Source organism: Eretmochelys imbricata, chromosome 1 (assembly GCF_965152235.1).
Source record: "Eretmochelys imbricata isolate rEreImb1 chromosome 1, rEreImb1.hap1, whole genome shotgun sequence".
Taxonomy (NCBI): domain Eukaryota; kingdom Metazoa; phylum Chordata; order Testudines; family Cheloniidae; genus Eretmochelys; species Eretmochelys imbricata.
The window spans coordinates 254,151,453-254,223,541 of NC_135572.1; the positions used below are offsets into that span (position 1 = coordinate 254,151,453).

The following is a 72,089-nucleotide window of genomic DNA, read 5'->3' on the forward strand; positions in this document are numbered from 1 at the left end:
GTTGAGGAAGGAAGGAACTGCATTACTCTTGAAGGACAACTGAGGCACAGAGTCAGGAAAAGTTTGTTTTTCTCCAAGGTCCTTTTAATCAACTCTAGAAGGCAATTACAGTAAACTGATTTTAGGGACAGCAAGCCTTTCGCACCATGCATTACTATCTAACAGGGAAAGTACAGGCTCTGGGAGCAAAGGATTAATAAAACATTTCTTTCAAAGTGGGCATTGATATACACCGGAACAGCGCTAGAACGCAGCATTCGGGATCCATGTGTGGTATCGCATTAACTGCGTTATAGCAGGGACTGCGTTACCATGGATCCCAATTTAAATATTTAAATTTGGGATCCATCACAGCGACCGCGCTATATGCGAATCCGTGCTCTAGCTAGGGTCCGCTGTAGTTTGGAAAGTACACTTGCACTTTGTTTCCATATCAGTCTCTGGTTTCCTGTATTTATTAATATTCCTTTTAATCTCTGAAGGTCTGAGGGGTCACAAAACATGAAGTGGAGTCTATTTGCATTTCAGGCAAATAAGACGAAGCCAGTGCAAATGCAAGCATTCTGTTAAAGCAGCAAATCTCAATATGACGAATTGTTTATTGACCAGTGAAAGTCTCCATGCTCATTCAGTCCCAAATTTTTTTTTCTGGGTGGGGTGGTGGGGGTTATGAGGTGGTGGTTTGGGGAGAGAAAGGTGAGGGGTAGGAGAAGAGACAGCATGTGTGTGCTCTAAATCATAACGTAGCTAATTTTAAGACTAGTGGCCACTCAAGAACAAAACTGGTTTCTCAGGCCATGTCTACACTAGCAGTTAAATTGGCACTGCTGTGATCAATATAGTGGTGTTGATTTAGCGGGTCTGGTGAAGATGCTAAGCTGATGGGAGAGCGCTCTCCTGTGGATGTCTGTACTCCACATCCTCGAGAGGCGGCAGCTGTGTTGATGGGAGAGTGTCTTCTGTTGACAGAATGTGGCGTAGACACCACTGTAAAAAGACCTAAGTTACATCAACTAGTATAACTTAGATCGATTTACAGCATTCATGTAAACCAACCTTCAGATTTGTCCACATTTGTATTAATATAGCTGAAGTTACTCTGCACAGTGCCAGTTAAACTAACTACTAGAGCTAAACAGCTATGTAGGTATGAGTAGAGGTTAACAAAAAATACACCTAGGAAGACTGTGTAGGGAAATAAAGCTGCAGATTCTTCTGTAGCACAATTCAAGTTTATTTCATTCATTCATTCTTGCAACAAACTTAAAAATACAGTATCATTGAGCATTCTGATGTCCATGAACTATGATAACGATAAACCCAACTGTGTCAAAATAACTACACTGGTGAAAAGAGGAAGTCAAATATCAAAATGCACAAAGCATTAATTTTCTTCCATCACTACGTAGAAAGATATGATTGTTTCTTCATTTACAAAATATAATTAAGACAGTTCATTTTGAAATTTTGCATGCAACACTGCAATTGCTTGAACTAGGACACTCCACTCTTACCAGCCTCTTCTACAGACAAATTAATGCATTGAATATTGTATTAAAGGAGGAGGAAGCTCCATTTAAGTCTCAAGCATTTATTTTAAATAAGGAAGAGGAGCAGAAGATGTAAAAACCAAGATACATTTTAGTTCTAAAACATTCAATGCAAACTGAAAGGGAGAGCAATAAAAATTAAGTGGATTTCCAAATGTATGCACTTCCAGTTGGCTTTGACATGATATCTAAGCCTTTGTGTTTGACTATTCTACAGTTTCCTGTGTGTAAAAGAATTTACAGTTTGACAATTTCACCCATCGAAGGGCTAGTTAGAAACAGGTAGCCAGGCAATTTCTCACATAAATGTGATGAAAAGGAAGTGAATGAGCAAACCTATAATCTTTCTGTTTTGTGCATGGACAAAAATGTTTAATATTTCTTAAAACGTGGACAAAAATGACAACCCTTCATGTAGTGCAAAAAGCAAACAAGTTTTTCTTCTTTAGTAAAAACATACATTTAAGTATCATCCTTTATCTATTCTGGCAAAAGTGGCTTGGATTCATATTATAGTCAAATTAAACACACACTTGTCTTGTTAGAGAGTTTTTGCAGTTTTTTTTCCACATGAAATAGGTCAAGAAAAATTCAAGTGTTTTCATAATTGCAGGAAATTAAGGCTAAATAGCCTCTACTGTATCACCAGAAGAACTAGTACAAAGAAGGTTCAAATGATCCAGTACTACAATTATGATCACTTGATCGGAGGTGGGGGGGGGCACACAATGCGGGTAGGCCAAGGCAAAGAGAAAAGGACAATACGGGGAGGCCAAGGCAAAGAGAAAAGGACAATACGAGGTAATGTTATGGCCAGATACACAATTTGTTGACACTACTCGCTACAAACTTGAAATTTTTAAAAAAAGATTTCAGAAAACTGCAATTTGGACTAGTATTTTAATAGCATAAGTAGAGACTAGTTTATGCCAATATAGAAATAATTACTTCAGTGATATCTTACAGAAAGTCAGAATTTGTATTCAGAGTCTACTCTATCGTAATGAGATGATAGTCCAGCATTGATTAGAGATAGATTACAGAGTTCTTTATTTTAAAAGGCTTAATAAAGAACAGCTAATCAAGTGTGCTCATTCATTTATCAGTTACTCAGTGATTGATTACAGTTTTTAAAACATTTCTAATCTTTCCACTCTTCTTTGCCATCCATACCTCCCATAAATCCAAGAAACCCATCAATAATGGCTCACTACAGTTTCTCATTGGCCAGAATGACTGTATTCCTGATTTTTTTTATCCTGTGGGGATGCTGCATATGTATAACTCAGTTTATCATAATTTTACATTCTAAATACAGGGTTGTTTATAATTGAAGTACATTCAATTTTATGCAACATGGTTAAAATATGACCCCAAAATGTCTCAGTATATATTTATCTGGATGGCAATCCCCAAATATTGTACTGCTCACTCTCCTGACATCACCTCAATTCCAGACACGGGAAATCAAAATAAGATTTCCTTGTTTTGTTTAAACATACTCTGCATTAAACATGATGCACATTTTTTGCATGTTACCATAATACCTGAAAGCAGCATATACTGACATCCCAAAGGTAAATATATTCTTTTATATAATGTATGCCTTTAAAAAAAAAACGGTACTGTGAATTGTTTGGGTGAGCTGGTATGTGTCTAATGCAAACTAAAGATGAAAATCAAAAGCTCAGACTTTCATGGGAGGAATGGGGTGGGAATCCCTTGTTACAATCTTAAATCTGCTTCAATTAGTTATTTACTAGTACATTAACTTCCAGATGAAATTTAAATATATTTGCAGGATCATACGTGCTGTAGGAACGTAGCAGGAGCTTCAGAAGAAGCCCGTTGCTCTCAATGAAGTCATGACATTAAAAGAGTGCCTTTTCAGACAGTTGATGAGGAATCGTAGGAAATTCACAAAAAAAAAAAAATCTTACCTTTCCTCTTGTGTTAGTTACAGATTTCAGTGAAACTGTATTTAAGTCTTCCTTTTCCTGACAGTAGAATATAGAAAAGCTCTTCACAGAACTATTTTTTTGGAACTATAGCAAAAAACGTTTAGCAATTTTGATATTAGTTTCTAGTGAGAACATCTAAATAATTACCAGCAGCACTAAGTTTAAATCATTTAAGGTAGCAGAGAAATTCTTCTTGGGTACCAGAGGGCCTGGAGCTTTCACCATATGTGCCTATATCGTTTACATTGACATGGTAAATGAGGAAATTCCAACTGATAATCCAAAAGGGTAAACTGCAGTGACATTTCTTATCAGACCCCAAAATATTGTAAGTCAGATTGGTCAGTTCTGGACTAGAACACATTGGGGGTGGGGGAGGGAAATTCTGAAGTTCAATCTTCCCAAGGTACCTTGGCAGGCCTTTGGGATTACAGAGTTCTTAATATAAGAAGGTCTTGCCTAAACCGGTCTTTCCTGATTTACAAGGAGTCCAAAAAGGTTAGTGTGGCATCTGATTAGTCAAGGTGGAGATAGCTCCTTTAACTAGTATCAGAAGTCTTCAGTATTTCAACATATGCTTTAAAGCAGAAGGATATAGCTATCAAGAGATAAGCAACCCAACTGCCTCAATTACTACATTTTATATCATGGCCGACACTAACAACATTGGACTACTGCCTCTTAGTTAGCATTTTAGAGTACTTAATACAGTACTTTTGTCTAAATTGATCTTCCAACACAAAACTTAATAGAAATAATCAGGGAGGCCTACCACCCAATTAAGTGCATGTTCTTTCTCCCTCCTGCAGAAGAAGTTTGTTTTCACTAGAAATGGAAAAAAGATTGTGCATGAAACAAACCCTGAAGGACACTGATTATACAGATTTCCATTCTCTCCAAACAGATTATCGTTTTGATCAAGACCCCTAGTTAGTTTGATTCATTGAGAATTCCCTCCCCCCAAAGTATTTAGCTGAAGAAGCTGGAAGATACAAAGAGTGACAGACAGGCAGCAGTGTGAGGCCACAGAAAAGACATTAGTTATATCAGTCCATCCATCACTGAAGAAGAGCTTTGATTGCCTGGTTGTCAGTGGCTTCAAAGGCAGTTAGTCCATCTGGGCCTTTCACAGACTTATCAGCACCCTGTAAAAACATGAGAAGATGTGTCACTTAATAAAGGAGTTTGCATCTTGGTATATCGGCAGTTTCTTGTGAAGGGGTTCTGGCACACTAGTCATTACTCACACTGGAGAACTATTTTGAACTCACTAAATTGCTCACAAATTTCCTTTACATGCTGTATATTTCTCAGAAACCACAAGCTACTTAGTTTCATAGCTAAATATATTCAATCTTTTGGTTTTGAAGTTGAGCTAATACACAAAAATGGTTGCCATTCCACTTTGAATGGTACAGAGTGCTGCAGAAAGGTCACATTAAAACTATTTTATGAATTATAGTACATACTATTTACTAGCATAGCCCATTAGATATCAGAAACAGGATGAAAAATAGTGGTTTTTTTTATTTGTTCACATACTTGCTATGATGCAAAGTTCAATAAGTCACTATAGTTCCCCCATTTCTATAAATTAGTAATGTTCTCCTATATTCTCAAAAACAATACAAATAACTTCAAAAAAGCCTACTAAGACACGATGAGGGGGAATCAATTAAACATGACAAAAGTTAGTAAGGAATAATACCGTCCACCATCGCATCAAAATTCTCAATAGCCTGCTCACCAGAACGCTGTCCTAATTTTGATATATTAGGTCATTAATGATGGCCAAATGAATTTTACAAGACCCAGTGCAGCTTACTATTTAAATAACGTAAAATTAAGTACTGAAATTTGGATGATAGTGGCTTTACTACCCAGCCTTCCACAATACTCTAGGAAATGGAAACAAAGATAATGAACGGCACTAAATGGTTTTGATGTACAAGACCCAAACCTAGCACACTACAGAGTTTTCATCTGGTCAGTCCTAAACTACAGGAATATGAATAGGCTGTTCCACATTGCAATTCAATGTTACTTACTCGTCTCACTCCCCTCCCCCCCTTTTCTTTACAAAATTGTCCAATTTTCCTTCCCTTATGTCATGTCATGGCAGTAGGTGATCACTCTATAGTTTGGCGGTGAAGGAGGTGGGGGGGGGGATGAGGTTAAGAAGTATGGAAGATATGTTTGTTTATAGACTTTTTAAAATGGCATTCTAAAAGAGTGAAGCCATAAAATTAGTAGAATAAAATGGAATAACCAAAAGCAACATCTTTCCAAGAAGGAAAGCAACAGCACCTTTTCTTTACATATCAGGTTCAACTACACTTGCAATAGTGTTTACATCTAGAGACACTAGGACCAAAAAGATATTAGAGGAAGCTCAAAAGAGAACAAAAATATCAGATCTGGAAGTAGAGATAACAGAAAAGTTAGAAGTGGAATGGACCCATCTCCATTGCCTTGCACCTTGTGCGGTTAATTATACTTACTTTGCATTTTGTGTAGTCACATTGCGCATGAAAGTGGAGACGAAGGACAAATTATGGGTAGTATAGTATTTTTAGCTAAAATACTAAGAGGACATAGTAAGTGTGCAGATTAATGGTGGAAATACAAAAGGAAGTGGAGGTGGAGTAAAAGAACTAATGGGATGAAAGGAAAAGCTATTCAGGAAAGACACTGCCTAAAAATGAAGTATGAGACTGTGCAAAAGACTCCCTGGGAAGAGAAGGAAGACCCATTGGTAGTAACAAGGTTAGATTGGACGAGGTGCCAGGAAGTATGCTCAGTGAATAGAATTACTCTGGAAATAAAAGGATTTCAGAGACTACCAGAACTTTTCCATCTTTAATTCTATTTACTACCCTCATCCTTAAATTTAAATAATATACTTTTTAAAAATTTAATACTAAGACTATACTGATGGAAGAAAAGTGTAGAGGAATACAGAATAATTGCTTTAGCTGTATCATAGAGAAGCTATTATGCACTTGGAAACATTTAGTTGTTCCTCTTTTTTAGTAGGCTAAATCCATACATAAAACCTAAAATTAAATTTCACACTTAATATTCATCAATACCAATAAAGACAAGTCCCAGGGCCCCGTTAACATCCTTTGTCGTTAGGCTACCTGCGATAATTTGGGAATCTGTACGATTATTAATTCTATGTAAGATTATGAACTCTATGTACATATTTCTACCACTTCACTCCCGCCCGGTGAGACTGTTGCTGGTCACTCGAACCCTAACCTGCCGCCCATGCACTGGAACCCCTCTTCTGCCCCCCCACCCCCTCCACACACACACCAAAGCTCTGCCTCCCCATCCTGTGTAGGTCTGGCATCTCCGCTCACCCCCTGCATGTACCGCCACTCCACATCCCACTTTTTTTTGACAAAAGTGGGCATTTGTCCCTTTTGCTCTTGCCAGCTACTCAAGTTGGCAAGAGCAGATGAGACAAATGCCCACTTTTGCCAATAAAGTCAGGATAGCTGAGACAGGGCTTAAAAAAAAAAAAGGGACCGTCCCAGCCAAAATGGGACATATGGTCACCCTACCGTAATTGTAAAATTGGATAATGAGACTCTTATTCTTGCTCTCAAATTATAGTTGAAAATGTTGCATTACAACACTAGTATTGTTCTGTTGATATATTTGATTGCAATTTACACAAATTTCAACTTTAGTGTATTACATCTCTATACTTCATAGTTCTCGCTAAAGTAATTTAATTTTGAGCTTACATTTTTTCCTGGTAACCCTCAATTGAATAGAATCATTGTAAACACGTGTTAATAGTTTGTTTTTGTTTTGTTTTACATTCAGCAGGTTTGTGAAATTAATATAAAATACTCTCACTTAAGACTGGTAGCATTTTAAACAGCATTTTCAATTTAGCTCATATATTTTAATCTAAAACTGCAATAGCACACAATTTCAAATTAGGTTGACTTTTTGCAAAATTGATTTAAATCAATCTCATACCAAGGATATAAATATCTCTAAGTGAGAACATAAAATAAGGCTCTTGCTAAAATGAAACCATGTTATAAGTTTCACACAAGCCCACACTTACATGATTAAGAATTAGGAACATACTGCACTTGAAAGCAAACTCCTGAAGGCCTTCAATGTAAACGTTTCTTTAAACTACCCCACTAAATGGTAACTTCTCTCCCCCCCCCCCCCCCCCAAAGAAAAAAAAACATAACCCAAAACAAACCCAAGTCTAATCTCAAGATAGGGAGATAACTGCTCACATATTACTTAGTGGTCTACAATGTAGGATTTCTCCTAAAAAGGCACTTATTAGCCCTATTTCCAGTATCACCAACTTGATGCAAAATCCCAAATAGAGAAATGAGTGCTAGATTAATTGGTCTCCTTTGGAAATTCAATACTTATTTCCAGTAGACGAGGAACTGTTCAAAAGGTTTACCCTGCGGATAGGGGCCAAGAACTTGAGTTCTAACTCTGATTCCTACACTAAATTGCTGTGACCTTCAGCAAACTACATATGGTGGAACCTGAGTTTGAGGGTTAGTATTTGGACAACACTCACTATGTCTGTAGGACAGGCAGCACAGTTAACATTTGTACATTCTTGTACTTCATTTTTAAAGCAATGTCCATATATTCAACGTAAACTTTCCCTACCAATTGTAATTGGAGTACTGTAACAGCATGGGCAGGCCCCTTCCTCTGAGCTGTACAAATTTCCTAGTGAGCTGGAGTTGAAAGGCTTTATTTTATTTTTTTTTAAATCACCAACACCACCTGGTCATGAAAGCTTAGTGAGACGTCTGAGTCCTCTGACATTTTGCACCAGTTTGATCAATGATGCTGCATGCCTTAAATGGAAGGTGGGGACTATATTTGCTAGTTCTTCAGATCATTTTTCCCGTCTAACCAGCAATAATGCTGTTGCCTTAGTGCAACTTGAACCAGCTACTTTTCATCCAAACAGTGATCCCTAATAGGCCCTGTGACATCTTAGCTGTGGCAGGGGCTGCATGAGTGGTGAATGAAGCACACTTGAGTGTCATGTCATGTTGCTGGCAGCTGAGTATGTGGCATCTCCCATGTGATATTAAACAATGGGGGATGGCATGAATCCCTCTGGGACTCCTCAAGTAAGTGCATTTGAAGCAGTTACCCTTCGTCACTTAGTTCTCCTGGGAGAGGAACTACTGGAGCCACTGCAGTGCTGTGCTACATCAGGTAGCTGGGTTAGCAATACCTTGGTGTTTACTCTGTCAGAGGTCGAGCAGTATGAGCATGGAAATTCTGCCTACGTCCATGGCTATAAGGTCATCTTTTAGTGCCATTAAGACATTCTGTTCTGCCTGAGTCTGAACCCTGATTATTATGTTCCCAAGATGACATGCTGTAAGAGCTTGCAAGCTGACTGTTAATTAGGTAAAGGATTAACCAGAGATATATCCCTATTGGCCTATTAAAAAAAAAAATACTGGTGTGTTCAAATGATTGAGAGAATCTGATCAGTGTTTATTATAAATTCTAAACAAGTTATTAAAACTGTTAGTAAATATAAGCATAATTTAGTAAAATTAATTTTGCATTTGCTATAGTACACTACTTCAATACTACAAAAAAGCTAACCTAGATAAGTTTATCTAAAGTGTGAGTTATAAAATTGTTTAATCACATGTAGGATAAAACCCACTACATTTTACCTATGATATTACAGTCTAACAAAGGACTAAGTTTCCTCAAAATAAGTGCTCTGGTTTATAAGAAAGGAATCTTTCCTTCAAGTGGAGAGACCAGTCGTGCATTTCTGCACAATGCAAAAAACAGTCATAAGTTTAGGTCAAAATGCCTCAAAAACCGAAGTTTTCAATTTTCAAAACCACAAGGCATTTTCAAAGTGTGGGCAAGGTGATTCTACAGTTTTCATTTATTTCCCCATCTGAAGTGAACAGATTAAAAATGTTAAGCCAGCTTTTCTGCCCTTTGGTCTACTTCACTCTTTCCTCTTTTTGAGAAAGACATTCATTCCTCACCTTTCTACTCTAACATGCTAGCAGCATTAACCAAAGAAAGCATCTGTAAGATCAGTGTGCTTGTGCCACCCAAATATGTGCACCACATGCCCCTTAGGGCAACAAAATGCATCTACTGTGTACCACAGAAGTTTTGGGGTTCCCCAAAGACCTCTTCCACTCAGATCCCCATGAACTCAGTTGGACTCCAGTTCCACAGCTCAAGTTAGTTTATTTGGCATACAGCACTGTAATGCTGAATTGATCAGACTCAAGCATAGGGGGTGGCTGTAGGGTGTACCACACACCCAAAATTACACAGCAAATCTCTTTTTATATATACACTTACACATTACATTGCATGTACTATACATTGTATTACATGTTATGGGATTGGCTTGGTTACTTCACAGAAACCAATCCCTAAACAGCATGCTCTGTCCACAACACTGTCCATATATAATTTACCCTTTACCTCATCTTTATGTTCCCAACTTATTTCAATCATTACCTGATTGTCCCACTGGGTGTTTTCTTTCTTTATCTTAGCTCTGATGTGTCCCTTAGCTATTCACCGATCATAGTTAGCACAAACTTTCTGTTTTCAGCCCGCTGATCTATTTACCTTCCTAATCCTGTCTTCCAAGAAATGAAGCTTCCCCCATATTTACTCATGTTAACCCAGCCTATAAGAAGTTATCTTTATCTTGTAGCACCCAGAGACCCCACTGGGCTAGGTGCCAACACAATGGGCAGAGTTAATGTCATTTTGAAAGATTCTAGGTCTAGTGAAAGTTGTGTCACTACTGGGGAACGCCACTAGAAACACTCAGAATGGTAAAAGTTTAGGTGTGCCCAATGTAGTGAGATGCACTGAATTATAAGTTAGAGAAACTGATTTTCCTGGTGTCAAGCCCAAATGGTAATTAAGGCAAGGTCTGCATACATTCTGCTACTTTCCAACACATGGGGACAGACATGCTGCAAAAGCTGACAGCCAAATGGATTGCTTTTTGAAAACACTTATGACACGCTTTTCCGAGATATTGGACTGAGGAAGTTCATAGTAACTTGCCGTTCAGCTAATACTTCACACCACCTCAATCAAGCCAAGAACACACTTCTAGGGAAGATGAACATGACAAAACTTCAAAAATACACATACATTTTGGAAGTCAGTAAAGTGCTAAGATTCTTTACACTATCCAGGCTCTGTATATAGTCTGGTTTTAGCAGTGGAAGTAATTAGTAGATAAGGAGTAATTTTACTCCAAAGTTACAATATTCAACAACTAAGGGTATTGCTGTAGTTCAGCTCCACTTTGAGGAAACAGCAGCAGGTGGCATTGAAAGATAATACTGTTTTTAACACCATGAGCCCCTTAATTGTACAACAGCTGGAAAATGTGCCTATTAAATGTAAGAATAAAACAAGAATGGAGTCATTAAAGCAATAGTAAGACCAAATGCACTTGTCCTTTATACTTTACAAAGCAACTGCACTTCTGTACCAAAACTAATTATATTTACGTAGAACAATAAAACTGGAGCAAAGTAAAGTGTAGTCAACAGACAGAATTAGATTCCGACAGTGAAGTTTTCAGGACTGGATAGTATCTGAAAGGTTCTGTAGGACTACCTGAATCCTTTGTGGAGTTTATAATATGAATCCCTACAAATCTACATGAACTTTGTCACCTGAAAAGTGTACTGTCTTAGACAAATCTAGGTTGGAGTTTCTGGAAGTACAAATTTATTTTAAGGCTAATTAAATTTGAACTGAATATGATTTGATATCATTTCAAGGCATTTCAAGTTATGACAACTTGAAAAACACAAGTTATGAAAAGTGCAAAATAAATCCCTCAGAGAATACCTTTTTCTAATAAAGACTGACACTCTTCTACAAGTACTCTTACTGATGGGACTAGAGACTGAAATTTTCTATACACAGAGAAGATAGAGCATAGTCAGCAAAAATGGAAATGTTCCCATACCATTTTAATATGCCTCCACACTGACTGGGAGGGACTAGTGTACTTCCAGACTCAGTAGCATCTTCAGTCTCCATTCCTATTGTTTGTGTTACTTTTCTGCCGTGACTATGGAGAGGGCTGCTTGCAGGAGAGATTAATCTGTTTTGTACTCAATGCACAACAGCTGAAGATAATGCCTTTGCTGCCCCCAGCACATGGGAAAGCACTATTGGATACAGGAACAAAGGGTATGTCTACACTGTGAAAAAAACAACACATGGCAGAGAGTCTCAGAGCCTGGGTCAGCTGACTTGGGCTCACTGCTAAAATTTGCAGTGTAGACGCTTGGGCTCGGACTGCAGATCAGGCTCTGAGACCTTGCGAGGGCGAAGGATCTCATAGTGTGGGATCCAGCCCAAAGCCCAAAATGTCTATACTGCAATTTTATAGCCCTGAAGCCTAAGTCCCGCAAGCCAGAGTCAGCTGACCCAGGGCAGTTATGCTATGGGTCTTTTAGTGCAGTGTAGTTGTACCCAAAAAGAATACAGTTACCAAGACCGCAGCCATTCTGTTTGCGTGTTGGAAGGAAGCATTAGGCGCAGAAATGGTAGCACATATGCATGTTTAAGAGGGAATTTTTAAATATGTTCAAGGGCAGTAAACTTTCACGATTCTCATGATGCCATACCAAATTACACTTGAGTACGAATTGGAATATTATCAATTCATTACATACATTTGAGAGTTTTGTCACAATTCATCTGGGCAAGATTTAGCAGTTTGCTTTTATGGCTATCTACATTGACAGTGACATTGACTAAAATGTTTCCTGCACATATAATGTTCTGAATCAATTTTGCTTTAGATTTCAAACAAACAGTTAAATGCTCTTCAGAACAGGAAGGTTAGAAGTTTTGGCAAAGAAACCAAATTTTTAAGTTACAGACCAGACCCAGTCCTGAGCTCTTGTTTCTAACTATGTAGCGCCTAGGTAGTGTAAAAGACAATAAAATAAGTTTTCAGGGCAGAAACATTTAGTTTTGTACATGGGCATAAAAGTATTATTACAATGGAAAGAGCACAAAGGATGCCATTTGCTTCCAACAGTAAAGTGGATTCTGAATGCATTAATTTGCTTTCCAGACTGAAAACAAGGTGTTATAGGTGAACAAGCGGAGTCAGAGTTTTAGGCTAGAAGGACCACCAGATCATCTAGCTTGACTTTCTGTCTACCACAAGCCACCAACACCTGCACACTAAACCCAACTGAAATGCTAGAATACATTAGAGATTAACCAAAAGGAACTACAAAACAGCGAAGTTTCTGTTAGTCTTCTCCTTCAGATCTTCTGTACCAATTACAGATGTTCTCTCTCTGCTCAACAGACGGAGATTTGATTCAGAGTCAAGATTTTCTTCCAACGACTTAAGAGGGGCAGTGAAGGGGGCTGCTCCCACTCAGCTCCCTGACGGTAGCCCGGCAGCTGCTTGGGATCTGTCTGGACTCTGGATGCAGAACTCCCCACCGGGAGCATGGCTGTGGGGAGCTGAGAGCAGGGTGGGGGGGCAGTATCAGGGCTCCCCACAGTGAGCCTCCATGCACAGCAGCACAGATCCCCGGGGGAGCCTCCAGGCAGCAGCTTGGCTGGCAGCATGGAGTGGGATGGGCAGCCTGTGGGCAGCCAGGCTCTAGCTGGAGCCACCCACCCACCCTGGTGATAGCCTGGCTTTCACGGCTGCAGCACAGAGCCATTAAATTGACAAGAATGACAGCCAAGAGTCAATGTAAGTAACACAGTGTCTACGTGGACACTGTCATCCTAACTGCACCAACATAAGCCCTACGCCTCTGGTGGAGGTACTATGTCACTGTAGTAGGGCACTTGCAATCAGCAGGAGCAAAGCTGTAGTGTGTACACAGACAATTAGGTCAATGTAAGCCCCAAGAGTTGGGACTTCTCCTTCTGGGGAAAACCACTGCCTCATCATGCATCAAATTTTAAATGACAAAATAAAGTTCAGGATCCAGTTGGATGAAAGAAGCTATATCAAAGACCTTAATTGTTTAAAATAAATAAAAGGAAGTATTTCTTCAGACAACGCACAGTCAATCTGTGGAACTCCTTGCCAGAGGATATTGTGAAGGCCAAGACCATAACTGGGTTAAAAAAGAACTAGATAAATTCACGGAGGATAGGTCTATCAATGGTTATTAGCCAGGATGGGCAAGAATGGTGACCCTAGCCTCTGTTTACCAGAAGCTGGGAATGACCTGGGAATACCTGTTCTGTTCATTCCCTCTGGGGCACCTGGCACTGGCCACTGTCAGAAGACAGGATACTGGACTAGATGGACCTCTGGTTTGACCCAGTATGGCCGTTCTTATGTTAATGGTTATTCTTACCAAGGCTTCTTTCATGTCTAAATCACATGTAAATACCAGGAACGTAAAAGACAAAGGGATCTAGGCAATGCTGTGTTCTGTGATGCTACAAGAGTTAGCTACTGGAGCTGTCCACAAGCTGAAAGGCAGACTTGCAAAGCTATACTCCTTCCACACTCTCTCTGAGTTGGAGTGCAGAGAGTGATTTATTAACTGTGAAGGAAACTTTTATTTAGAGCACTAATATTGTTTGGCATTTATTAACTGCTTTGTAACCTTAGTAGTCATCTAGAACAATTACAGACCTGCGAATTCTTTAAGAGCTCTATGAAAAGCCATTAGATTTAAAGTATGTCCCTTAATTTTAAAAATATACATTGTTGAGAAAAAGATTTTTTTTTTTTTAAGTAATAATCTAAATGGCAGTTCTATTAAAAAAAATATTTAACTTGGCAGCAACAGAACATGTTGCCCCATGAGACTCACTTTGGTACGGAGTCTCAAGACAGATTACATGAAATGCATCAAACGTGATCTGCTGGAACTCCCAAGGTCTGAGGATACTTCCTCACCTTCTGGTTAAATAATGGAGTAGCACTGAAGAAAATCAACCACTTAAAATCTCAGAAGAAGCTGTTATAGTCCCTCAGACAAATTATCTTTTCCTCTGGTTAGATTAAGTGGAGTGGGGAAGAAAAAACAGGTACTGTCTAACAAGTCTTGAGGAATTTACTGTATTTAATCCTGTCTCATTTCATCCTTAGACTTTTTTGGGGAAGGTACAGTGTTTTCATGACACGTATACTGTGCCTACCACAATCCCTAATTGTATTTTAGTAGCTCAGAGGTCTGAAACATTTAACAGATTGTGCTTCCTAATTCCCCACTGATTTAAAAAAAAATCAAAACAAAAACAAAACTGCCCTGTTTTTTCTCAATTTTTTTGCCCAAGTTCTGATTCCCCAAACAACTGCAGTATAGTTTTAGGTTTCAGAGTAGCAGCTGTGTTAGTCTGTATTCGCAAAAAGAAAAGGAGTACTAGTGGCACCTTAGAGACTAACCAATTTATTTGAGCATAAGCTTTCGTGAGCTACAGTTTAGTCCATTTTTTCCTTTAATTTTCCGATCTGAACTCACACATTACTTCTGCATCAAATATCTTTCTGCATTCAACAGAAATTACATGGGTGATTTACAGTATTTCAGTATAACCCTAATTCCATGCAATTGAAGAAACAGGGCTTTAAAAAAAAACCACACCACATGTGGGCAAGTTTAGGGCTCACAAGTAAGGGATTTTCGGTGATGGTCTGAACCAAGATTAACTCAAGAAACTGTGTAAGGCTTATCCATACATTATTGCCAAGGCACTTCAACCTTACAAAGCTGTCATTATTTAAGCCCTAAGACTTTTTGGAGTAGAAAGATCTTTGAGAAACTGGGATTCAGCCACATGCCCACATAGAAGGAAAAGGCCAGACTAATTTTCAGTTGAGACCCAACAAGGATTTGAAACTAAGCTTTGACAAGTAAACCTATTGGCTATTAGCCAACTTTTATGCCTCCAAAAACAAGAGGTTTTTTGTTAAATATAGGTCGAAGTAGTCAGAAACAGCATTAGGGAGACCAAACTTCCTTGCCATAGAGTTCGTAAGTGTGCATGTCACGACTAGTGTAACTTTATTTATATGCAAATCTTGAGAATTTACCGCACGCGTCTTGGCAAAGGCGAAGTACAAAAAAAATTACCCTCTGTTGTAGTGATACCCAGACTGAGGCTCGTGAGCCTCAAGTGGCTCTTTAATGTGTCTCCTGTGGCTCTTTGTAGCTCATAATATTAAAACACTGATTTAATTAACAACCAATTAGGATGCTTTTACTATGTTATTAACTGACTGTAGTTGACCCGGTATTATTTTATCATTTTGCTGTGAGAATATATAATTATTCTCACAGCAAAATGACTGACCAAGTATTTTAGTATTACTTTATATTCTATATGAAAATAATCACTAAATGTTTCCCATCATACTGTTTAAATATAGTACTATAGTAAATTAAACAATGAATTCACACTACCGTGGCTCTTTTGCGTAACACTGATAGCTATCTTTGCTCCTGAGCCACTGAGGTTTGAGTATCACTGCTCGGAAGGTTATTTTTAAAATTATATCTCAGGTCATGTCTCAAACTCATTTGAAAATGCAGTCTCACAGTTAATGTTAGGTGCATGCTCTGGCAGAAAGGTCTTGCTGTGCCACAAAAGAAGAGGATTACTTCAGCAGCCCAATTTTCCTTCTAAATGGGTTCCCGCAATGAATTAGCACTTTGTCATACCCAAGTATGTTGACCCCCAAAGTGTGCTCTGCACCTCAGAATGTCAACATTTCACACTCCTACTTTAAAACTTCACATCAGTTATATTACTATCCATTGTTTAGGTATTGGACAGTATAAGACCACAATTGCCTTTTGTTAAAACAGGCAAATACAGTTCTATTTTTCCCTTAGATACAACTTTTTCAAATCAAAATACTAATTTAGAACATTCTCAGGAGCCTGGCATAAAACAGTGGGATTTGTATCTACTATTCTGATTAGTATTTCCTAGCCAGCTATGCTTTGCTAGCTATGAGAGTTTTGATAGGAAATAACCAGTATTTTAAAGAAATAAAAGGAGTGATTTTGGTAACCCACCATTTTGGTTTTGTACCGGAGAAACTGGCATTCTCCCTCAAACTATCTTTTACTCTTGTAATGGACAGAAAGGAGTTTGCATACATTTAAATGTCCCCCACCACAAAGTCTAATTCTTGCCACTTAAATCTGTTTTCAAATTGCATAACTAGTTGCAAACAGAGGGGCTAGAAACACTAAACAAGAGTTAGTGAGTTTTGACCCTTAAAGGTTTTAGGGTTAACACAATTCGGAAGGGTTCTTGGCCCTATCTACCACTAATCCCACAGAAAATGTTACTTTTGTCCCTCAGGTTCAGCTTGGCAACTTCCTGATGGTTTATCAGTGCTTGTGTTTTAGGTGATATCAGACAGGCCTGAACCATCACAAAAAGACAACTGATGAGAAAACATTTAATGAACCCAATCTGTCAAAATCATGCCTGTAATAGACTGCAGCCAATCACTATGATTAGTGAGACAGCAATGCCTGAGAACACTATCACCTGCAATCTCAAAATTTTCCAAATACACCTCACTTTGCTGCAAGTAATAAATCAAACTGAGCAAATCAATTTCTACTTTTTTGAGAAAAAAGTCTGAATGGAAACACAGTCGAGTGTTTCCACTGATGCAGGACTTCTAAAGGGCTACGACTATGAGAAACAGACACCCATAACTTTTGCAGAAGCATGTGGCTTAGGGAAACCATGCAGAAAGGGAACAGAAACCATGCACTTCAGGAGACAACTGTCTCAGTGCCATAAGCCTTATGCGAGAGTCTTATCAGATTTATATTGAATCACTCACAAATCTCATGCTAAATATCAGTAGGTTCTTTTGTATTTTATTTTGCACATTAAAGAAATGTAAATGTTTTGCCTCTTGGATAGATTACTTATTACTTAATTATTGATTACATTTGACTTTCATATCACATGAAAATGCTTGTACTTGTAGAATATCACCATCTTAAGATATATTGATGTATTAAACCAAAAGTTCAAATACCTTAACCAAAAGGCCATGCTTCCATAACACATGAAAAACATTTTTGCACTTCTAAAAAGGTAAGTACAAAACTATTATAGTAAATTTTGTTCTATATTTTCATGCCCCCAGGAACTTCAGTGCAACTACATTAGTAGATCAAAGCCTGAAAGAGAATGCTCCCTCGTAACCAATGTCAGTACTGGTAAAGAACTGATCAGAAGTTACTCCTGGGGGAATTCTGCGCCATTGCATATGTGCAGAATTTATGTCCCCTGCAGATTTCTTTGTTTCTCCCCATAAAAATGACTTTCTGACAGGGAAGCAAAGAGAAGCCACAAGAGTGGTCATGTGACCCTCCCCAGCAGTATGTTTTAGGGGCTCAGGGTAGCGGGGAGAGAGGTAAATCACTGTGGGGCAGGAGGCGGGACTAGGGAAGACCTGGATAGTGACTCCTACCCTGCGCCGGGCTCAGCTGCTAGTCCTGGCTAGACTGGGGACGACAGGATTTCCTCTTCCCTTGCATAGCATCTGTGGCCAGGTCAGACCCACCCCCAGATTTCACCCCCAGCTGAAGGAAGCTCTGCAAACTCCCCCTCTACCCAGCTTCCTGCACCCATAGCCCCTCAGCTGCAAGGGGAGGGATCCTAGTACAGGGTGCTGCTCCCCCATTCACCCAACCCCCGTGCATCCAGACCCCCCCAGACCCTCCCACCAAGCCTCACCCACCCACACTCAGACCCCCCCAGAACCCCCTCCCCCCAACAAGCCCTTGTGCATCCAGAATCCCCCCTGTACCTGGATCCCCCATTGAGCTGCCCACACCCAGACTGTCCCACACAGAACCCCCTCAACCCACACCTGGATCCCTCAACACTAAGCCCCTCCACACTTGGATCCTGCCTTGCTGATCCTGCCTGTCCACACCTGGTGCACCTGTCATGGAGGGGAGGGCCCTGGGGTGTTTCTGGGGCAGGCCCAGTCCTTGTGCTGTGTCAGGGTTGGGTGCAACCTCACTGTTGAGTCCGTGTCCCAGTGGGAACTGCACAGTAATCTCCTACCTCTGTGCAGCCAGTAGCCCGTGCTCCCCAGTGCCATGATGGAGCCTCGACATTTGACACACAAAATTAGCAGAATTTTAAAAGATTGTGCACATAATTTTTATTTTTTTTGGCGCAGAATGCCCTCAGGAGTAAGCAGCAGCAACTGCAGCAGCATTAAAAGTGGCATACTTGACTAACTGCCAATTTCATATTTTTGCTCCCAGAAAGTTCCTTAGCCCCCACTTGAAATTCCGCTGAGCATTTCAAGTCCATAAAGATATAAGTTCACTGAAATTTCAAGCATCTAGATTACTGATAGTTACTCTCCAAGGCCAACCAAATGCTGCAAAATTGCTTTTCCATTCTTACCAGGGCCAACACAGAATCCCAGAGATGGCTTAAACTTTATGAATATGAACAGATTCTAAAAAGAAACGACGTAGCGTTAAGGATGTATGCACTCAATGCTCTATGTTCTTTGTATCTTTCCTGAATATGGGTATTCAACACCTAACGTAAATAATTAAATATGTAATCTAAGGGAGAAGACATTTACTTTGCTTTAATGTTAAAAAAAAAAAAAAGAATCCAAAAGGCTCTAGTGATTTTGTAGCGTCTAAATTGATAGAGCCCTTCACAGATATCCGTGGATTTGCAGGGCTCTATGGAATTCTGATAAGGGCCTCAGAAGGTCCATTGCCTTTCACATCTCAAATTTGATGAGGATGATTGCCTTCTAATCTTGCTTAGAATCTCCACCTCCACCAACAGTTGCAGCAGGGAGGTTACTGAAGAGTCGGGGCTAAGAGAGCCGAGTTCCAGGAACACTACAAAAGGGTCCCCTTGACTGTAACCTCCAATACTGCTTATGCATCTGTCCCCTCCCCTCCTTCCTCCAACCACTTCCTCCAGTCAGCTGAACCAACTCTGGTACATCAGACAGAGACTTAACTGAATTACAGAAAGTCTGTTAACTTGGGCAGCTGAACTGTTAACTATTCTCCTGTCAAGAGTTTCAAGACCAGCACCCCTTTCTGTACCTATGTACCCTTGTAGGTTTGAAGCAGGCAGGGAGCTGTGCCAAAGTTGTGAATGAAGCTACCAGTTCAGCTGAGTAGGGACTGCCAGTGATCCATGGGTGTTCCAAAGGACATGAATTATTGACCTTTACAGTACCATGTACTATATCTCCTCTAAACTAGTCAAATGAAGTCTTCTCTCAATTGTCATTTTTATCTCTAGGATCTCACAAAAAAGTTTCCAGCTATTAAAAAACCATTTAAAATGTGCTTTCATCTCACAAAAGGCTGTTTAAATTACTTGGAATTTTCCCCATAAATTCTATCCTAGCTCTTGACTTACACAGCTTTGTGGGCAGATTTTGTGGGGGGTGGGGTGAAATGGAACGTGAGAGGGGGTGGAGATGGATTTTAGAAAGCAGAAAATTCTGCTTTTAATGGAAACTTAGCCACAATCTTTTCCTATGGATTTGCCACCAGTCACTCCATAAAACACTGCTTCTTAAGATAAGACTTGCAGATAGGCATGGTTATGACAGTTATAGTATTTTCTGGGATGTAGTACTATGGTTTCAGCTGTCAGCACTACCTCCAATTTTATTATTATTATTAGGAAGTCAGCCTCCTCAGCAAGTGATAGTACAATTATTTTATCTATGGGCCTATAAAACAAACTAAAAATCTAGTCTGCGGGCTACAGCTCTACACACTATTGCCTTCTGTTGTCTCCTAGTGGACATGGTCTCATATAAGGAATAGGTATTACTTATTGAGTGGTTAACTGTCTAGTTTTAAAAAAGAGAATCCTACAGAACATTAAGTTAAAAGCAATTAAAGTTCTAACTAAACTTTCCTTCCTCCTCTCTTCACCTGCCCAGAAAAAAAAAAGAAAAAAACAAAAAAAACATTCATGAACTGATCACTTATGTCCCCATCATATTGAGTTTGAGTTTTACTGTTCAGTCAGGTTCCCAGATGCTTTAGGATTTAGGTTCATCACTGACTGAGGGAGAACTTTCACTACTAAAAAACAAAAACATTTAACATTAAAAACTCTTATGTCACTGATTTTACAGATTTTTTTCAGGGTAAGATTTTAGTTTCCTCTTGGGTATTTACTCCTTCATCCTTCGTAGGAGCAATTCAGTAAGATACCTTATTTAAATCAAGATGCTCTTTTGGAAATATATATTTTAAATGTTTTCCATGACTGAAACGGGACCAGAGTACAGTTTAAGTCAGCAATTTGCTCTATTCAATCTGGAATCAGAAACCATGTTACAACCATGTAGCATTCAGTTATAGGCATAGCAAGCAGACTTCTGCCTATTCAAAAAGTGCAATATATCTGATTTCTGATCACAGGACCAGTGCTGGCCATAGAATTTTAGGGAGGGCCAGGAAAATGATTCTCCTGCAGCAGATGAGAGGCAAAGAAATGGAGCCCCTTATTTAACTGGAAGAGGGGACAAAGCAGAGCCAGCAGTGGCTGCCTGTAGGTAGGTAAATGTCCAATAGTTAGAATTTTTTAATCTGGGTTAGCCATCTTTAAAACTTGGTACACTATTATATTGCCATTGCCACCTAGAGTATATGAAGTGAGCCAAGAGCTACATCATTAGCATTAGCATAGTGAATGAGGTAAGCTGTTTTAAAAAAGTGTTTTTTTGCAGTAACTAGTATTTTAGTTATGTTGTCTTGCACATTTGTTAACCCTATTTACATTCAGCTTATTGTAATATTTTGTACATCTAACAATAAGAACAGATAATACTGGACAGTTGCTATGTAAATTTCACACGCAGCAGTACAACGCAATTCTGATTTACAACTTCTGTAGATATTCTTATCTATTTTGTCCCTCCAGAGGTTATACTGAGTTTTGCCAAGATACGTGACAGCTTTAAAAGGGTACACCACGTCTAATCAGGAGAAGTTTAAAATGTAGACTCTCATTATATTACTCACTAAAGAAATTGTACCTCACATAATATTTTCATTAAAAAAAATGCATGAAAGTTTTAAAGGGCTGGGTTGAAAAACAGCAAGAGGTAGAAAATTCAGAGGTAAAAATTAAATTTCACTTAAAATGCTCCATCTTCCCCCTTGTGTCCAGGTATTGAAGGCAATACCAAACAATTATTTATATGTGTCTTATTGACTCTAACAAGGCAGGTGAAGGATAAACATTCAGCCTCAAGTTAGTTTCCCTGATTTTTATCGATCAATGCCAGATGCCTCCAGAAGGTGAATTAATGGACAGATGTCCATGTTATAAATGTTCAAAAGGGACTAGATCCAAAAACTAAGTAAGCATTCACCTAATTTTAGGAGTTAAAAAAACCCACCCACAATGACTGCTAGTGAGAGAGCCAACACAAACTGGACAATTTGGAGAAAGCCTATTTTAACAAAAAGAAAAGGAGTACTTGTGGCACCTTAGAGACTAACCAATTTATTTGAGCAGTGAGCTGTAGCTCACGAAAGCTCATGCTCAAATAAATTGGTTAGTCTCTAAGGTGCCACAAGTACTCCTTTTCTTTTTGCGAATACAGACTAACACGGCTGTTACTCTGAAACCTATTTTAACAGAGGCCAAATAAAATTCTAATTAAGACTGTATCGGAAGCAGTCAGCTATGATGTACAGGAATTTTTACATCGGTGTATGCCACAGACAAGCTCAGATTTCCAATACATAGCTAAATATTACAGATAAACCCCAATTAGACTTCAGAGTTATGTATACACATGTAGGCTGCAGTACAAATTTTACAGAAGTCTCAATTATGAGGGCCAAGATAGTTTTGGATAACTGCATTTGATATAATTGGGTCTTACCTGCATACACTAACTACAAACTTTGAAAGGCTCAAGGTTTCTTTTGATGTCTCCCAACGTTTCGACACTGTAGTTTGATTAACTGTGAAGTATTAAAAACCAAATGGTCCAGACTTTCTTTGTTCTGCAATTTCAAGAGGCTGTCAACATTTTTGCAGTTACGATCTCATCTTGATGGATCACAGCTTGAAAGCTTCTTGCTTCAATGGACCTTAACTTCTTCCATACATTTAGTAGCCTATGCGAATAAGTTGTGCCTATATGCTTTTACTGCTGCCAAATAGAGTAATCTTTAAAGCTCTGTTTTTATGCTCTGTGAAAGAGCAAATAGTTTTCCTGCACCGGTTAAATCATTCTCCTCCAAAATTTTTAAAGCTTTCGATTACTGTAGGTCACCTTGACTAAGCCTAACTTTCTTCTTTATAAACTACACTTTCATAGTAGCATACATTTTGCACTCACTCTTTGAGCAGTTCTTGGTGCACAGAATGTACTCTAACCAAGGCCTCTCAGTCTTATATAAAAAGTAATGTACTGACACAGTAAAAACCTCTGGTTTTAAATAAAATCTTGAGTAACCACATACTGCAGCAAGTGGTAGGAAATTAATTGGTATGGGGGCATTTATGGGTCACATGCTTCAGCACCTTTTCACTTACTAGATACTTCCTAGTTATTCTTCACTGGATTCCTTATTCTATTTTAATTACCACAATTCAGGCACAGGTATGAAAGTGGCCTATATTCTTCTTACTTCACTAAACCGTTATGTTTCTTTACTTATATCAACTATCCACTTAGACACATTATTAAATGCAAAAATATTAGTTAGTTATGCAAAGTTAAGGTAGCACAGCTCAGAGCAAAGAAGTCAGGAAGTGCATAAGTTAACGTTTTAGAATGTCCTCATCTTGAAAATAAACAAACATTATTTAACAAGGTAGTTAAGTTCTGATCCTCTCCCCTCCAATTTTGTATTTGACAATAGGGCTGATATTGAATGTGTGTGGAGAAATGGGTAGGGCATATCAAGTTCTAGGGATTGAGTCAGCTGGGATTCAAAAATCAAGCAACAGAAGAGAAGTTTTCAACCTGAATAGGCAACAGTAACTGAAATGTAGCATGCTGAGACAGTGGGGGGTGCAGCTAAAATAGTATCTTTTGTAGCAGCAGGATTACTAAATTTATGGAGAATTGGCCCAGAAGGCAAATCTGTCACTATTGTTCACCAGTCTGCGACAAGTTTATTGGTCTTCCAGCTGACATTTATACTATTCTGGAAGAACCATCACCCGTTAGCATTATCTGGGACAGCATCAATTCTACCCCCTGGTGTCTTCAAAGGTCTTGATCTAACTTTCTTCAGCTCACCCAAGGAAAAGGAATCCATTAATTACATAGGATTACCAGACAAAAATTCATTTTTTGTGAAAATGTTCTCTTATGTTCAAGCTGACATCTGAAAAAGAGGCCCTCCATCTCAAAAGCTAACCTTATTTCTGTTTCCAACAGAATAACAGGTTCTGAACACCGTTTGTATAGCGACCTATTTGCCACTTATAGCTTTGACAGAACATATGATACAGGTCTTCAGACAGGGTAGAATGGATTCCCTCCCATTGTAAAAAAAAAAAAAAAAAAAAAAAAAATTACAAACTCTAAATCCACGTCTTTACTATATTTGGAATTATTTAAGCTCTTACTTTCTTTCTGCAACATTACTTCACTATTTTTGCAGAGGCAGTTAAATACAACTCCAGCTCACAACCCTGAAAGATTTGATGGTAGGTACACAGGAGAATCAATATCAAAGGATCTCTTTTGCAAGAGGAAATATTACACAACCAAAATAAAAGTTGGATTGGTAATGAATGTGACGGTCTTGTTTAGCCACACACAAAAGCTAAGCAGTCAGTCCTCTGTGGGCTCTGATGTGAAGTCTTTTAGAAGTGTTTCAAAATAAACTTAACACACAGTGTCAGATCCAGCCATCATTAAGCTGGAAACTCTGCTTTGCACACTCTAAACCCCATTATGAAGTCTCCCATTTCACAACTCCTATATATTCTTGATTCTCTGCTTGATCTATAGCCTGTAAAATGGCCTTCCCTCCTCCAGTCATTTTTCAAAATATAAATTATTTAGCTTTAAGTTAGTCACATGCAGACTTTACTACATTTTAAGATCGTTTCAGTTTAAGTAACTACACCTCAAGAGCATGAGTAATTCAGACCACAGAACAGACAAAGCATGGCAATGTGTCACTTGGACGAGGGTTCTAAGGTGTTTAATACATTGAACAGGTCTGTCTTATCACAGAGAACACCGCCTCAGACATTTAACTGATCTGGTCAGAAAATTCAACTTCAGCTGAGTCCCAGTAAATGCAACATTTGAATCCATTGCTTCCATTGGTATTAGCTAATTGAGGGAAGAGGAAACATTGGCAACACTAAACTCTGCCTGAAGAATTAGAAAACTGGTGCTTCTTTCCCTGAATTACTTGGTTGCCTTGGGCTTGTTTATTAGAATGTAAGCATTTCACACGAACAATCAGAAAAATCTTAGGCGGATTCGGTGTATTGGAAAACATACTACTTAAGACATTTGGTCATAAAATATGAAGTTCTTTTAAGTCATGAGCTAACAATGGCTGATGAAAACCAGTGTCTGCATTGTGTTTGTCAAAACACAGCGCAGTAAGCTTCGGTGAATGAGTTTCACGGTAAACTTGTTGTTTACACGAAGTTGGTACTGCAGATTTGTAATTAATCTGGAGGTGCACACACAAGGTTGTAACGGCATTATGGCCATATCCAGCTTATCTGTTACTGTGTAAGAATTGGTTGACATTTGCTTTCAGGACGCAAAACGTATAGTCACAACTCTATCATCCACCAGGTGGACAGTGATATATTTATGAAAAAGCCTGACTCGGACAACAGCGAGGGTCAATGTCTAACTTGAATAAAATGCACCTGAAGCTTTTGGCTAATTAAGGAAAATCTCACACCCCTTCCAGAATCACAATAATGCAAGGCTGGAAGGGACCTCAAAAAGTCATCACGGTCCTGTCTCAGCTCAGGCTGGACAAGTAAACCTAGACCACCCCCGACAGGTTTTTGTCCAACCTGTTCTTAAAAATCCCCACTGATGAGACTTCCACAACCTACTTTGGAAGTCTACTTCAGAGACCAACTACCCTTTAGTCAGAAAGTTTTCCTAATTTCTAACCTTTGCTGAAGATTAAGTTGATTACTTCTTGTCCTATCTTTGGTTGATCTCTGTGTCCTCTAATCACAATCCTCTTTATAGCAGCCCTTAATATATTTGAAGGCTTATCAGATCCCCCCTCATTCTCGTTTTTCTCAAAAGGAAACATTACCAGGTTTTAACTTTCTCTCATAGGTCAGATTTTTGAAATTTTATTATTTTTGTTGCTCTCCTCTGAACTGGACACAACACTTCAGTTGAGGTCTTACCAGTGCCAAGGAGAGTGGGACAATTACCTTCCGCGTCTCACATACAACACCCCTGTCAATACACTTCAGAACAACACTAGCCTTTTTCACAACTACATCACGCTGACTACTCAAATTGCAAATGACTATAAACTACCACATCCCTTTTTGCAGTACTACCCCTAGCTAGTTATTCCCTGTTTTGTAGTTGGGTATTTGATTTTTTCTTCCTAAGTATAATACTCTGCACTTGTTTTTAATGAATTTCATCTTGTTGAATTCAGACTAATCCTCCAATTTGTCTTGCTTGTTTTGAATTCTAATCCTGTCCTCCAAAGTGCTTTCAACCCCTCCCAGATTTGTGTCATCTGCAGATTTTTTTTTTTTTTAAGGATACTCTCCACTCCATCATCCAAGTCTAATATAAATATTGAATAGTAGCAGATCCAGAACTGACCCCTGCAGAACCACAATATATCTGCTCTCCCAGTTTGACAGCGAACCATTGATAACTACTTTGAGTACCATTTTTCAACTCGTTGTGCACTCACCTTATAGTAATTTCATTGAGACTGCATTTCCGTAACTTGTGTATGAGAAGTGCTATAGTACTTCACCACATCAGAAAAGTTTAAAAAGGAAATTAACTTGGGAGTACTACTGTGATAAAAACCAAAGACGTGTAGTCTTAATATTCATGTATTCTTTTAGAATTCATATTCCATTAGCTGTGATCATACTTGCCATGGTGCAGCTATTTGGGGGTCAGTGGTGTAGGGATCTAGATGTGGGGGCTCAGGGTGGTGCATGGGGGTGAGGCTTGTCACGGTGGGGGTATGAGGGGGGGGATGGTCTGGGTGCAGGGGTGGGGGTCTGGAGACGTGGGTGCAGAGATGCTCTAGTTGTAGGGGTTGAGATTCAGTGGGGTGGGCGTGGGTATGGAGGGCTGGGGGGCTCTGGGTTTACGGGGTGATGCTTGGCAGGGGTGTCTGGGTATGGGAGGTCCAGATGCATGGGGACTGGGTGGATGGGGGAGCAGCTCCCCATACAGTGACCCCTACCCCACAGCTGAGGAGTGATGGAGGCAGGAAGCAGGAGAGGATACGGAGATTCCTGCAGCTGGGGGAGGTTTTTGGGGGTAGGTCTGACACAGCCACTCTAGCAGGGGAAGAGGAAATCCTGTCCTCCCCTGCCTCCAGCCCAGCCAGGACTAGCAGATGATCCTGGCTCAGGGGTAGGAGCCACTGGGTGGGGTGTCCCCAGCCCTGAGGTGATTTACCTCTCTGCCAGCTCCTCTGGGTGCCTGAAACGATGTACCTGCGCAGCTAGGGAGTGGTGCGTAACTGTTCTTGCAGCTTTCCTTTGCTTCCCTGTCAGAAAGTCATTTTTCTGCAGGGAAGCAAAGAAATCCGTGGGGGACATGAATTCTGTGCAAATTTCCCAAAGAATAGAAATTGTATAATGAGATGCTGCAGATAAGCATTAAGCAAAATTGTAAACCATGGTAAGTTGTGGAACAAAGACCAAAAAAGAATATATTCAGCTGGGTGCACAAAAACACAGGAGCTTGGACTCCTGAATGGAAGCTCCACGCAGACTGCCAGTTTGGAACTTTGCGGGTTTTGAATTTGAAGGATTGTCGGTTGGTTCCTGAAGAAGATGGATCATAGACGAGGTAGGGAGCTGGACTGTGATCAGGAAAGGAAGCATTGCTGGGCTCTTATAAGATTACGCTTTCCCTAGTGGAGTAAGTAGTAGAAGGATTAGTGAAAGCTATTGTGTTTAATAAAAGTAATTACAAATTTGGTGGTTTTTCAAATCCAGAAGTTGAACGTGGAATTAACTGATGGGGTTTTGAAGAGATCTGCAGGGCCTCCAAATAGAGTTAGGAAAAGCAGCCAAGATCACCTGATATTTTACAGGCATGTGTCCTGAGAGGAAGCTAAGGGGTAAAAGGTTGAACAAGTGTTGAACAAGGTATGCACCAGGAAGGGGGAGATCATAATAGCACTGATTTCAGATTTCATTCATTAAGTTGGTATCAGGAATAAATTTAGAGCAATCTTAATTTATGCATTTAATAGTTTCTGAAAGTACATCAGTTCTGTAATAATGAAGTTACAGAAACTGTACGATGTCAGCAAAGAGGCTAAGCCTGACAGTACAGCTATACCTGCAAGTCATTCAACTGAGAAAGTTGTACTCCATTTTGACAGTGATCTTAAAGGTTCAGTAAAATCACTTCTCATTATAACTAAATTCTACTGACTAAACAGATTTTCTATTTCTATTGCAACCAATACAGACTGTGGGGCTCTGGATAACAGTGCCCAAATAAAAGTAGGGGGATCAAAAGACATTTCAGGATTAAAAAGATAGTTAGAGAAAAGGGAAATTTTTAAATAGGACTTTTCCCCGGTCACCCTTCCAGCAAATATGCTGGACTCTGAAAAAACAACCAAGTGTTGCATCTACCAAAATACGAAATACCAAATGGTAATCTTACATAAAATGAGCAGACAAAATCACTTTTTTTTTTAACCTGCTCCCTTAGCCCATGTGCAGCAAGTAAGTAACAGCACCAAATATTGGTTTCTGCATAATGAAGTGCCGGCCTCTGGTCTGATAACATGAATGACTATCCTGTTCAGTTATTTTGAACCCACTTGTTCCACTGAATACATCCGATGAAGTGAGCTCTAGCTCACGAAAGCTTATGCTCAAATAAATTGGTTAGTCTCTAAGGTGCCACAAGTACTCTTTTTCTTTTTGTTCCACCTTGTTACTGTTAAAGTCAGAGTACTGAACTTCATCAATGAGCAAGTTATAAGAGCAAGCATTGGGTAAACATTTATTTAAGTCTCACCTTTGACAGAAGCAATTTCACACAAGTGACATGACCCTCATAGACTGCTGATAGAAGTGGTGTGATATGATGTTTATCTGGAGCCTGTAAAGACAGGAACCAAGACAATTATTGAAGCACAAGTTCACACTTGTATTTAAAAAGGTAACATTTCAGCCTTTACGTTATGTACATTGATTTTTACTATAATGAAAAGTTAACAAAAAACTAAGCTGATCTTTTAATGCGCCCACCCTCCTGAAAAAACAAGAAAAGTCAGGAATTTCAAAGTTACTGTTTTAAAAGGATTTTCCTGTTGCAGACTGATAACTTTCTGGAAAACTTTCTTGGCTCATATCTCCACAACAGCTTGGCTAGAAAACACCAAGTTTGTTTTATTTGTCTTGCTGGAAAGTCCATTTAGGTCCCGTGTCCCCCCCCGGGGTGAAAGGGGAATAGTTAGAGATATATTAATGCCAAACTATACAGAATAGCTAGAGGTTCACAGCAAGATATAAGAGAACAAAAAGGAAAGCAGAAGAGAAAACACAAGCGAAAAGGAAGTGTACACCTCTCCCCAACGCAAGGAAACAAAGAAGAGAGACTTGTAAGTTAACCGGTCAATTCCAAACAACTTTCTAAAGTTCGGGGGTTTTAAAGTGTGCAGAATTATTGAAGTATATGGTTTACAGGTGCTAGCTGTAGTCCTCACAAATCTCTGGCTGAATAGGAGATAAAAGTTTGCCTCAGACACCACTCTGTCATAATTTAAGTTTAAACAAGAATCTTCTCCCAATATAGCAATGTATAACAACTTCATAATACCTTAAACTCTCAAAAAGGCCAGATGAGACTGCTGAATCCTGGTTTTCACTGACCAGACAGTCTGCATTTTTAATGGAAACTAGCAAATGGAACTTGATTTCTGCATTGTGTGTAATTTACATGCTATAAAATGTATATGTAAATGTCAGTTTAAGCTTCAAGCCTCTGTTTTGTTCTTAAAACAGTTCAGTGATCTATTCTATGAAATTGATATATTTCATTTGATACATTTGCCTCAGTCTTTCACAATGAGTCTTTCACAAAAAGCTCTTTACACATCTAACCCAAATAATTACACAAGGCACACAATGTAAGTCAAAGTCTGCCTGCAATTTGCTAAACATACATTAATATCAGCTCCTTTTAATAGCAGAAATTCCAGAATCTCAAGCTGCCCACAATCTGCTGCATAGTGAAGAGGTTTCCTCCCACCTTCCAGTGTCCGGTTGACATCTTCACCCTTATAAAAAACAAAGTAAAACATGTTAGATTTCCTTATTTATGCAAAATCCTTTAAAAAAAAGAAACAGAAGGTCCAACATCTCAGAAAACATTAAGTTACCACTTAAGAAAAAAACCAAGAGACTGGAGTCCCTCTGCTTTTTCAGATGTAGACAACATTCCAGAGATTGCTTGCAGTCTACCTCCCTTCTCGTGACTGAACAACAACTGCTTACTTAGGAAGTTAAGTATTGAGTATTTTTAAGACATATGTAATCCAATAAATGTTTGTTCTTTGAAGATTGACTATCTCCCTTTGCTCCCCTCCCTCTGAACATATTTTCATGCAGCTCGATTCCATTTTCCTCTAAACCAACCGTGCAGCCTTCTAACCCTACTGTACATGCTGCTTAGCTGCCTCATTTTCTCCTTTTCTGGGCATTCTTCTGTTGGTGGATGGCAGCTCCAGTAACAGCCAAGAATGGCTCCTATGTCCACCCCCTTTTCCTTTCGTATGGCAGCTACCATACCAATGACCCCCACTAACCAATAGAGATAGCTAGGCTAACTTGTTCTGCTTGTTTCTAGCAGCTTTTACAGGTCTTCAGGCTCTTTACAATGAGGAGCCTAGACACCTGCAGAAGAGAGTCAGCATCATATGATCAACACCAATCTAAAACCTAAATGGCAGTTTTTGAAGTATCTTTCATTTTCTGTAAACTTAAGGATGTACTGAAAACAGCCAACCAAATCAGGGTGAAAGAAAAGGGATAATTAATGCTACTCCTTTAACAGGACCAAGGTAAGTATTCACCTGTGAATTCACTAGATGAACACAAAAAAAACCTAATTATTGAAATATACCAGCTGTATTTCCCTCAGCTGATGTATACCACCCAAAATAAAACCAGGTCATTGTCACCTAGCAACAACTGAAAGCTTTAGCCTCTGAACACTGACAGATACCATGTGTTAAGTGAATCAGTGTGCAAATGAATTTAGCGGCTTTTACAGCCTTGTGTAAGTCCTTCAGGTGTTCACAAAAAGATACTTCAAAAGCAGCAGCAATTCAAGGTTCCATTAAAATTCCCTGCCAGTCTCTACTCCCACCATGCAAATCTCATGACGTTCACAAAAGCATGCCCCAACTTGTTCTGCTTCCAGCGGAAGTCTGCTGAACCTCAGCGCCACCACCACGCTGGCCTAGGAGTTCCAGAGATCAAGATAACATTGCTTTGTCACTAATTTAAAGCTGTATTTAAATTCAAGAGTTAGTCAATATTTGAGTTAGAAATTTTGATCAAAACTTTGGTTCTGTACATTAACTCTCATTCATGCAGAGTCCAGCAAACAAAATTCTCACTCTTGGGCGGTTTTGGTTATAGAGTAGAAAACGGAAGAGTTGTCTGAAACAAACAATTTTTAGAGAGACACATGTATCTTCAGGCACTCTAAACTGATTGTTTATGGATAAAATAAGAGTGCTCTTTATACTCAATATAGCATGAGACAAGGATATTTTCTCCTCCCTTATCTTTCCCTTGGAAAGTTTAGGCAATTAACTTCATGGAGAATCATTACTCTGGATACGTCAATGGCTTAGTAGGTTCCATAGTGAATATAAATTAGCCAGATTGCTGCCAGTTTTGGCTAACTCAGCATAAATATTCATGGTCAGAAAGGTATGCAAATAACTAGGATCCTCCAAAACAGAGAAAGTTAAGCTCTGTATCTCTCATTCCCACTCCATTATAAAACAATGTAGTGAATGCCTTTGTATTTTTGGCATTAGAGTAACTTTGGAAGAGGCTAATTTGGGATGACACACTTTTTCTGGAATGAAAACTTGTACACACATAGTTAATCGGGAACAAATAATCCGATATAACTCCACTTTGTAGGTGAATGCTAGATTAGAGCTGATATTACCCACATAAATTTAACTATAAATGGTAGCATAAGGTGCCATTAGTTTACATTGTTGTGCCACACCTTCCATTTGTAATAACCTGCCATATATTGACTTGTCTCTACCTTAACATTTACTGATTTATTGATTATGATTATACACATAAGTATAACCAACTAAAATGCACTAAACAATTTTGCTGATGCACAAGGAATAGCAGTAAAACCCATTCACCAATGTCAACACATTACTCACCTTCAGATCTGCTCCTTTTATATATTCATAGACTTTTCAGAGAAATTGGTAAACCCGCTGGAAAAAGTTCAAGTAAAATTGTTCTTCTGGTACAAGAATTAGGAGAACTTCATAAGCAACTTGTCAATATAAGGTTATTACAACCTTGGTAACCTTTTAAAATTATATTAAAACTGAACATTTTATAGTTCAAGTCCTCTATCCTTCATTGTGCCCCTCCCTTCCCCGACAGGGCTCCTGAAAGCCTCTGTTGAAAACTAAACAAATAATCAAGTTCTTTCAGAAATCATTCCAATTTTTCAAAGTTAACAGGTCTCATTTTACAGTTCTCCATTCTTTGACAATAACAGTCAGCAGGTTTCTGGAATGTGGCAATTCACTATCAAAATATATTTCAGATTGTTTATTCATTGACAAGAATGTGGGCCAACAGTATGCTTATTAAAACTGTTTAACAATACATCCTTGAGGGGAAAAATAAGTGAGGTTAGGTCGAGATTTCAGTTTTGGACAAGGTTCTGAACTGTTATAGGCAGTTTGGGAATTTAACAGTTCCAGCACCCATTCTTTCATTTGTTAGAACTGAAAGGCTCCCAGGACAGGCTTGTAGTATCTATGCTTGAATAATTTTCTGATTAAGTCCAATCATTTAATTTAATTCTTCAGTTCTTTTGCAGCTCAAATTGTAGAAGTGAATTAGATTTTGTCTTTGTCCCTACAATTCAGTGTGACAACAGCCCATTAAGAAGGCATAATGAGTAAGTTTAATGATAAATTATAAATTCCAAGTAACACAATTAAGTGATAATTTAAAATCTTATTATTTTCCTGCTAACCTATTAAACCATACTAGACTAGTATCTTTCCATTTTGGCTCAGTGCCCTTTAAAATGTCACCACTGTGCAACTAAAAGACTGTTTATTTGGAAGCTGTGATCTTGAATAAAACTGAAGAAATGTCTTAACACGAACATCCCACCCCTCCTGAAGTAATTAAAGGATATATTTTTTTGGATTCTCGGTTACCTGTTCAAATCCTAAAAAGCAGTACCAGTTCGCCTCCACATACCACCTCTTCCATTTCTCACTAATAATCATCAAATGCAACAAGATCCCTCTTGACAGGAATGGCATGATTTAGATTACTGGATAAACTAGTCACTTCAAGGAAGTAATATGACTTCACTGATGTACCCTCAGAGTAAGAACAGCTTTTTTTCTTAATTAAACGAGACTTCTCTACAGAAATGAATTTGAGAGGAAACCATGGGTAATAAATTCTAATTTATATGTTCCCCAAAAATTCCCAATCAAGATTAGAAAATTTTAAATCTTCACAGACCTTTGTTTAATCTGTTAGATATCCCATGAAATAAAATTTCAAGGAAAGCTTTCAGTGCTAAACACTGCAGTTGAGCTGTATTTCCAACTCTTTTTCCACTCTCAACAGATGACTATATCAAGAAGGCCAAGGGGCAGTAATATTTGGTAAATATTGGATTAACTTTGGACATTTGATTTTAAAATTGGCACCTAAAACCTTTGAGATCTCTAATGTAAAAGCTAAGTAAGAAACCCTGAGTACTTCAAACTTTTGATTAGGGTGCACTTTGTCCAACAGGAACTATAAGAAATAAATTAAAGCTACAGGTTATATCAAAATGTTTTTCCTCTGCCATTTCTCTGAATTCCCAGTTATACATTAGTTGGTTTTATGCTATATCTATATCTATCTATCTCACACACACACACCCCCGATGATAGTTTCTATTAGTATCGCAAAGAACTACAAACCATATGTTCCCCCTTGACCGAGCATGAGAGAAAAATAAAAGACATTTATTGATGACAAATTTAGACTTGGAGTGGAGCAGCAGCAAATGTGGAATTTTGTATGTTGAAAATGTGGTGCGGCCAGTCTGCCGTGTACAGTGGGTGCAGGAATGGTGAGGCGTGGGTAAAAGAGTTGAGGGTACATCCGGTGTCTTAGCTTTGTTTCATTGTGGGATATTGGTAGGCCCCCCGTCCCATACAAACAGGGTCACACATGCCAGCAACAAAAGAATAAATCAATTTTGCCTAAAAATGGGAACGGTCACCTACACAGCATTCATAAATGTGAATAAAAAACCTCACGTCCTGTGGGGGAACTTGGCACCTCTTATCCGTTCTCTTGGAAGTGGGTGTTAGAATAGGGAGTTTGCCAAAGAATTTTCATGGACTAAGTGGCCTCTTTAATAGGCATAGCCACTCTAGTACGTCCTGCAGAATGCAAAATATCCACTAATTTGTGTGGATTATCCTGGACCAGTTCAATCTGAATATGTACGGAAGTGGCTACCTTTTCATAAATTCCTGGTACATTTTGTAACATCCAATACTGGGGAGGATGGTTCCAAGACAGTGGCCTCATCTGGTGCAGAGTAAGTGTTGAGAGGAGGCACTATAGAGTCCATCTTCTCTGTTGTCTGCTGAACATCTGTAACAGGAGGGTCAGACTCTGGAGGGATAAGACGCCTCAGCTACTGGTGTCGGTACAAAGAACAGCACTCTGATGGGGATTTAGAGTAGAGTGATGTCTAGGAAAGGATGACCTTGAGTCCATTGGAACAAATCCACACCCGTAAGCACCACTGCCAAGCTGACCTAAACTTGTGGTTTAAGTGCAGACAAGTCGATGGAAGAACGTTTCCATCAACCTAGCTACCATCACTCAGGGACACAGACTTACTACAGTTACAGAAAAACGCCTTCCATCACAATAGTGTGTATCTACACTAGTGGCCCCTAAATTGTGGGTCACGCCCCACTAAAATGTTTGGTGGGTGTGTGGCGGGGCCTGAGCCAGCCCCCATAGGGGATGGGGAGGGAGCACCATGCTTCCAGCCCTACTCTGCCCCCAGAACACCTCTGCCCCCAGCCGTGCTCCTCCCCCAACCCCATTCAGCCCCCAGTCCTGCTCTGCCTCCAGGCCAGCACCCTTGAGGGGATGGAGGTGTGGGGGGGAGAACATGGGGAGGGAGCACCATGATTCCAGCCCCACTCCCAGATCAGCTCCTCCCCCAATCCCATTACGGTCCTGGTCCCGCTCTTCCTCAGTAGTGGAGCTGGGGGAAGCCTTGGCTGTGCAGTAATAAATGGGGGCATGAACAGATTTTGTTAATGGTACAGGGGAGTGGCGAAACTGGAAAAGTTTGCGCACCACTAATCTACACTATGGTATGACAAGCATAACTGTGATGCTATGGTTGTGCTGCTGTAGCACTGTGTTGTAAACGTGGCTTACGTGTGCATTTTAAAAATATCCATTGTTTGTGTTGCTGCTCAGTGGTTCCACATGCTACAACAGAGTGAAAACTGGCTGGTCGAGTCAGTTTTCACTGATCTCTGATTCTTGTGTCTTGCGGGTAGGGTGGAGCAAGGCAAGGAAGGAAGGAAGCAATGACACTGACAAAATCAGCTCAGTTTCAAGTTGGAGTAGAAAGAAAGAACTATGAGTAATACAAAAGGTTGGTCCCCCCCACCCCTGCTTACTTCCTCTTCTACTCAGGTGCTCCTTCCCTCCTCCACCTATGGCTTGAGAAATACTTTTACTCCTGAGGGCATTCTGTGCCAAAAAAAAATTCTGCAAGTTTTATTTGTCAATAAATAAATGTGGAGGCTCCAGCATGACAGTGGGGAGCACAGACCACTGGCTACATGGAGGTGGGAGATCATCCTGAAGCCCCACCCCCTGGGACATGAACTCAGCAGTGAAGCTGCACCTGACCCTGACACAGCAAAGGCCAGGGCCTGCCCCACAAACACCCTAAGGCCCTGCCCCTCTGAGCAAGGCGTACCAGGTGTGGGGCAGGGAGTCTCAACCAGGCAGGCTCCAAGTGTGATGGGGCTCAGAGTGTGGGGAATCCAGGTGTGGGTGAGAGGATTCTGTGTGGGACATTCTGGGTGTAGGCAACTCAGCTGGGGGTGGGGGTTAGTTGTTGGGGCAATCTGGATGCAGAGGCTTGTTGTGGGAGGGTTTCAGGTGCAGGGACTTCCAGGTTAAAGTGACTGGGGCTCAGGGAGGGTGGGGTTCTTGGGGAGTGGGACTTGATGGGGTGGGGGTCTCGGTGCAGCTAATTAGGGGTCATTGGCATGGGGGTCTGGATGGGGGACTCAGGGTGGTGCGGGGGGGGTGAGGCTCTTCAGGGTGGGGGCTTGAGTACAGGGGGTTCAGTGGGGGGTGATCTGGGTGCAGGTCTGGAGGCAGGGGGTTCCAGATGCAGGGGTTGAGGTTCAGTGAGGTGGGGTTCAGGTATGGAGAGCTAGGGGGGTTCTGGGTGTACGAGATGAGGCTTGGCAGGGGTGTCTGGGTATGGTAAGTCTGGATGCACCAGGGTTGGGCAGATGATGGAGCAGCTACCCATACAGTGACCCCTTACCCTGCAGCTAAGGAGTGATGGGGGCAGGAAGCAGGGGAGAATGGTGAGCTTCCTGCAGCTGGGAGAGGTTTCTGGGGGTGAGCCTGACACAGCCCCAGCCACTCCTTGCAGGGGAAGAAGTTGTCCAGTGTTCTCCCGCCTCCAGCCCAGCCAGGACAAGCAGCTGATCCTGGCACTGGGTAGGAGCTACGGGCTGGGGTGATTCCCCAGCCCCACGGTGATTTACCTCTCCGCTAGCTGTGCCAGGTGCCTGAAACAATGTACCTGTACTGCTAGGGAGCGGTGAGTGACCACTCTTGCAACTTCTATTTTCTTCCCTGTCAGAAAGTCATTTTTCTGTGGGGAAGCAAAGAAGTCTGCGTGGGACATGAATTCTGCACATGCACAATGGGGCAGAATTCCTCCAGGAGTAATACTTTGGACAGACTCTCTACCTTCTGTAGGAGAAAAGAATAGACGTGAAAATAGTAGCAGCCTCTACCACAAGGCACAGAGTTCTGTAGGGCAGGCTCAAAGGATTAACTGAACAAACAGACAAGGGGTGAGAGGAGACTGTTCAGATATGGAGAGTCAAGAAATGTATTTTTGGCAGTGAAAAGGTGAATACAGACAAGTGTTTATTGGGGTAGATTCAGAGCCTGTTTTCTCCAATTAGTTTCACTAGGCAGTGCAGTCGAGGTGACTGAGGACAGGGCTGGGAGCCAGGAACTAATAGAGTACATCCACACAGGAAGATTGCATACCTATCTGCAAACAACATCCCAAATCTTCACATGGTGTAGCATCAGTATAAGTGCTAGTACTCATGTGTAAGGCATTTTTATTATGTCAGAAGCAAGTAAGACCCATGTCTACCCTCGCACTTATGCCTTGCCTGGAAAACAGGCATAGCATAAAACAAGACAATATAAGGCCTTGAATTCCCAGGAAAATTGACAAGTTAAAATACTTGGCCTAGCAGACCAGGTGCCTACTAATGCCAAGGCCCCTAGGCCTCAACTGAACACTGACAAATACATAGCTTGAGCCAGTTTGGTTCACCTGTGTTAGTACTGTTAAAATAGGTATGTTATAAAATTTTTTAGTGTTTAGACTTTATGGAATGCTTGTAAATTACTGCAATGTAATAATCTCGCTTATAATATCTGTATCCCATGTCATAAGGTAATATTTAAGTGTTTGATCTGTAACTGTAGACCATCAGTCAGGAGAGAAGCATTACCAAGTGTGAAATACTAATTTGGCACAGGAGGTGTTCTCTCCTGCCCAACAAAAGGTGGTCCATCAACACCAGAGGAACCATTGTGGAACACCAGAGGACAAAATACTTTGTTGTGTGCTCCCCCTACCCCACTTCCTTCCACTAAGAGGAGACATGCAACTGGATTCCTCCCGAAGGTTGAATGTGCAACTTGAATTAGAAGGGGGAGAGGAATAAAAGGCCCTAAGAAAGAAAAACTTTATATTTTATGCTGCTTGGACTCTGAGGGACAAGGATTACTAAGCTTCCCCAAAGATCTCCAGTACCTGGCATGGGTTTGCCCTAAAGGACATATAGAGCTTGGTTATCATAGAAGCTTTTATTACCTTTTGAAACTTGAGTGTAACTCAGTTGTATGAGTATGTTTATCTGCTTCAGCTTTGTAAATAACTCTTATTGTCTTTTCCTGGTTAATAAATCTTGAGATAGTGCTTAGTATTTGTATAGTACTTTCAAAGCCTCTTTACATGCTTTTTTTTTTTTTTTATAACAAACTATTACACTTCTGTTGATTTATGACAACAAAAGTCTACTTTGGTGGCTGTAATGTCAGTGGTAAACAAATATCCAATTTACCCAACTCTAATCAAATGTAATCTGAAACCCTTTGTATCAATCTGAAGAAACAAACTGCTAAATAAACTGAACCACTGAGCCATCTGTGTTTTGGCTGTTGTATCAGCATTTTTAGACCAAAAAAACCCTGCAAAGCATTTGAGTATTTCTATAGAACAAGGATGAACTCTACATTTTCTAGTGAGAGCTTCTAGAAGCTTGTCCCCCTCTCCTGACTTCAGAAAACAAAGTAGAAATTTTACACACACATAATTCAAAAATGAAAATAAAGCCCATACACTTTAAGCATTGGTACTGAGTTCAAATTGAAACTCACCTGGTTAGAATATTTAGTGAAATACTTCCAAGGGAATAAATCTTAAATATATACCTAATAATTGACTGAGTGGTACTAATTAACAACAATTTATTGATAAATAAAGAGCCGCAATGAACACAGGCTCAAAGTTTAAAGTATTGGCTGGAATAGCAACATAAATCTATTATTTATGTCTGATTAGCCGATAACAAGACTGTTTAAAGTAAAGTGTGAAATTAAGTCCGCCAGTAAGTTTCCTTTGTGGCAACATTCTCAGCCTCGCAGCTGCACTGAATACACTACATTTGCAAAAAGAAAAGGAGTCCTTGTGGCACCTTAGAGACTGACTAATTTATTTGAGCATCCGATGAAGTGAGCTGTAGCTCACTAAAGCTTATGCTCAAATAAATTGGTTAGTTAGTCTCTAAGGTGTCACAAGGACTCCTTTTCTTTTTGCGAATACAGACTAACAAGGCTGCTACTCTGAAACCTGTCACACTACATTTGCAAGCCAGAAAAGTAAGGACTGGTATACAGTTAAAATTTAGGTTGACATATCTATCGCATGCCAGGATGCGAAAAATCCATCCCCAAGCGCCGTAGTTATACTGGCCTAACCCCAGAATAGACACAACTAGGTCAATGGAAGAATGCTTCCATCGACCTAGCTACTGTCACTCAGAGAAATGGTGTTACTGTTGCAACAAAAAAACCCTTTCAATTGCTGTAGGCTACATCTACACTATGGGGTTATGTCAGTATAGCTAAGGTACAATGCATCATCTTTAGATCACCAGTTGGTACAAAGATTTGATAAGTATGGGATAATCAAATTAGTAGAGGATAATTTGGTTTTTTCATGTTACTATGCAAGTGACTGGCACCCATCTTAAACTACAGTGAAAACTACTCAGTTTGCAGAAGATTATGGGCTTGTCTACACTGGCACTTTACAGCGCTGCAACTGTCTCGCTCAGGCGTGTGAAAAAAACACCCCCCTGAGCGCAGCAAGTTTCAGCGCTGTAAAGAGCCAGTGTAGACAGTGCACCAGCACGGGCAGCTATGCCCCCAGCACTGGTAGCTACACCCCTCATGGAGGTGGTTTTTTTAGAGGGGACTACACAAGCCATGTTAAAGTGCTGCCATGGCAGCGCTTTAACATTGCTAATTTAGACAAGCCCTACGTGTGTGACCAATACATGGGTAAGGGCTTAAATTGTTTGGAACACTACAGACATCATGTATTTTTCCCCTTACCCCCAATTTTGAGTCCCCACTCAAGTTCATTCCTGCATATAATATTTTTCCCTGCAGAGCAATTATGGAGTGAAATACTAACTTGGTCAATTTTACATTTTTCACTCCTGCTAGGAAACAATATGCAACAAGAAAATAATGTGATTTGGAGGAAAAATGAGATCTGACAAAAGTGGAACATCCTTAAACTTCTCCTGCATATGGTGCTTCCTCTGTGGCACAGCAGGAACAGGGTGAGACTGACCAGGTTATCATAGATTTCATTCTGGCATTTCTAGGTAAGTGCTGTGTTCAGGAACAGAAAAAGGAGCAAGCCAAAAGAGGTGGCCTAGTGATAACAGTTAAGCCCAAGCATGGTCTCTCATTCCCTGAGCCATATTTAAGAGAAGCATCAATAGACTGAGGAATGAAACACTGACCAAAATAAATAAGGGGAAAAGGAGAGAGAGAAAAGGAATGACTTAATACTGTTGGGAAAGACTGTTCAAGAAATCTGATGACCAATTAAATAGTTTGTTGAATTGATAGCCAAAGTCTCAAAACAGCCCACCCCCAGCAACTGTACAGTGTAGAAGAATGACACAGTTACCCCATTTCTTCTTTTGATTCCCTGTGACAGAAGATCACCTGGAACTTAAATGCCTGGGTAAGACATGGGAATCCGTGGACCAGTGGCCTAGCTTCTCTCAAGCTACTTAAAGACATGTCTGAACTCAAGGATTCCCATTTATGATAAGTTTCAGAGTAACAGCCGTGTTAGTCTGTATTCGCAAAAAGAAAAGGAGTACTTGTGGCACCTTAGAGACTAACCAATTTATTTGAGCATGAGCTTTCGTGAGCTACAGCTCACTTCATCAGATGCATACAGTGGAAACTGCAGCAGACTTTATATATACACAGAGAATATGAAACAATACCTCCTCCCACCCCACTGTCCTGCTGGTAATAGCTTATCTAAAGTAATCATCAGGTTAGGCCATTTCCAGCACAAATCCAGGTTTTCTCACCCTCCACCCCCCCACACAAATTCACTCTCCTGCTGGAAACAACTCTGACATCATAATCAAAAAGGCTGACAAAGGAGGTGCTGTTGTCATCATGAATAGGTCGGAATATGAACAAGAGGTTGCTAGGCAGCTCTCCAACACGAGTTTCTACAAGCCATTACCCTATGATCCCACTGAGAGTTACCAAAAGCAACTACAGCATTTGCTCAAGAAACTTCCTGAAAAAGCACAAGATCAAATCCGCACAGACACACCCCTGGAACCCCAACCTGGGATATTCTATCTACTACCCAAGATCCATAAACCTGGAAATCCTGGGTGCCCCATCATTTCAGGCATTGGCACCCTGACAGCAGGATTGTCTGGCTATGTAGACTCCCTCCTCAGGCCCTACGCTACCAGCACTCCCAGCTACCTTCGAGACACCACTGACTTCCTGAGGAAACTTCAATCCATCGGTGATCTTCCTGATAACACCATCCTGGCCACTATGGATGTAGAAGCCCTCTACACCAACATTCCACACAAAGATGGACTACAAGCCGTCAGGAACACTATCCCCGATAATGTCACGGCTAACCTGGTGGCTGAACTTTGTGACTTTGTCCTTACCCATAACTATTTCACATTTGGGGACAATGTATACCTTCAGATCAGCGGCACTGCTATGGGTACCCGCATGGCCCCACAGTATGCCAACATTTTTATGGCTGATTTAGAACAACGCTTCCTAAGCTCTCATCCCCTAAAGCCCCTACTCTACTTGCGCTATATTGATGACATCATCATCTGGACCCATAGAAAAGAAGCCCTTGAGGAATTCCACCATGATTTCAACAATTTCCATCCCACCACCAACCTCAGCCTGGTCCAGTCCACACAAGAGATCCACTTCCTGGACACTACAGTGCTAATAAACAATGGTCACATAAACACCACCCTATACCGGAAACCTACTGACCGCTATTCCTACCTGCATGCCTCCAGCTTTCACCCTGACTACACCACACGATCCATCGTCTACAGCCAAGCTCTGCGATACAACCGCATTTGCTCCAACCCCTCAGACAGAGACAAACACCTACAAGATCTCTGTCAAGCTTTCTTACAACTACAATACCCACCTGCGGAAGTAAAGAAACAGATTGATAGAGCCAGAAGAGTTCCCAGAAGTTACCTACTACAGGACAGGCCTAACAAAGAAAATAACAGAACGCCACTAGCCGTCACCTTCAGCCCCCAACTAAAACCCCTCCAACGCATTATTAAGGATCTACAACCTATCCTAAAGGATGACCCAACACTCTCACAAATCTTGGGAGACAGGCCAGTCCTTGCCTACAGATAGCCCCCCAACCTGAAGCAAATACTCACCAACAACCACATACCACACAACAGAACCACTAACCCAGGAACTTATCCTTGCAACAAAGCCCGTTGCCAATTGTGCCCACATATCTATTCAGGGGACACCATCACAGGGCCTAATAACATCAGCCACACTATCAGAGGCTCGTTCACCTGCACATCCACCAATGTGATTTATGCCATCATGTGCCAGCAATGCCCCTCTGCCATGTACATTGGTCAAACTGGACAGTCTCTACGTAAAAGAATAAATGGACACAAATCAGATGTCAAGAATTATAACATTCATAAACCAGTCGGAGAACACTTCAATCTCTCTGGTCACGCAATCACAGACATGAAGGTCACTATCTTAAAACAAAAAAACTTCAAATCCAGACTCCAGCGAGAAACTGCTGAATTGGAATTCATTTGCAAATTGGATACTATTAATTTAGGCTTAAATAGAGACTGGGAGTGGCTAAGTCATTATGCAAGGTAGCCTATTTCCTCTTGTTTTTTCCTAACCCCACCCCCCCAGATGTTCTGGTTTAACTTGGATTTAAACTTGGAGAGTGATCAGTTTGGATGAGCTATTACTAGCAGGAGAGTGAGTTTGTGTGTGTATGGGGGTGGGTTTTTGGAGGGGGGTGAGGGAGTGAGAGAACCTGGATTTGTGCAGGAAATGGCCCAACTTGATTATCATGCACATTGTGTAAAGAGTTGTCACTTTGGATGGGCTATCACCAGCAGGAGAGTGAATTTGTGTGGGCGGGTGGAGGGTGAGAAAACCTGGATTTGTGCTGGAAATGGCCTAACCTGATGATTACTTTAGATAAGCTATTACCAGCAGGACAGTGGGGTGGGAGGAGGTATTGTTTCATATTCTCTGTGTATATATAAAGTCTGCTGCAGTTTCCACGGTATGCATCTGATGAAGTGAGCTGTAGCTCACGAAAGCTCATGCTCAAATAAATTGGTTAGTCTCTAAGGTGCCACAAGTACTCCTTTTCTTTTTATTTATGATAAGAAGTTTTATTGGACAAAGGATTAGACTTTTTTCTGAGTTAGAGAGGAGATTGAGAATTCAAAAGAACTAAAGTATCACTCTTTGGGTGAAACAGGAAGAGCAACAGAAAGCAGAATAGAAACAGGCTAAAATAATTTTGAGTATCAGAAGCAGAGCAACAAATAAGATTCTGAAGTGCAGTTACTAGAGGTGGCTACATGTAAACTTTCTGTAAGCCATGAACTTTTTTCTGAATCTAACAGTATCATAAACTGAACATTTTCGAGGGATGGGAAAGAAAATCTTCACACCTGACATATCAGCTGAGCATACTGCAGTTCCCATTCTCTTTGACAACCCTGAGATGCCCATCTGGTAATTCTATATGCTAGTGATGTGGCTGTCCAAAGTTAGCACAGAATGTAACCAAAAACCAAGCACTGTTGCAGCTTTGGACCGTTTATCCCTGCAGGGACATACTAAGTGGAAAACGATATTTCAGTCCACCTGGGTGCCAGATGACAATTTAGTAAAATCCTCCAAGCCCAGAGGGCAGACAGACATATTTGAGGCAGGAAGCAGCTGAGATCTGAGCAAGCTAGCTCCAGTATCAGTGTTACTGATCTGTTCCCAGCCTACTGGTATGGAAAAGTAGCCTTCTTGTCTACAGAAAGTTAGCTCCCCTGCCATTTTCACAAAATGTATGGGAAACTACATCAGATAGCAGTGTGGCAAACAAATGTCTGGTTATAATGAGAATTAGAAAATGCATGCCTTTTAATTGTCCAAACACAAATCAGTATGGTCCCAGACAAAGCTAAGGATTTCACTTATCTTTGAACTCTGTTTTTTCTTAAAAAAAACCTATTAAGTGTCTACTTAAGAATAATGTTAGACTTCTGGGGGGCGGGGAGGAGTTGTACCATATGGGAAACATGTAAATATAAATGACTATATCAATAACAAGTTTCTCAACATGATTTAGTAAATTAACAAATCTGAGCAATGTGAAAAAATACAGTATCTTAATATTCTGGAATATAATCCCTTATAAAAGCTTCTCTACTCTTCACTTCTCCATTCTCTAGGAATTTACTCCTTGAGTGATAGTAGTACGTTCAATTTATGACGACTTTTCCTTGCTGTCCAAAATTGTACCTGAGTCAAGACTCCTTGGATCTTACTCACCCTTTAAAATATTCCACTGGTACCTCAAATCCAAACACCAGGTAAAAGTTAGAGAACAGTGTAATCCAGAAGTGAATTATACCGGTTTTTAGTTAATATACATATTGTCCTCTACATTTGTCAAGAGATTTTGGAATTTTTTGGTTTTGTTTTTAAATCTTATGTGGGTATTCCCTGATGTTACCAATAACAAAGGGATTATTCACAGTATTGAATTATCACTATTCCTCAGCGAGATTAATGCTCTCAGATGGGAAATTAAATTTCAGTGTGACTACATGCATGGAATCATATAAAGACAGAATGAAATGAAAAAGCTATTCATAAAAACAAATTCCTGGGTCTCACGAAAGCTTATGCTCAAATAAATTTGTTAGTCTCTAAGGTGCCACAACTACTCCTTTTCTTTTTGGGTCTATACAGTTAATGTTGAACCCCATTCCAGCTTAGGAAACAAACAACGTGGGCAATACAAACAGTAATATCCAAATACTAGCTTTTATCCAAAGTAGACATTTGATGTAACCAATTAGAGAATTCAGTTTTACAGCAATGTCTCAGGCGTGTTTAAGTAGTTTAGAAAGTTTATCATCCTACCACAGCTTAGTATTAATATATAGATAGAAAATCCACAAGAAACCACTTAAGCTTCATCAGAGTTCGGTACTGAAAACAGATGCCCAGGTGTGAATATAAGAAAGGGTTTGACCCTGGACTTTACTACCATTCACAATAACTGAAAGAGTACAATTTTCAGGTCTGAATTCATATGGGAAACTTTTTTTTTTTAAAGAAAGGTCATTTTGCTTGTTTAATATATTTGTTGTATGTAAAATATCAATTTTCCAATAAAATCTTGGAATAAAGTTTACTGTTAACAAGAATTTGCTATCTGCATCACATAAGTGAAATGGAGTTAATGGTTTATTACAACCCCCATTCAAGGCTCTGAAAGATTACACCTTAAAACATTCACCTCTCCTTGACTAGAAGGGCTAGCTGTATAGTAAAGCAATGTACTTCCAAATATTCCAATTTGGGTCAGGTATGAAGGATCCTACAAGGCTTTCATGGTAGAACCACATAAGCAGGAACCAACAACAAGGTGAATTTAAACAAACAAACAAAAAATATGATTTTTAGTAAAAAAATGTTTTTAAATGTAACTATGTTTTTCTTTTTAAAAATAAACCTATTCAAAACTGACAACCTATATTAATATCTAATCTATTAAAGTAATTTAAATAAAATAAAAATATTAAGCAACCCATGCTTGCTGCCAAAGTTTTAAAGAAAGTCAAATCACTGAACTGGTATAAGTCACTGGCTAAGCACCTAGAACAAGAGTTTTTTGAAGACTATACCATCTTCTGACTGCAATAGCCTCTTCTGCAGGAGCAAAGAGAACATTCCTCATTTCAGTTTATTCAGGTAGTTCAGTTCAATGACTAGTGTGACGTTGCACTCCATAATGTTTTATAGAAATATGCTTATGAATGTAAATATGATGTAACTGGACTATGCCTTATGCAAAAGGTCTCTTGTAAGGTATCATTACAAAGCTTATAATTTACTGAGTGTGTTCATCCTATTTGTAAAAAGAAAATGAGTACTTGTGGCACCTTAGAGACTAACCAATTTAATTGAGCATAAGCTTTCGTGAGCTACAGCTCACGATGAAGTGAGCTGTAGCTCACGAAAGCTTATGCTCAAATAAATTGGTTAGTCTCTAAGGTGCCACAAGTACTCATTTTCTTTTTGCGGATACAGACTAACAGGGCTGCTACTCTGAATACTGTAATTATGCAAAGTATGGGTCATTGAGGATGGTTTAGAATCTTGATGGCTCTACTGACTAGGACAATTGGTTGTAAATGGCTCTGTTTACTTGCAAGCCTTCCTGTGTACCTGTAAGCCAGCCCAGGAAGAATGGTGGAATTTATCTTAAACCTGGTGCTTTTCCATTTAGAAGGAGGGGTGGGGATCCAGAGAGAGAAAAGTTTCCCGCCTTGTGCCAAAGATATAAAAGAGGGTGGAAGAGAACAAAGAGGTGGTCCCAGTCATGAGAAAGTTCCAGCAGATATCTTAGGTGAAAAGCAGGAACTAACAAGGACTGTACCAAAAGAAAGGACTGGGCCCAGAGTAGGAAGGAGTCTAGTCTGTGAGAGAAGCTTATTGGAACATCTGAGGGTGAAATTTACCTGTAGTTAGTCTCTTAATGTATTAGGCTTAGACTTGCATGTTTTATTTTGCTTAGTAACTTATTTTGTTATTACTTGAAACCATTTAAATCCTACTTTTTAAAACTTAATAAAATCACTTATTTCTTAATTAACTCAGAGTAAGTGATTAATACCTGGGGGAGCAAAAAGCCATGCATCTCTCTATCAGTATTATAGAGGGCGGACAATTTGTGAGTTTACCCTGTATAAGCTTTATACAGAGTAAAACTGATTTATTTGGGGTTTGGATCCCATAGGGAGCTGGGTGTCTGGGTGCTGGAGATAGGTAACCTGCTGGGCAATGTTTGGTTAAAGTCTGCAACTTTGGGGGCGTGCACCAGACCTGGGTCTGTGTTGCAGCAGGCTAGCGTGTCTGGCACAACAAGGCATGGTTCTAGAGTCCCAAGCTGGCAGGGAAAATGGGCTCAGAGGTAATTCCAGCACATCAGGTGACAGGCCCAAGGGGAAGCTCTGTGACCGAACCCATCACAACTAGTTTATTCTAGTCAGTTCCATAACCTTGAAGTTCATAAGTTCATAGATACTAAGGTCAGAAGGGACCATTACGATCATCTAGTCTGACCTCCTGCACAACGCAGGCGACAGAATCTCACCCACCCACTCCTGCTAAAAACCTCTCACCTATGTCTGAGCTATTGAAGTACTCAAATCGTGGTTTAAAGACTTCAAGGAGCAGAGAATCCTCCAGCAAGTGACCTGTGAAGGTTTTTCTCCTCAATCCAACTATAAATAAAAACTTGGTGAACTGAACTGATTGTTTCTGGTTATCATTTCTTTCAAGATTAGATTAGAACTAGTACACCTCACTTCATACTAACTACAGACAATACTTCCTTTGTTTAATTAAGGAGTTTTAACTGCAAAACATGTTTTGATAAACTTAGTTTTCTTATGTATCCAGCACATTTAATGTAACCTTTATTTAACTATGTTATAAAATGCTGATTTTGTGAATGTAATTGAATTCCAATTTCCATCCAAATACAGCCTGACACATCACTATTAAGAAATTAATCTAGTATGCAAGAAATGAATCATCCATCATTTTCTCAATGAACGTAAAACTGAAAAAAATCCAACCTACTATCTTGAACTATACAATGGCTCAAATAAATGTAAATATACTGTGTATACTCCTGGTTAGCAAGAAGTAGCTTTCGTGTAAAGACTAAATTAGTGGTGGATGTTTTAATGGTTACCAACCAATGAGAATCAACCTCTCTTTACGGGAAAACTAAAGTACAAATGCAAAACAAGATTAAAACAAATTTAAATTTAGGTTTCCTGCTTGCTGATTTACATCATGATTAAAGATTAGTGATTGAAGTCACTTTGATTTAAATCAATCCACTCTGATTCTCAGTAACTGCAGCCAGACCTAAAGAGCAGCTTTGTGTGGCTTGAAAGCTTGTATCTCTCACCAAAAGAAGCTAGTCCAATAAAAGATATTACCTCACCATTTTGTATCTCTAAGTAACTGCATAAGGCATGTATGGCCAAAAAGGTCACCATCTCTAGATGAACTTCCTCCACCTTCAACTTTAAACACACACACACACACAGGGTAAGTCTGCACGACAACAAACAAATTTTTGCAGCACAGTCTCAGAGCCCAGATCAACTCGCTTGGGCTTGCTGGGCTTGGAGGCTATAAAACTGTAGCACAGACATTTGGGCTTGAGTTGGGTCCAAAAGCGTACACTGATATTTTTAGCCCTGCAGCCTCAGCCAGCTGATCAGGGCCAGCCACAGGTATTTTATTGCATTTTAGATGTAACCCAAAGGGCCCAGCGGCTCTGAAAGATAACCAGGACATAACTTTGGAATATTAAAAATACTTGCTATGAATGGGGATTCCAGTTAATAGTCTGATTAACACTGAAATACAATCTTTAACTCACTTCAAACATAAAAAGCCTCCAATAAAAGCCCTGCGTGGATACAAAACTTGTATCTGCAATCCACAAAAATGGTCCACAGATGCGGATATCTATGGATTTGCAGTGCTCTACTGATAAGAAAAGAATTGAAGAAACTTATTACACTGATTCTTCCATTGGTATCCAGTAGATGACAAAGAAACAGAGCTGAAATCAGAACACTGTCCCAACCACAGTCCAACAGAAAATAAGTGGATTGCCCTCCTCCAATCGACCCTGAAACAGACTATATAAACTTGAGGCCACGGTGTGGACCCCATAGTTGATGAACCCACTGAAGCTGTAGCAAAACTAGAAATGTTACTGGACATTTGGAGCAGAAGTGAGGTCCAAATCTCCCCCCTGCAAGAGTTACCGGGCCTGAGAAGAAGTAGTGGTGAGATTTCATTTTAGAGATTTTCTTTCAGTTATTTTAAAGAACAGAATATTTCTTGGTGAGTATACATGCTGTCTGATGAGAAGCCAATGAATCATATTTTGACTTTTTTATAAGTAATGTTATAGGTTTATAAAAGGGAAATAATGGCTAAGTAAATTGTTGTAAGACCACAAAACACAGCTTTAAGCAGTTAATTTTAATATTTAAAATTTCTCCAATTCATACCAAACAATTCAAACAGGGATTCCATTCCTAAGAGTGCCTTAAAATAGCATTACTGCCCGGAGAAGTACTGGAAGGGTGATAAATGTATTAAAGGTACTAAAGAATTGATAAGTAATCAGACATTTTGGTGATTTGTTACATGGTGTAACTACATACCTCAACCCTAGTCTAGGACTACTGCTCACAAGATTGTTACATATTCAGTACATGCCTAGAACATTTGGTGTACCTAAACTTGATCTATAAACTGTTGAGTCTATAATTAAGTGCTTTTGAGCGATTTTAAACTGTTGGTTGGTTAAGAGCGCCAAACACACAATTTGAGAAATACTGTTCAAGACCTGATCTAAAAGGAATCTAGCATCATCATGATCAGTTTGCCAATACTTCCTCACTCAGTAAAGAGGGGTCAACCCTAATTAAATTAGATTCAAATATTGACCCACACTTATCAAATTGGCAGATTCAACTTCTTAGATTTCAGCTTTAAAAATATTTAGCTATAAATTAAATTCAGTAAATTCATAAATTTGATCCCCATTCATGCTTACCTAAGTCGAGCACTTGAATGTTAGGAAGTGCTAGAATTTAGGTTGCCCGTGCAATCTTAAATTTGCCCCCTTATGCACGTACATTATGACACAGCCTTTACAGGATCAGTACCCCTACCCCTTACCCCCAAAACACACAGGACCCTAAATCTTCCTATAAGATGCTTCTTCCCATGTAAGAACTGTAACCTGATTGACCTCAAATTACTGATTTTTCTTAATTATTAAAAGTGACAAGTGAAATAAACCTCAGTAGTGTGTTAGTCTTCTCTGAGTTTCTTTCATATGAGCTATGAGAGTGCTAAGTACATGTTACTAAAATGCTCAAGACTTATGTCCTTCATGGCTGGTGAAGGCCATCAGGGAACAACTGAGCCAACTGGAAATTATTTAGACGTTAAGGACATCCTTGAGTATGATGAAAGCCAGCTACCTGGTCTAAGAATCACATACATAGATACTACACAAGAAAGTCACTAGACAAGTGGCAGCAAAGGCCAACACTGACCTTTGTATGACCAGAAAGTTGAAACATTTTGGATACGGATCTTGTTATTTTATGCCTTTTGAAGCAGTGTACTCTACATGAGTTAGAATAGATTTTAAGTCCTTCCTGAAACTGAAGTTGGTGCAGAATTCAGCTTTCTAATTGTTAATCAATAAATACTGCTATGTGCATATCATATTGCTATGATTTACATCAGTCACCTCTTGCTTTCCAGTTGGTATTTAACGTATTGACTTTGACCTATAATAAAGAACTCAATGGCCTGGGACCTACCTACCCAAGAGACTACAACTTCCCTGTGCGACACAGCCATAGTTGCAGACAGAAGAGGCACTTGACCTGTAGCCCTCTTGCTTTTTTTTTTTTTTTTTTTTTGGGGGGGGGGGGAGAGTGGGGGAGAGGAGAGAGGGGGAAAAAAAGGTCTCCGGCAGGGCAATATCTATGAAGGTCTTTCAGCTATGGAACTTGCCTTTCCCTGAATTAAGTCAAACCTTTTGACCTTAGGACATGCTTGGAAGCCCATCTGGGCACTGTTGTGGCAACTGGGCCTATAAATTCACCCTAACTGTGAGTACATTAATAAAATGTCACCATAACCTATAACAGTGAATGTGAACGGGAACAGGTACAAGAAAAACCAGACTGACAAACTGAATTAGCGTAAACCAAAAAGGCAACACTGATATCTCCAAGGACTGTTGAAATTATGCTGGTTAAAAACAAATGATATGGAGCCACAAGTTAATAAAATAAAACTGATGTCAGATAGTAGGCCCAATAGGTGGACAAAATAACGAGGGGATGGGCTATTCCAATCATCACACTCTTTTGGGGTCCTTAAAAGAAAGATTTTGTGGGTCACATACAAAAGAACAGAAAGGACAGACAGACTACTGCAATAAGCTTTGCTGTCATGACCAGCACTGCCACCATTTCCAGGGTCCCCTTGCCTTCATTAACCTGATCCTGAGAAGTATCCTGACCAGACCAGGCCAGAGAGAGGGAGCTAGATAACATCACCATCCCTATAACTGTCAGCTGAATCATAACCACCAACTGGGATGAAAAGACTTCAACAGCAACAGCTCCAGCTCATACCAACTAATTTATTTTCTTTTCCCAAAAACGACAGTAACCACCATTTAAGAGACTGTCAACAAGGTTTTCCCCTTCCCCTTTTAAAAAACTCTCTCCAGCTAAAGAGAAAGGGAACAAGAGATGTTACTAAAATGTAAAGTATTAAATAATGCTTTCATTTCAAAGCTTTACCTATTTTTCCTTCTTTTCTAAAATCCTTTTATTAAAGATACAATGATGTGTATGCCATGGTACTAAGCAGGCTGTGGTCTCTGTATACCAAACCCCAGATCTTGTTTAACATTTACTGTTGAACAGTGACAGGGTTGAGTTAATACCTTTAGCCTATATATTCTATCTCCACCTGGCCCATGGAGGTGTTTTCATTTAAATTTTTGTCAGGACTTTTCTGGTTAGTATTAACTTTTCTATAGTCCATTCCTACACTCATTTGCAGGGCTTTGCTTGATGCTCCCTTACTGCTGCATTCATGTCCTACTCTAAGTTCACCATCCACAACCTAACAGATTTAAGAAAAAGTGAATGATACGACTACCCATCTTTGAGTGACTTTTGTTTTTCTCATATCATAAACAAGTTTACATGTACTTCTCCACATCATACCAGTTGTGGCTGGACCTGTCATTATGCACTATGATTAATGCTGTGTACTACAGAAAATTGTTTTACATTGGCCCAGTACAATTAAATGTATCTTAATATTAAAAGCCACAAAATAACAAATATTAGACTCCATCATGATTACACAATAGGAAAAAGGTTTTTCAACCCCCATCCCCTTAGAAAACTGGGATGGTACAGATGTAACTGAGTGTACTACTGAACACGAGAAAATCTTGGCTCATGTTACAGACCACAAGATGTTGAAACTTGGAGCCGAGTGTAAGAAGTATGTGGCGCTAAGAAGGCAGAGAGGACAATATCTTGTATGATGTTAAGTTCTGTTTGTCCTGGGAACGAAGAGGGGGATACATTGAGCAGAATCTCAAAAGAACTGAAAATATGTTCCAAAATTAAGCAACTAATTTCTTCACTCTCATTTTTGTCCTTGACTTTTATAAATTAAAAAAATCCTGCCAACCCTTTCCACTACTTCCCACCCCCCTCTACCCTAACCCTTCTTTCTGCTACTCTTTTTCTATTAAATTTGCTTTCAAATCATGCTCTTTTCTTCAGTCTTTCCAATTTGTTTTTGGAGAAGCTGTCTGACAAGGTTCGTTCTCTCTCAAGAAGCCCCTTGTGAGATTTTACTTCCTCCCTCTGTTCAAGTGTTGACATTGCTCCCTCTGGAGCTTGTCAACAATACTCTTTCAGTTAACTAAAGGGAAGCTAAGGAGAGCAATATAAGACTTTGTCTATACTGCATTTTCATCATTAAAACTTGTCGCTCAGGGGTGTGAAAAAGACATACGCCCAACAACAAAAGTTATAAGGACGAAAAGCACCAGTGTGGACAGCGCTTCGCTGGCAGGAGCTGCTCTCCTGTTGACGAAGCTACTGCCCCTTGTTCGGAGTGGTTTTATTTTGCCACTGGGAGAGCTCTCTCCCAGTGATAAAGAGCGGCTACACACTTACATTGGAAGATGCACAGTGTAGCCATAGCCTAAAGTAGCAGGATAAAGGTAACTCTCAAACCTGCCAACATTGGCTGTTTTCCCCAGGGTAGACACGCCCTACCATATGCCGGGGAGGGGGGGAGGAATCTAACTTGGTTTAAACCAGGTGGATCAACATGTATGACAAGGTTCTGGTGGCTGGAACTGTTCTTCTAACTGGTTTAGAAGTTTAAATATACCAGTTAGAAGAATAGTTCCAGCCACCAGTGCTTTAGAATAATTTTTTTGTGTTAGATTTGCATCACATCGAGACAGCCTTAGCAAGCAAGATCCAAGTTCTTGCTCGTTCTAAGACCTAATATTATGCTCCAAACAATTGTAGTCAACTGGTGGAAGCAGTGTTCCACACAAGTCAGTGAACTTGTTTTAGTCTGGTCTTCTGTCCTCACTAGCACTGTCTTAATTCAATCCAAGGCCCTCTTTGTACCCATACCCATCATGGGGGAGGAAGCATAGCTATTAGCTGCACTCCACAGCAGCCTGAGCCACCTTTGTTCACTAACCAAGAATCCCACACCAGCCATGCCCACCAGTTGAATGCCACCTAGAAATATTGCCCATCTCCAACCTTCCCATTACACTCTTCTCAGTCAGCGAGCCAACTCTGGTTTGCTGGCTGAGAGTTCCAGTTTCACAAACTACCTGCTGATCTGTCTTACAGCTGGTAAACTAGATGGTTTGCCAAATGAGGATACAAACTTCAGCATTTTTAGAGGGGAATAACATGGGTGATGTTCCAGGCCAGCCTGGAGACTATGTCCGTCTCAGCCATCGAAGTACAGAAGCTTTGATAAGTATAGATCAAAAGATTATTATAAAATGTTTGCACCAGTACTTCCATCCATCCAGTGATTAAGGCTAGAATAACAGACTCAACAACATTACCTAAATCAAAAAGAAAAGGAGTACTTGTGGCACCTTAGAGACTAACCAATTACCTGTCATTACCTAAATCGTTTACTAAAGGAACAGGAGTACTTCTGTGTGGACACAAGGTTTATTTCAAGAGAGAGGGGGAAAGTTACCTAGCCCTGTAAAAGCTGTATATGCCCTGCCAGAAAGCTAACCCCCCATTCACTTCTTTTGAAGAGTCATATTTATTTCCCTATGTATGCCTTCCACTTCCCCATTCTGTCTGGGTTCCCTTCTGCCCAGGGAGAATCACTTCTACATTACTGCACATAGGACCATCTCCAACAGAACAGTAGTGACCTTATTCCATGGGGCCTTCCTGTAATGGAATTTTAAGAATTTGAGTGGGTAAGGCGGGAGGGAGAGATCACACAGAATTCTTACCATCCTACAATCTCCAGCAAAGGCATATCTGAAGCCAATAGACACTATTCATTTTCAAAAAGAAAAGGGAAATGATTAGCCATAGACAGCCAAGGAACAAGGGTGCAAAGAAGTAAAAATTTGCTGTTGCTTCTTATCCAATATACCAGGGATTGGCAACCTATGGCACGTGAGCCAATTTTTAATGGCACGCTGCTGTCCTCCCCCTCCCCCCGCCTCTTCCCCCAGCATGCTGGGATCCTGCCCCTCCTTCTCTCCCTCCCTGAGGCTGACAGCCCTTGCTACAGAGGTGGAGGTAAAAGCGGAGCCACAGCACGCTCTCTGCTCTAGGGACCTTGGGGAAGGTGGTGGTGGAATCAGGGCATATCCCCTCCAGCCCCCTGCCGTGAGCCGCTCAGGGCAGGGGGCTGGGAGCACCCCCACAACCCCAGCCCTTTGCCCTGACTCCTGCACCCCCCCACACCCTGACTCTTGCTCCCCCCACATCCCTACTCCCACTCTGAGCACCAAACGGGAGCTCCTGCACACACACACACCCCATTCCCACCTGCACCCCTCGCATCAAATGGGAGCTGCCCAGGTAAGCACTCCACACCCAAACCTCCTGCCCCAACCCTGAGCCCCCTCCCTCATTCTAGCTCCTGGCCAGACCCTGCACCCCAACCTGCTCCTTCACCCCCAGCCCTGTTCTCAGCACACTCCCACCCTCATCTCAGTGCAGAGATAGGGAGAGAATGGCGAGAACCAGGGAGAAGGTAGGTGCCTACTCTACGTTGACAGGGCCGGCACTCCAGACCAGCAGTGGGCTGACTGGGGCCGGCAGCTGGGACCCTGGCTGGCAGGAGCCGGCAGACAGAACCCCAGACCAACAGCGGGCTGAGCCGCTCAGCCCACTTGCAGTCTGAGGTGCCAGCCGCCGGCCCCGCTCAGCCCACTGCTGGTCTTGGGTCTGGCTGCCTACCCGGGGTTCTGGCTGCCTGCCCCTTACCAGCTGGGGTCGCGGCCGCAGGCCCCGCTCAGCCCGCTGCCGGCCTAGGTGAACGGAACCCCAGGCCAGCAACGGACTGAGCAGGCCGGTGGCGTAAGATCAGCATTTTAATTTAATTTTAAATGAAGCTTCTTAACATTTTGAAAACCTTGTTTACATACAACAATAGTTTAGTTATATAATATATAGACTTATAGAGACACTCTAAAAAACGTTAACATGTATTATTGGCACGCGAAACCTTACATTAAAGTGAATAAAGGAAGACTCGGCGCACCACTTCTAAAAGGTTGCCGACCCCTGGCCTATACAATAAAGCACAACTCCATCTCCAGTAAAAATTAGGTAGTCGAAATAGAAGACTGCAGTTGCTGAACATAACAATGTTAAGCATAAAGGAAACACTAAGGAAGGCTTAAAAAATTTACTTGCCAATGGGAAGCTTTCACGGGCAAACACAGAGGCCTAAGCCCTCAACTTCTGCAGAATTTAAGCTTTCATTTTAAACAATGAATATTTCTGATCTTTACAGTTAGACCAATAACATTCCAAATATTAACTGAACATAAGCCAATGTAGTGTTGTCTTTCCAAGTACGCAGAGAGGTGGCTCTAGTGCTGCTACACTTCAGCTAAACAGCAATGACATAATTGGCCTATGGCTCCTTCTCACTTCTAAGCAGAAAATGAAAGTGTGTAGTTTAAGATATATTGAACACCTAATAGCCAGCCCAGGGGATGATGTAAAAGAGAACAGCACATCCAAAGTACAGAATCTTTAAAACCGACAGGGCCATGAGTGGAGAAAAGCTTGAGCTTCTCAGCAAGGTTTTGTTTCTGTACTTCACTGGTGAAGCCCGCCCTGACACTTGTCTTTCATGATATGTAGTTTTCTGTCAGGGCATGAAAACATTTACCAATCAGTTATTAACATGGTAGAAGACTGAGCTCCTTACATGAAAAGAAAGGGCATGACTGCAACATTGGAGGTAATGTGCATAATTAAGATTAGAACAGCAGCAAACTGGAACAAAGGATGGTTTTGTTTTGGGTAACTGGAAGAATTTCAGAAGTGCTGATGGGAGTCACCAGGATTGAGATGAAGGGGGAAAATGGAACAGTACTCAGTTTTCTGAGTGCACAGCCAGTAAAAAGCATTCTCCCATACAGAGTAGAAATCTCTGCTACAGCAATATGAAGTTTACTTGATTCTGGTAAGATTCTTGAGGACTACACTATGCTAGTGGTGGGAAAGCAATGGACAGTAGCAGACAAATGCCTGATAAGCAGAAGGAAGAGGACCAAAGAGGCAGAATGTGCTTCCAGAGAGAGGAGAAGAAAAATTCCTCACAACAATCTGGTGGACACCCCTAATAGGTAGGGGAGAAAGAAGGAATCACTACATCTATTAAGTCAAGTCTTTCTATCACTAGCTAGTATGCTCTATCAGAAGCACTCAACATAAAAAAATAAAGGTGGCTTCAAATTGAGGTGGAAAGGAAGAATAAACAGCTTTCAATCAGCAGCAAAACAAAAAACAGGTCTTCCCCCATTTTAGTTACTTTCCATTTCAAGATTGCTCCTAATGTTGGAGATTGCTAAAGCATCTTGTAGCATCAATGTATATCTGACATTCTTCACAGGTGTTCAAACAGTGGTCCATGGAGAGCTCTCTCTTCACACAGTGCTGGCTCCTTTCAACAGCTTTTGCAGATACCCTGGATATTCACTGAAAAGAAGAACCTGGAGGCCTACAAAAGCTACTAGAAACAAAGAAATCAAACCAACCTTACTATTTCTAGTTAAGAGGAGATAAATTATCAAGACAATTACCTTTTTCAGAAAAATTAAACACACTTATTGCCTGTAATACAATAAAGATACATGTAAAATTAGGGAAGTATTTACTGTAAGCAAATGTCAGGAGGAAAGATGGCCTGCAAGACACTAAGATGCAGGTCCATGCTATGAGTTTGAGAAACTCTGCTAGAATCATCTCTACCATCTTGGCAGAGAGCATATCTACCTCCCACAGCATCTTGAAGATTTGTCAAGGCAAAATTCCCTCTCCCACCTCCAATGTGTGCAATTCCCAATCCTCAATGGTACTGCAACAGCCTGCAGGCAGAGTTCATCCCCTGAAGCGCACAGAAAGGTCTTACAGTAACCGCACAGATGTTTATTACCCTTCTCCTGGATCTAAGAGACATGCCCGGTAGATTAGAATTACCCCCGCTATACTGTTGGGGGCCCCAATCCTCAGGAAAGGAGCGTGACCAGCCCAAAGCCCTAGAGGCAGTCCTGGTAAGTCAGGAGAGCCCAGCACCGAGCTAGCTTTCAGCTCCCTGTGCAGGGCTTACAGCCACTACCGGGGGGGGGGGCGCGCAACGCCCAAGGCACGGACACCTCCCCACCCGCGCGCGTGCCCCGATGCTCGCTCCCTCCCTCCCTCCTCCCCGCCTCTGGATCGAGCGGCGCGCCCCCGGCTGCAAACAGCTCCCAGCCCCGCTCGGTCCTCGCCGCCTCCCACAGCGCGGTCACCCCTGCAAGCGCCCAGCCTGGCCCCGGGCAACGTGGGGCTAGAGGAGGCCTATTCTCTCTCTCTCTCTCACACACACACACACACACACACGCCACTACACCCAAGCGCACAGTCAGTGCGCTGCCCCCCTCCAGGGCCCCGCCCGACTCTTACCTTAGCCACATAGTCCTTCACCTCATCCAGGTCTCCATTTTTGAGGGCCCACATAAACTCCTTGTCAGACATCGCGGCCGCCGGACAGAGACGCGGGAGCGGCGAGGGCCCAGCACCCACACGGAGAGGGGCAGGTGGGGCGGCGCGGCTCAGGGCGCGGGGAGGGAGCCTTCGCTGGCCGGCTCTCGCTCTGCCAAGGGAGGGGACACAGGCGGGCGGCAGTTAGGGCGGTTATAACACAACGTTCCGGGCCTGCAGCTCTCGCTCTGCGCCGGGAACAGAGACGGGGGAGGGGAATCCGCCTAACGGAAGGGAAAAGCGGTTTTACACGCAGCCTTTCTGCTTCCGGTTTTCATTCGGTCAGCCCGAGCCCGGCCCCTTCCATCCAAGCAGAGAAAGGCCACTAAACTACGCATGCGCCTCGGGGCGACTCTCGCTTGTCTCACTGAGCATGCGCCTCCGGAGGCCGAGGGGAGGAGCGCTTGCCGCCCGGCTGTGGCTGGCTCAAGGGTTCGTAAGCGCCGCTCTCCCGCGGGCTGCCCGCCTCGGTGCTTGCTCCCTTGTAACTCTACCTCGGCCCCTGCCCTGATTTTTTTTTTTTTAATAAAGAAGGATGCTGATCTCTTTTGTTATTGCTAGAAAACCCGGACTTATAGGCCCGATTTCCCTAAAGAGACTCTGTAGGCAACTGAAGTTCGTAAAATCCAAGTAGCAGCAAATGAAACCCAATTCGCTCTTTTCTAGGCTGCCCCTGGTATCTGGAACAGACTCCAAACACCTGCTCAGCCAAGCCACTGTCCTAAACCTCATCCAAGGGACTCCTAGATACTTGGCACAAAACCTACAAAAGTGAACCATTTAAAATGTAAACTAAAATAAAGTGGCTAAAATCGTGCACAGAGTGACACTATCATATTTACATCCTCGTTCAGCTTCCCCCCCGCCCCCAATTTCTTTTGTCCCTCAATTGTTGCTTCCAGTCTAAAACTTAGGGCAGGATCCTGCAAGTGGACCCACGTGGCTTAGGGTTCTGCCCATGACAGAGTGTGTGGGACAGCCCAAATCTACAGAATCTGACTCATAGATTTTAAACTCTTTATAGACTGGGATGATGTCTACCGGTTATAGAAACTACCTTCCACACCATTGAACACAATGTAAGTGCTTGTGTTTTAGAAATGATGTGATAAATTGTCACTTTGTAAATGTAACTGATTTTTGAAACCAAGTACTGTAGTTTATATTTATGAGGTGGTGTTTGAGGCAGTCCCTACCTCTTATCAGTCATCCCTTTCTAGCCCGATATGGCAAACAGTGCCATATGGAGATTGCACTTTTGAAACCAGAAATATTTCAAGTGCACCTTCTCCAACTATCACGTGGAAAAGTGTAGATATTTTAAAACAGCAACTTTGTTATAAAATGGGCAAAAAAAGAGAAAATCCATGCAAAAGACAGAGAATTGGAAGCTCTGCTTTGTTTGCATGAGATGATGAGGCAGACACAACAGTTCACTTACACTCATTTATCTAATCTGAATGCCATTCCCTACTCTGTGTATGTACTTCAGGTAGATAAGAATTGGGGAGCACTGATTAGTGGGACTGTAGCAGGTTGACTATGTGGAAGAAGCATGGGAAATGCTCATATATCCCCCATGAGACTGGAGGAGGCAACAGAAAGGTGCTGAGGCCAGACATAAGAAGGTTGGTAAGTCGCTGTGCCAAGAGTTAACGCTGCTCTGCCTCCAGCCCCATTACTTTTGATGAGATTAAATTCATCCTTGTGCTATGTCTCCCACTCACACCCTTTTTTGAGGGCTTCCGTGGTTACTTAAGTGGTACAAAGGCCTCTGCACAAGAGTGAATTTCACTTTTGTTAAATATAAATATCTAGCTTAAATAACTTTTTTTCTTTATATTGTCATGAGCTGGGTGGAGCCTTGTTATGAGTTGAGTGAAAATTCCCACCTAAGACAAAAGGAGTTTGTGAACCTGCCCAGGAGCATTGGCTGAGTATTATTTTGGGTAGGAAGGAGGTATGTAGGGTGGGAAGGAAGGCAGAACAGAATAACAGAGAGAGAGAGAGAGAGAGATAGACTGACTAGCTAAAGACAGGTTTCAGAGTAACAGCCGTGTTAGTCTGTATTCGCAAAAAGAAAAGGAGTACTTGTGGCACCTTAGAGACTAACCAATTTATTTGAGCATGAGCTTTCGTGAGCTACAGCTCACTGCATCCGATGAAGTGAGCTGTAGCTCACCAAAGCTCATGCTCAAATACATTGGTTAGTCTCTAAGGTGCCACAAGTACTCCTTTTCTTTTTGTGACTACCTAAAGGAGCAGCTTAAAGCACAATGGTTGAACCTGGAAGAAACCTGGGGAGAGGTTTTTGGTTCAGGGTGCAGGCTGAAAAGGGTGCTTTTGGTGCTCTAAGCAACTGAAACTATTTCCTCCTGTTTGATTCCTTCAGAGACAGGACTTTGTACATTCTTTGTAAATAAAAGTATATCAAAAAAATACTAGATTCCATCAATTTCTGCTTCCAACCAGAACACCCCAAGGGCCCTGAAATGATGACTAGCTGCTCAGGTCAAAAACGGGCAATAATATGTTTCAACAAATAAATAAATCATAAAGGTAGGAAGGAATAAAATAAGCACAATAAATTATTCAAATTTTCTAGAATCAAAGATTATCCAACTGTTTTAATTATCCAATTAAAAAAAAACAAGCAGGAGGCACAGGCACTTATTTGTACCCCTCCATGCTTTATTTTAAAAGCCCTGTTTGCTCAAGGGAGAACTACATCTGTTTGGTCAAGGAAGAAACCTACCATATACTACCTAGAGCCATAGCACCATAGAATTCATTAAAGACAATAGTTATATAAGAGGTAATAAGCAAACATAAATGCAAAATACGATCTCATGTAAAATCCTTTTCTCAAGAGAGAGAAATCAAACCATCTCAGGAAATAATACACTAAACTCTTAACACCACTCTAAATTCAGTACGGTTATTAAAATGTTACCGGAGTTCTAGGAGTGACAGGTGTGAAAACTGGGGAACATAATTATTTTCGTTCGGTAGTTTGCTACGTTTCTAACGGATTTGATACACTTTGTCCCCCATTAAAATCACTGGAGAGGAAATGCGGAAGTATTCTCTGCACTTTGTGCATCAAGCAATTGTTTTACCTCATCATGGTCAGAACAAAGACTTTTTTTCTCCCACCAATTTGAACCCATAATTTATCAGCATAGAAAATGGAAATAAATCCTTTCTTCAGCTGCATGAATCTTTGATGACATGATTGAATAGAGTTTGTTGCTGTTGGAAATAAATTTATTCTTATCCTTTGGAAATTCACTCCCCTCATCTAAATCATTTTAGAAATAAACTCATAGGGTCCAATTTTGCTTGGCCCTAATACAATATGCATAGAGAGAGGGAAGGAGGGGGTATACAATGTTCTCCTCTCCTCACTTTTCTGAGAGCAGAATTGCATTTGGAGGGTCAAGAACTGTTCACTCTCTTCCCACAAGGGTGGCTGGCACAACAAAGGGGACCAGAATGAGATGAGGCCATGGCCCCACCCTCTCTGCACTGGCCCATGAATCCCTAAGTAAGGGGCTGCACCCTATAAAGAAGTGTAAGAGTAGTTGTGCTCCCCTCCTGCAGCAGAAAAGAATGGTATTCTGCTTCCTTGAAATAGAAACGAATACGTCCATGTGCATCCCTGGGCTTGTGCTGCTTCTCACTGCCTGTAATCCTTGGCAATGCCTAATGCCCCATAACATATCACTTAGTGAAGCAGTTACTAAATAAGAGCCTGATTCTGCAAATTCAGTGTATGAATACTCACACAATTAGTCTCAGTAAGATCAATGAGACTACTCACGTGAGTAAGCGTTTGCAGGATCAAACCCTAAATCAGTATGGTGGGCTTACCCACCGTCTCATGAAACAAGTATTCTTGCAGCCTTGGATTCTCTTCTGTATCAATATCATTTGTAGATGCCAATATGCTTGATAGACTGCTTTGACTATTTCAGGTTTACAAAAGCACAGGTCCAAATCGTCTTCTCCATCTCTGTGGGTAGAAAGTGCTAAAACCGCTTAGGCCTTCACCCAAGGAGTCTGGAAGAGGAAGTCCTGCTTCTTTGACATAATTTTCCATTTCTCCAACACCTCCAGGAAGCCCCTCCAAGGAGTTCGGAATCTGTACATGGAAGGTTTGGGGAACCAAAGCTCCAAATTAAAATTAGTAATGACAGAGCAGTATTAACTTTTGTGCCTCGCCTCCCTGTGCTGTGGAAACCACAATGGGATGAGGGAACTTCCAGGTACAGCAGCCAGTGTGAGCGTTCCTGGATGAAGTCTTTGGAGGAGATAAGGTTTCCTAAGAACCAATGTGGCACAGGGCCTCTGTGTGAATGGCTCTTTCTTCCAGTGGATTCCTTCAGACTTTCATTTTTGGGGAAGGTTGCACCAAGGAAACTCCTGTACTACAAATTCCAGTAAAAGAATACATATAGGGAATTATATATTCTCCATGAGTTTATCTATCTCGGAAAAATGAAGAAATCACTTGAACCTGGAATGAGTTAAACAAGCATTATTCAGGATGTATAAGACTTTGTCTGTATTGGGAATTTACCCAGGTTTCAGTGATCAGTGGCCAGGCACTGGCGTAATTGCATCAATGCAAACCACATGTGTAAACAAAGTTGTGACTTGCACCAATGAAGCTTACCCCTGCTCAAAACCCAGATGAGCTCAACTATTACAAATTGTGCACTAAGGGTTTGCATCAGTGCATCTATATTGGTAACTATTTACTGACTGGTAGAATCAAGGCAAATACCTAAGGTAGATAAAACCTAAGTATTTAAAATCTGAGGCTTAGTCCACTGAGCTACCTCTCTGAAATGGAAAAGGGAAGAAAGTACAATACAGTCTGCAGAATAATTTCTTTAAATTGGCTATAACACTGTTGTTGTTGTTATTAAAGTTAAATATCAAGTAGCCTCAGGCTTGCATCAGAGAGATAGAGGTCTGATCGTAAAGTGTGTGATTGTTCAGTGTAGCTGAAAGTAACACTTAGAAGAATTTAGCTCATAGTTTTGCTGATAATGAATGAGTTGGAATAGAATGCAGCTCTCTTTTTCACAACTCTGTTGGCTTTGCCATTCTGACTATGGTGAAATCCTTTGCCAGTAAGCAAATAAGACTTGGACACATAGGGAATGTAACAAGATGATACACATGTGTAAAGTAACAAGATGATATTTTCACAATAAGTCTTTTCACCATCACCACACTTAAAGCAATATCTGGATCAACATCTAACTGCTAACCTAAGACACAGTCCAGATATGGGTTTTTTAAAAATTAAAATACACTTTATAGTACTGACATTGCTCAGTAGGAATTTCAAATGCTAAAATATTATGGCTGAAATTCTGCCCTTTTGTAGAAAAAAATGCCAAAGAGAAAAATGTTGACACATCCTTGTGTACTTTATTCAGAGGAAGCCTAAATGGTGGTGAAAGATGCACTTTGAAAAGTGAGGGCAAGTTGGTGTAACTTACATGATAAGAGAGTGGAAGAGTGGGTTTTAGCAGAAAAAGAAACTGAAAGAAGAGTGTAAAGAAGTGCAAGATAAGCCAGTGTCAAGCTTGCTTTCTCCAACATCATCTAATATACTGCTGCTGGTTGTGTTTCCTGCCAGACACCCCCCACTTCCATGCGCTCAATGTGTGACAGGCTGATTAGCTTATGTGTTACACACAACATTTATGTCACCCCTGAATTTGACCCTATATGAGCAGAGGAATTTATATTGTCTTCAGACTTTTGAGTTTTCTGGAACTATATTTAGGGATCCAGCTGTGAGCATTTCTGTCAAATACAGTCGCCTGGCCTATGCTTTTACAAGTTTGAATGTCTACTGTGTGTTTCGATTGTCCCAGTAAGCACAGACTTCTGAGTCATATATGAGGAACATTTCTGGCAAAACTGCAGGGGCCTAACATCCTCTCCCATGCTCCCTATTCTGCATCCAAACCTGATAGCAGGGACTCTTACACCCATGACTTCAATGGGCCGCTGCACATGTTCAGGGGATCTGTACTAGCAGAATCTCATTCAGAATTAGGACCCATAAACCCCAATCCTGCCTAGCATTTAAGCATATGAATAACTTTGCTTACTTGAACAGTCTACTTATGTGAGAAACATTACGTATATACTTAGGTGTTTTGACATGATTGGATCTTTGACTGTAAGTCCCTCAAGGCAGGGACCATATCTTCCTTTGTGTTTTTGACACTGAAGATCACACTGTTGGCATTTAACAATCAGTCACAATACCACAGGGAGACTTTGTTCTCCAACCTTACCTTTCCATGGCTTAGTTTCCCCATTAGCAATCTGAGGATGATGATACTTCCCCACTGTTGTAAAGTGCTTTATAAGTCTCAGATGAAAGGTGCTATGTAAGTGAAAAGTAATATTAATGCAGAGGTGACATAGGCAGTCATATGCCAAGATACTTGAGTTCTAGGAGTGGAGAATCAGTTATTATTACTACTACTGATCTTTGGAGAAAAAGTTTTATAGAGATGTGTCAGAATATGTTTGCGAAAGGAGAATTAGCTTCCAAAATAGAATGTATTCTGCTGTTGAAGAACATTCATGTCTAAGGACCAACATATATGAAAATATGCAAGTCAAAAAAGTTCTTAGCCAAACCCATAGATGTCTTTTTGCTGTTGATAGAGCATTTAGAAATTTTTTTCTATTCTAACAGAATTTCATCCAGTGCTTTCACAACTATTGTCCCCGAGTCTACATAATTTTTTATTACAAACCTTTCTGTTTATATTTCTCTGTTTGTGGTATGAATGTGGACAGGAGATGGAATCTAAATTGTTGCTATAACATTCATTTCTCTCAGCATGAAGTTTCTATCCTAATATATCACAAGCACAAGTGTCACTTTAAGTAGCAGGTGTTAGTTTTTAATCAGCAACTTTTGCTGGCTTCAAATGCTGGCTTCAAATATCCTATTTATTTTTGTCTTCCTTGATATGTTTTCCTCCTTTCCTTATTTTTCCCACTCTCCTAGGCTGCTTGTTATTTAATGCATTGGCTGTGCTCCCTGTTAGCCGAGGCAGAGCTGTTAAATGCTCTCACCATCATCTCTTTCTCTCTCTCTCTCTCTCTCTCTCTATATATATACACAGCATAGGCTGGGTTCGCCTTTCACACTCTTGAAGAGGGGAATAGCTTTTCTGAGTAAGTGTACATGTGTGCTCATGACGTGGGCTGTGTAGATTACACAGGCACTGCTGGACATTTGGTGATGCTCTCCAGTCATAGATCTTTCTGGGGCTGTTTCATATGCTATGCTGCCTCTTCCATTCCAGCCAAATATGGTCATACTGTAGCCCAGTGGTTCTCAATTTTTTTTTGTGTGGACCACTTGAAAATTGCTGAGGGTCTCGGCGGACCGCTTAATGATCTTTCCAAATGTTGTTTGTACTGGTAGCTAACTATTGTAAAGCGCTTTGGATACAAGTGCTATATAAAGAAACTTAATAATAATTAACCTTTTTTGTTCTACAAATAAAAGCACACAACTCCTATTTTAATGTCAGTAGTCTTACCTTTCTAATGCGATGGATGTGCCCTCTCTGCCCCACTGCGGCAGCCCTTGAGCTAGGTCTGGAAGGAGGGTGGGGGTCTCTCCCTCTCTCACCCACCATGGCAGCCCCTGAGCTGGGGCTGGGAACGAGCCGGGGCGGGGGTGTCTCTCCCCTGCCACAGCAGCCACAGAGCTGAGGCTCAGGAGGAGGGCCATCTCTCCCTGGTATCCGCAGCCCTGGAGCTGGGAAAAGTCTCCTCTTTCTCTCGCTGCCACAGCCCTGCACATCCCAAATTCCCCCCACCCCCTCTTCTCACCCCACGGCCCCCTCCCACCTACCCCCTATTCCCCCCCAAGGCCACCAGCTCACCTTACATGTGCGTCTTCTCCAGGATCCAGGCACCTAATTAGGTGGGTGGCCCTTCATTCTCTTGTGTGTGGCCATCTAGGCGCACACCTTAGAGGGAACTATCCGCTGGTGGTCCACGAACCATAGTTTGAGAACCTCTTCTGTATCCTAAACAATCTTGGGGCTAAATAAGTTATTCTCTAATTTACACCTCTTGGTGAAATGATATCTTGGGAATGCTATTGCAGAGCCTCACACAGCAATAATGTCCATATTCTATATGAGAGAAGGTCAAGAGCCTTACAACAATAACAGAATGGCCAAAGAATGTGCAATGTGTTCTGTCAGATCACTTATGGCCTCAACATGGATGATGCCCAACAAGCTGGGGACATAGCGTTTGTGGCAGTAAGTACAGTATCCTACAATAAAGAGCCGTTGGTACAGTTAACATATTCTGCTTTTTCTTCCTATTTCTAAATATTTAGAAATATGCCAGTAATAGTTAACTAATGCCATTTTTAAAATTTCTCAGCAGAGCCTTGAGATATTGAGGGCTCAGTGGGGCATAGAGGGGTCGTGTATCCAGATTTCCTCTAGACGGCTGACTCTGTACAGTACTGGCTGCTCATCCACTATGAAGTAATGAAGGTTCCTGTCATTCATGCTTGGTTCACATAGATCAATATGCTAAATTACTGTGTCACTATAGTTGTATGAGTTTACTTTAAAAACAAGGGACCTCCTTCTCTCTGGGTGGAAAGAGTATAGAAGCGGCATGGCTATGCCATAAAAGGGTAAATTGACATATACTGGCCACTTGTTATGCATGTCTTATTGCATAGCCATTCTTTTGTTGTTGTTGTGTCTTCCGTTATTCTGCAGGAGCCCAGAGCAGCAAACTGACTGTTAGTAGTATTAATCACAGTTCACTTTTAAAATTTGATTTCAGGTCACATTTGTATATGCTAATAATTAAGCTTGCATTTTCCTACGCAAAACTTTGTAATCCTTGCTTCTCTTTCTATCCACCAGGTGTTAGTCTCCAACTAGAAACTGCTGTGCAGTGTCAAACTCAGCACGGTTTCACAGTGGAGGTGGTGACAAAGGCAAGTGACAAACTGTGTGTTTCACTACAGCTTGTCATCTGCTTGCATCTCTCCATGGAAACTGCCAATCATTTGGCCTTACCTGGTGGTTTCCTTGGAGGAATTCAAGGAGGATTAACATTACAGAGACATTTGCTGTGTGCACATGACTTGGCTTTGAAAAAACTGCAATGCAGTGTATGTGAAACATCTATCAAGGAACACAAGAATAAGAGAAAAGAAAAGGAGTACTTGTGGCACCTTAGAGACTAACAAATTTATTTGAGCATAAGCTTTCATGAGCTACAGCTCACTTCATCGGGTGCATTCAGTGGTTTTCCGATGAAGTGAGCTGTAGCTCACGAAAGCTTATGCTCAAATAAATTTGTTAGTCTCTAAGGTGCCACAAGTACTCCTTTTCTTTTTGCAAATACAGACTAACAGGGCTGCTACTCTGAAAAGAATAAGAGAGTACCTGAACAGAACAGATGTGTATTCTGCAGCATTTCAAAACAAGATTTTTACTGTAAATGCTGGGCCTAATTCTACAATCCTTATTCACCCGTGACTGCAATATTGCTATTCATACAAGTAACTACTATTCAGGGTGCAGGGGCAGGACCACCATATTTACATTTAGGCCTTCCTTTTTGTTTATCTGTTCAGATACAAGTTCAGAATTGTTGGGTCTTGTGATTCCCCTGCTACAGTTGATGCTATTTCTAACATCTAGAGCAGCCATATGGAATATGTAAGGCCTACACTTTGGTAGGTATTAGAAATGTTTAAGGAGGAACAAGATTATGAAGGCTAGCTCACAAGTATTAATAAGTCACTAGCCTGTCTTATCACCGGTAATATATGTATGTGAACTGAGCATTTATACACAGGTCTTTTGCTTATTATTTTACATCTTACGTAATTGTAAGTAAACCTAAATTTCCTTTGTAATACATTGGTATGCCTAATAACCACTAAAGTTAAAACCTGGTTAAAACATAGCTGATTCATTACACAGTGGATAGAGAACCCTTATAAGGGTCTGCCTTAACTAAAACCATACATCACCTTCATAGCAGACAAATCTATCTGCTGTGTTTTGGCAGAGTTAACAGTTACAGATATTAAGCAATATTCAAGAACCAGAGACCAAGGAGCCCACAGGCAACTGTGCATATTAAGAAGTTGGTACCAAATTTAAAAAAATTATTTCCCTTCTTTTCACTTTGTGTGCAGTGTATGATAGTATGTAACCTAAGAATGTATTTCAGGGAAGTAGCTGTTCATGATTTCAGATATTATTAGAATTTGATACCTTCCATATGTATACCCCAAGGTTGGGGCTGCATTTCTCATTGAGACAAAAATGTCAGAAGATTTTGTTTTCTTGTGCTAAATGTATAACGAAGGTATTCCAGTAAAATATTACCTCAATAGTGATGGCAACCCATGATTGGTTAACTCTTTCAATTTTGGATAGATTTGAGGCACTGTGAGGATTGGGACCTTTGCTGTGCTAGTTTATACTTTCAAAGAAGATCCATACTCAACTGCATATAGGCTTTATATTTTATAGAATTGTGTTTGCTTAACCACTATATTGGTATCTAATGTTATGAGGTTTCAAGTATACAATTTTGTTTTTTGTTGGGAAAAGGAAGTCTTTTTCTTCTTATATATGCATTACACCTGTAATATACTTTTCTTGCTAGATGTATTTGGACATATAGTCCTGTTAGAGATACTACATCTCGTCATGCTATATTGTCTGACCTCTAGTGGTAATATAGGTAAATTATATATGATTCTATTATGGGGCATTATGTGATATAGTAAGTATCCTTTTATGGTTGACAGGTACCTTGTTCATGAACATCTAGTAGATAGTTAAGGAAAATGAGGTGACTAAAGGCATAAGATCAGTTCAATCATAAGGTAAAGAGGTTCTATAAGGCCTGAATGAGGAGAAGGGGTCTGGATGTAATGGATCTCCTACAAACAGGGTAATGTGTTCTATGCAGACCATAAAAAACCACATCTGTAAATGCATGAGCAGAACATCACTTCCTATTCTATCAAATGTGTTTCCAACCCCAAAAAGTGTGTGTGAAACATATGTTAAACACGTTGTTCTGGGAGTGAGCATATGTGGTTTATTTGAAGAGGGTTCTTTTAAAAAAAATATGCATGTAGTTGCAAATATACATGGCTCTGAAGGATGTACGGAAGTGCAAGTGAGCTACACATTTACAGACTATGGTACATGCATTTTTGAGAGCAGTAAAATGAGTGATTAGACCCCACCAGTTTGGAGGCAATATGATATAGTGGATAAGAGAGCAGACTAGGAGTCAGGATTCTTGACCAGATCCTCAATCTGGGCCAAATTGGTGTTGCGCCATTAACATAAATGGTGCTATGCTGATTTACAATAGGGGAAGATCTTGCCTTCTATTCCATTTTAGCCACTGACTCACTGTGTGAGCCTAGGCACATCATTTAACTTCTCTCTGCATCCATTCACGCTTCTGTAAAATGGGGACAGTAATGCTTACTTATCCATTGATCTCAAAGCACTTTTCACAGATAAGTGCTATATGAAATATTGTATATCACCCACTAATATACAGGTAGGGCACATAATTGAGAAGATATTTTGACCTGAAATTATAGGCAGTAATGGCATCCTCTAAATCCATATATGTATATACTGAGTGGGATTCTTGTATGATATAATCCTACTTCTGAAAGTGCAAATTTGATATGTTCTGAAACTTACTGTTCCTAATATATTAGTTATTATACATTCCTAAACAGAGTATTGTGTGCAGTTATATCTGAGTGCTTCATAACTATCTGCATATTTAACAATTATAAGTGCTATACAGAACTGTGGATGAAGGACATACATTTTGATCCTACAAGGACAGACACAGTGACCATGCATCCGATGAAGTGAGCTGTAGCTCACGAAAGCTTATGCTCAAATAGATTGGTTAGTCTCTAAGGTGCCACAAGTCCTCCTTTTCTTTTTGCGAATACAGACTAACATGGCTGCTACTCTGAAACAGTGACCTACAGTTACCTGATAGGGCCAGGGAACATATGTTTATATTGCTGTACTAGTGATTTGTGCCTTACCAAATCCTAGTGACCTTCCAGATGCTGCTGCAATCCTCTATCTAGAATCCATTTTAGTATAGTGGCCTCATCAATAGAACAAATATCTTGAATATAATATATCGGCAAAGGTATAACTGCTTCCAAGTGGGTACACTCTGAAAAAGAACCTTTTTTGTAGCTGTTCTTTTCTGTGAATGAGAGATGGCAGCAGATCATTAAATGTCAGCACATGCTAATTTTCTATCTGCTGCTAATCATTTCTGGGGGTTTTGAGGTTCTAACAAAGGTAGAGTAGCTTCACAGCCATGCCTTTTTTTGCTATTACAGCTTTCCTTAGCAGGAAAATTTTATTTTTCTGGTGTACCCTAAGCACTGCAGTTGGTGAAAAAGGACATTCTTCTGGTTAAAGCTCAGGATATCTGGATTCTGTTTCTGCAGCCTTGCTGTGTGACTTTGGGCAAATCATGTAAATGCTCAGTGCCTCAGTTTCCTCATATATATAAAATGGAGCTAATGGTTCCCAGGTGTGTTATGGGGGGAAATCCATAGAATGTCTGTGGGGGGATTAGATATTCTAGTAATAATAAATACATGGGTGATTCAGGAAGATCTTTTTATGTTAGGTTTTCTATAGAGCCCCTCACTCCAATACCTAACTGCTGCACAGGTAAATTTGATCCTAAATGGTTTATTCTGCTCTTTTATGCTGTGAAACTGATGGTACAGCTCTGATACTGGTTTCATTAACTTTGTCTTTAAACTTCAGTTTTGGAGCAGAAAACAAGCTTCCACATAACACTTCACTGTGACCTCAGCAAAATGGTCATTGCTTCACATGAATACTATGGAAAACAAAGAGAACAAAATCAGATTTAAGAATTACATTTAATAGAAAGGCGTGTTCTAGTGGATTGAGCATGAGGCTGGGAATCTCGGATTTCTGAGTCCTAATGCTTCTTGCGGTCTTGAACAAGTCACTTAACATCTCTGGCTCAGTTTCTCCAACCTGGAAGTTGTGAGATTTAATTAGATAATGTTTGTACAGTGTTTTGACCATGAGGAGTAGTAAACAGGCTATACATTATTAATTATGTAAAAAAAACCCCGCTATACTGAAGGGATGATAAGGTTGCAAAGTTAAACGCTCAAAAATTAAGAAATGCTTGAGTTAAGGTTGCCCAGATAACAGGATGCTGGAACAATTTGCATAGTTGGGCTTCTGAGAGGCATTGAACCAAACTGTAAACCCTGTATATAAAGGAAACCACTTGTAGCCAGCGGATGCAGCAGCACCCCCAATTCCAGAACCTATGCCAGGCAACCAATCATTAAACCATCAGTTTCACCAGTGGTAAAACCTTGGCAAAGTTACAAGCAATTGAAAACAGGATTTATAATGGGAATTATCCGGCGACCTTAACTATAGGCTATGCTACCAGCTCTATCTATAATAAGAAGCAGATGACCTAGAATAGATTAAATTCACTTTTGATATTTTCAATAGAGCCTTGTTTTTGATGATGCTGTGGATTCATTTTCTAATTTATAGTCTAGAAAAAAAACCCTAATGTAAGAACTGAAATGTATATTGGATACAATGTGCATTGTGTTCAAAACAAAACATGTGAATAGTTAACAGTGTGTAGTCATAATGCAGAACATTACTTGAAATAGTATTTATTGGCATGCAGGTTTAATTATAGGTTTCAGAGTAGCAGCTGTGTTAGTCTGTATTCGCAAAAAGAAAAAGAGTACTTGTGGCACCTTAGAGACTAACCAATTT

General features: G+C 40.6%; 1 protein-coding gene across 1 annotated transcript; it reads right to left on the bottom strand.

Annotated features, from left to right (window-relative positions):
- Positions 1–1,210: 1,210 nt before the first annotated feature.
- Positions 1,211–58,480, bottom strand: MTPN (myotrophin). Its single transcript, XM_077827994.1, has 4 exons — positions 58,096–58,480; positions 29,935–30,048; positions 28,785–28,868; positions 1,211–4,656 (listed from the first exon to the last, which is right to left on the bottom strand). Exons 1-4 carry the CDS (start codon positions 58,165–58,167, stop codon positions 4,570–4,572), a joined length of 357 nt encoding a protein of 118 aa, XP_077684120.1. The 5' UTR covers positions 58,168–58,480; the 3' UTR covers positions 1,211–4,569.
- Between the last annotated feature and the right edge of the window lie 13,609 nt (positions 58,481–72,089).

Excerpts from the sequence above, each read along its gene's own strand:
- MTPN (XM_077827994.1), bottom strand. The coding sequence starts at position 58,167 with ATGTCTGACAAGGAGTTTATGTGGGCCCTCAAAAATGGAGACCTGGAT. Across the intron at positions 28,869-29,934 it reads TAAAAGGAGCTGATATTAAT|GCTCCAGATAAACATCATAT; the intron begins GTATGTTTAGCA and ends CTGTCTTTACAG. Across the intron at positions 4,657-28,784 it reads TGAAATTGCTTCTGTCAAAG|GGTGCTGATAAGTCTGTGAA; the intron begins GTGAGACTTAAA and ends ATGTTTTTACAG.